The sequence below is a fragment of the Akebia trifoliata genome, chromosome 13 (genome assembly GCF_017979445.1).
Source record: "Akebia trifoliata isolate Shusen 1 chromosome 13, ASM1797944v1, whole genome shotgun sequence".
In the NCBI taxonomy this organism is placed as follows: domain Eukaryota; kingdom Viridiplantae; phylum Streptophyta; class Magnoliopsida; order Ranunculales; family Lardizabalaceae; genus Akebia; species Akebia trifoliata.
The window spans coordinates 12,658,929-12,716,399 of NC_141387.1; the positions used below are offsets into that span (position 1 = coordinate 12,658,929).

The window sequence follows — 57,471 nt, forward strand, 5'->3', positions numbered from 1 at the left end:
TTAATGGCGACAGTTTGCAGCAGTCGTTTAGCCGTCGTTTCTCCTCACATACAAGTTATTCCTTGTATCAACAACACTATATTATCTCTCTCTCACTCTTCTCTGCCTCTCTCAAATCTATCGATCACTCTCTCTCACTCTCTCTCTCTTTTTCTCTTGCACCACTTGATAGGTTGCAGAGATTATCAAGTGGGCGAGGGGATCGGTCGAAGGAGATTTGGTGCATTTTTTCGTTGTTTTTCTCCGATTTTCGACTAGTTCTTCGCCTGTAAATCGATTGACACACTTTTTCTTTCTGACTTGGTCAATCGAGAATGCTTGGAGAAAGAAGCCAAGATCATCAATCTCGTAAGGGGAAACCCAAACGTTCTTCAGATCATTAACGTTTCCGAAGGCGAGGATTATCTCCATATCGAGCTCTGTTAGTCGTCCGATCTCTACGATCGCATCTCCAAAAGGATCTGTGGGAGAGATATTTGAGGCGAATCTGCGGGAGAGATTTTTGAGGCGGTTCTCTGTGTGAATCTTCAGTTTCCAACTCGGATCTTTCATTCTGTGTCTTCGTCGGCAAAAGATCTTTTGCAGAGGATGCTCTGTAAGGATGTTTTGAGGAGATTCTCAGCAGAACAAGTTCTTAGTAAGTGATTCTTGATGAAACCTTATTTACTCTGTTTAAATCTCCTTAAATGCCTTGCATGAGAGTCTTTGAAAGAGATTTCTCAATTTCTTGCCAGTTTTTAGGGTTTTGATCACTATTTTACTCTTATAATTCAAGGTTTTTAAATTGTTTTTTGTTTGATTCTTTAAATTTTCCCTATTTTAGATTTGCAGTTGTTTTTACGTCCTTTTTCTCTGCATTTATATTTGCCAATTTTTAGGATTTTGATCTCTATTTCTCTGTATTTTGTATGAGTTGTATGTGTTCTTGTATTAATTTCTCCATTTTCTCTACATTAATTTCTCTTCTTTATTAACTGTGAGTGTACTCTAGGTTCTCAGAAAGGTTAGTTTGAGCTGTTGAAGTCTTGAAGATGTTGTTTTGTATTTATACATAGAAGTGTATGCAGATTTGTCTCAGTGATAGACCACGCAATTCTAGTGTTTATCTCTCTTGTTGTTTTAAGTATTATAGATCAAAACATATGTTTTCTTCAACCATATTCTAAGTTGGTTAAAAGGCCACTTTTTTATGAGTACTGTGGGATCAAAACCAGTTCATTATTGTTCATAGTTCTGGCCATAAGATAACATCCTTGGTTCTTGGTTTTTTTTATTCAAGAGGTTCTGTTCTTTCTATTTCCAGTATAGAAAAAAATTTAGAATAATGCAGGATAGTTGATGATTTAAATTGTCCTTTTGAACCCAAAAAAAGAAAGACATGGAGTCCAACATCAGGTATTTGATAAGTGCCTTTGAGAACTCTACAATGAATGATTTAAATTGTCCTTTTGATGATGAAGACAGGAAAATTTCAATGAATGTAGTTAGTGTAGTGTGACTAGGGTCAAGATAATCTTTTGTTCTGTTCAAGGCTTCTTGCATTTCCTAGTAATAATTATTGCTGACTTCACATTGATACTTTTTTCTTTCCATATGATGCTTAAGTGGTTCTTTCATAGGCCTGTATTAGATTCTGTCTATCCTGTCTCATTTTCAGACAGCCTCTTGTTTGTTTAACTCTTCTAGGGAACTCTATGCCTTCTACTTCTTACATTAATTCAGGTAGCTACTTCAGGGTTTTTGTGTGTGTGTGTGTGTGTTGCATCTTCTTGATTGTTTTCATGTTGTTATAACTAGCAGAGTGAAAGTGATGGCAAAGTTCCTCCTTATTTGAAGAAAGAATTGGCTAGAATATTCGATAAAGAGAGAACTTGGAGAGAGCGACTCTGGAAAAATGGCATTGTCAAATCATCACCAATATCTCCTCGGAAGCATCCTGAGTATGTTGGTATTGAAGAGGTAAGAGTCATGCATACCTACCTCTTATGGCCCTTTCTCCATTATTGAGATAATGATGTTGAGATGATACCTAGTTAACCCCTTGTTACTTTTGTAGGATCCAACATGCATTATATGCTAGCAATATTTATATCTTTGATTAGTTTAGTGAGGATTAACTTTGTAGCTACGATTTTTAGTTTCTTTCACCTTCTAATCTTGTTTTTGTTGTTGTTGAAATTTTACTATTTCTTCTATTTGAAGTCGATCTGTCAGATCTTGTTAACTACAAATACGGTTATATTGAGGGATAGAACTAGAATATCAGAGAAAAAAAAATATATTTGATCTCATTTAAACTAGATGTACTTTTCTTTTCTCTTTTTTATTGACTTCCCTGTAACATAGGCTGGGAATGTTAGATGGCTCATGTGGAACAAAACCGGTACATGTTAGACTTTGTGATTCATACCTGAGTTACAGAGTTTGAAATGAAATTATATGATCTTCACATATGGGTATGCTAATGCATAAACTTAGTTCATCGTGGTATTTACAAAATTAACACTACGTCATAATGCGGTTTTTGTGACGCCACAATTGCGTAACAATAGAAATATTAAATATGAGAATGTTTTATAGGTCCCTTGTGAAGCATGGATCAAGAAAGGTGATCCCAAAGAAGTTATCTGCCATGAGGTGAAGCGTGTTCAGCTAGATCTTCGGGTTGTGGGAAGTCGCGGTCATGGCCCTTTCCAAAGGTATGCCAAGTCTTGGTTATATGGACATTCATTTTTGTTGTGCTCATTCTCGTCTTCATTGATGATGGTTTACTCTCAAAATGTTGGTGTCTGGGTGATGGAGGAATGACTATGGGTCTAATTTGCTTTGCATGCAAGTTTACCCACGTTGATTCCTTGGTTAAGGCATTGCAATTGTACAAGGGATAAACCCTTGGAAGTCCCAAGACATCTAAGAATCTGAAAACTTCATAAAATTGTAGGAATTTACCCCAAATTGAGGAAATTCTTGTTGAGTTTGTCTACTATTTGTGGTCCAATTTTCAGATTATGAATCAACCAAAGAATTGGGTATTATCCCCAACCTTGTTTCACTGATCTGATACTTAGTTGGGTTCCTTAATGGTGTATTTCTTGAGATGCAATCATACTTCATTCCACAATTTAATTTGTAATGGCCACTTTTGTACTGAATAATCTTAAATGCACTATTAACTGAAAATTTGTGTGGCAGGCTGGCAGCTTTATACGTTGTATTTGATACATAGTTATTGACATTTCCCAGATGTGGTACACCGATCTGGATAATCACTGACCATGGCACGCAATGTCTACTAGAGAAACGTTGGGTTCATAATTATATGAACCTGAGACTATGACATTGTTTCCTTTGCTACTTAACCCCCCTCTGTTCTTAAGTTCCGAATCATGCCTGGTTTTGGTTTGCAATAGGGTATTTGCCTGACCAGGTGTTTGCTTTTGGAATTTTCTCATGTTGAATTATATTAATCATTATGTATAATACTTGAGTTCATTTCTGCCTTTTTTTTCTTGTTCAATAGAAACAGGCAAGGATGGGAAAGATGATGCAGAGGCCATTCCCATATTTGGTGGAGAGGCAAATGTTACTTCCAATAGGCTTCTAGGGGTTACTATGGCTTCTGCTGGTATTACAGGGAAATCTGTAGGAACTGTACCTTCTCATCTGGGTATCAAACTCACAACCGATGAGCATTAACTGCTTATTTGTCCGAAATTGCTGTTGAAGCCTAACACCTCGGGGTTAGCTACTAATATGTAGAAGATGTAAGAGTGAGCACCTGGAGAGAGAAAGAGAGAGGTGAAATAAGAAAATTAAATTTTTTTTTTTAATTATAAATTCAGAAGACATCTTGATGCCGAGATAAGCCAATGGGCATTATATGCATCACAAGTTTTGTTTGTTATATTAAGAATTTATATTTGTTGTATGAGCTCTTTACTGTATCTCGTTATGTGCTTCATCTAGTAGCTTACATGCCTAGATGAATGAAAGGGAGGTTACTTTATTGGAATGCTCTCTTACCCTTTGAATTGCAGCTTGGGAATCATGGTTCAAATCTGACGGAGGAAGAACTTGAGACCCACACAATATCTGCCTGGAAAGAGGGAAAATTGCATCTTGACAGACAAACTAATGGGCATGGAAGAGCATTTCCGAGGCGTCTAGTCCATGTAAGTGGCTCTTGTGGTGCAGTTCCAACCTTCTCCAACATCATTGAAGGATAAACGTGGGCTCCCTGAATTCAAGATGGCTGCACTAAAGTGCTTCCAAATCTTCACTATGAATGGGCAAGAGAAAAATAGGTGATACACTGATTCTTCCTTCTCTCCACACAATATCAGTATATATTGGTTTGGTTTCAAAAACAAAATATTTGATATGGATTTTGTGGGCAGTTTGATTGGAATAGTGGCTGCAGATCATAATCATAAATGGATATATAAGGAATTTCTTGTCTGCATGGCATAACACAGGAGACATAGTAAGCAAGTCTTTGCTATATGAACATAAGTTTGTGATTTTTTATGTTTCAAATTTAATTATTGAGAATCTATACTTATTCTGTCCTGTTAATTTTCAGCATCCAAGGACATGGGAAGCTTAGTTTCAGTCTGGTATAAAGGTTCATATACAAACATAAATTCTCTCTTTGCAATTATCATGCAAACTTATGAGATTTAAGAATTCATCCCCTCATTTGTTTGTCTAATCCTATAGACTATAGGTTTGATTGCAGTTAGAGAAGGTGTTGTTCAATTAGGGGCAGTTCACAAGGTTCTCTCACACACACACACACACGCACACACAGGAATACTCAATGCAAAGCTACAGAGGCAGAAAAGAAGAAAAGGAAGAAAGCCAACAAATCATCCTCAATAGAAGCTATGGATGCCAATGTCTTGTGTTGAATTAGATGAGTAATTTTCTTTACCTGTCTCTTGTTATTGTTGTGCTTTACTCTTTGTTTATGAGCAATTGAATTTTCATTTTGTGGTGGGTTCAATGTTTAGAACATTTTAAATTGTAATTCATTTTGATAGGATTATAAATTTCATGTTTTTATCCCTTTTTTTAGTATCCTAGTTAGTAATGTATGATTATAGGTGATGTGTGTTTTGTTTAGTCTTTAATGGTGTGGTGTGTGGGCAGGCCAATGTGGGCAAGGGACTCTCTGAATTCTTGGGACTCCACAACTCTGCTTTTCTTCCCGCCTCCAGAAAAGTCTCCAGACCTCAGCGGTGAGTTTACTAATTTTCAGAGTTTTCTAATTGGGTTCAGTTAATTAGATGAACTTGTATTCTTTGCATCACACGTGGTTATTGCATATGTTTTGCTTACTAATGAGTAATTTTAGGTTACATTTGACAATTAACCGTGTACTGTTGAAATAATGGATAGAATGTATCTTGATTCGCTGCCCTTGCTCGGTGAGCAATTCAAATGAATGCCAATAAATTTGACAAAATTGTTCATGACAGGTTGTCACTTATTTAGTTTCTTATGAAGTTTTTTTACTTTTGTTTCTGTTTATTTATTCACTTAATGATACAAAACTCTATTGATGACAATTAAAATTTTGATGGATAGGGCCTTTATTTACATTGGCCACAGAAGTTATTGAGTTAAGAAGAAGCTCAAGTATAAGGAGTTTTTGATTAAGTCAACTAGCACAAAATCTATAGGCCAATCCATTTTCTTTCTCTTAAAGGGATGGATCCATCTTGACATATGGGCTTCTGCCGAGCTATATGATTGAGTGATATCGTCCATGAACGAGACATTTCTCAAAAGTTAGTCATTCCATTTTATCTCATTGTTGAATCAAACGATTCAAATAAATCGGACAACTCAATCTCATTCATGGACGAGACGTCAAAGCACAAGTTTTAAAACCATGAGAGGCCTTTATTATTGGCTGCATTTTCAATTTATTGGAACTTGTAGGAGTTGAACCACATGTTACTATCTTCCACTTGGACCTCCCTCAAATACTTGAAGATGAACATGGAGGATGGCTGAGCCCCAAAATAATGTAATTTTACACCCTTTCCTTTGTAGCATCTCTTTTATTATTTGCACATAAGATTTCATGTGACATGGGTTGGATTTGTTTTCTGGTTCAGTGGGGATTTTACAGAATATGCAGATGTGTGTTTTAGAGAGTTTGGTGATAGGGTCTCCCACTGGACCACTATCAATGTGCCCAATGCTGTGTTTTTATCAACCATTGGCGACCCAACATTTCCACCTTCGATTTGCTCACATCGGGCTGGCTATCTCAGCTACAGGCCTGGCAATGACTTTGTGGACCCCTACATAGGAATGCATCATAGTTTGCTAGCACACTCATCAGCTACCAATGCGTACAGAGAAAAAGATCAAATGAGTCCTTTGGCTTGTATTTAGGGCAAAGTTGATAGGCCCCCCACCTTGGAGATCTTGTCCAAAGTAATATCCCACTTCTTGATCTTGACCATATATACTATATCAAGTGAGTTCTTTGGCTTGTATTGTTTCATTTTATCTTCTAAAATTAGATAATTTACAGCAGGTGGTTCTGAAAATAGTTAGATTTATGAAAGTTGAAGACAAGGGGTATTTGGGTCTTTTCATGTTGTTAGTTGGGGTTTAGGTCATCAATATCAAAACATAGGGGTATCTCCAATATTCAGCAACATGTGAGGGGGGCAGGTGTAAAATAAATTTATTTTAAAAAAAAATACCCTATAGCGACGGTCGGGAACCGTCGCTATATCCCTATTTTACAGTCGTTTTTTTCCGACTGTCTTGGACAGTCGTTTTTTCCGACTGTTTTGGACAGTCGTTTTTGAAAAACCACTCCTTTTAAAACGACTATTTTTTCGACTGCAGGGGCAGTCGTTTTTGATGCTTTATGACGTAGTGTAAAACAGACTTCAGACTTTAAACTCCAAACTTCAGAAGTGTTACCAAACATACCCTTAGTTCCTTGGGTACTAAAAAATTATAAAATAAAAGAAGACAATTTAAAGATTAAAAAAAATTCCTTAACCTCAACTTGTGATCTAACAAGATTACTTGACTCAAAATCTAATGAAAAAGATAATGGAAATTTCATTCACATTGCAGAAAAATGCACAATCATACACCCAAAAATCAAAAATTTTCCCCAGTTTCCAATCGTAATCATTGATGAAGACCCTAGACTCCAGACAATAAATATATATATATATACACCATTTGCGTATTCTCTCTGAAAGTTTAAATCCCTCCTACACTCACTTTAACAACATTACACAATTACCCTTTATTTTATTTAATGTTCATTGTTTTTTTTAAAGGTTGGTTCTGCAATATAACAACATAGATACCCTGAAGAGCTAGTGAAGAACTCTTAGAAAATAAAATAATGGAACAACCTCTATAAAAAATCTATCTTGGGAAGAGCTAGTTTGTTGCTCTTCGATAATTATCGACACCTCGATAAATCATGATTTAAATGCTGAAAAAACCAAGACAGAATTCTGCCCTCCAAACCCAACAGAATTTGAAATGGCTGCAAATAACAAAAGATTATAGATAAGTCAGATTTTTTTATTTGTTTTCAAAAAATTAGAAAGGAAGGGTCCAAATCTCACCAGCAATGACTTCATGATGTTGTTCTTTATTTGGGATGGTATCAAACGTAATTGAAGGCTCGAGATTCTACATTTATGAAAAAAAAATGAGGATAAATCAGTTTGGCAAATAGTTGAAGCTATCCAATATTGAAATTGAAATCAATGAAAATGAAAAATCTTTAAAAAAAATAATTTTGAAAAGGTTAATTTTCCCAAACAGTGCTGAAAATTGTCAAATTCCCACTTTAGTACACTATTCATTTTAATTTCAAAAATGGTAAATTATTTTTTTAAATTAAAGTATTTTACTTAAAAGGGATAAAAGATTTATCATTTTATCAAGCGAATTTTATAACTATTTACTAAAATTAAAGTGAGGAAAAGTTAGTTGCAAGAAAAAATTTCCTTCATTTTAATTGAAATATTTTGTTATCCAAAATGGTAATTCATCATTTTCAAAATCAAAATGAATAATTCATAAATAAATTTTAAAAAGAAATCACCTTCATGGGAATCCCCTAAAAAGTGTTCTTTAACTTCATAAACCAGTTTTAGAAGAATTATTGGAAGAAGTACATACAAATTGGTTAATGGTTGGATGCAACCACCCTGTAGTTATGGCCTTAATTGTATCAATGGCTTCTAATCCCCCAGCTATACCGAGGCCATGTACTATCATAGACTAAAGACTAAAAAAAAAAAGAAAAAACAGATGCAAGAAGGGGAAAAAATTGTTGTTAGAATTCGTATACTTTATATGTCCAATACCTTTTTTCCATAGTCCCTAAATTACAATATATTTTTTTCGTATAGTGGAAAAAAAATAAAAATAAACAAGGACTTTATTGTTATGATATGAGGTAATTTTCATTATGGGAGGCAAAGTACATTTAATTGTAAGACTAAAGAGCTTGAAGATAAATGATTTAATTTGGAGAATATATTCAAGGTTTTTTATTAGAAGTTGAAAAAAAAGGTATTTAGGTGATTTCTCATTAGTGTATGAGATAAGCCTCAAGTCAAGGAGCAATGTTATTAATTTAAAAACATAGGAGGCTATCTCAAATATCTATCAAAACACCTACATGCCCCCTCGACCTTGGTCTTATCTAATAGAAAAAAAATTAGATGACTTCCTTACCCTCTTAACCTGAAATTGAAAACCTTTCAAATTTGATCTCTTCCCAAAACCAGTTATCTTCAACCTCTTGGGTAAAAATTTTACCCTAATTTTAAACTTTGAGATGTACTTTAACCTTCCAAAAGAATAAGATAGGATTTTTAAAGTAAAAGATGATGAGAGTTATGATAAAAAGTTCTAAGGATTTATAGAAAGATTTATGACAATGTTCAAAATGATGATTGAAGATGGAGTTAAATAGATTAAAATTAATTTTTTTATAGAGGTTGAAGATGGCTAATTTTAGGGAAATAATTATTTTTTTATGCCAGTTGAAAATGAGGTTATTTAGATCATTTTCTGTTAGTTCTATAAATGACAAAACAGGTTGAATGGGCCATGTCATCAGTTTGAAAACAAAGTGTGGGGTATCTCAAATATTCATCAAAGTGTGAAGGGTTATCTAATTAATCAAAAGAATTAAAGCAAGAAGGGGAAAAATTGCAGGGAGGGGAGCAATAGGGTCAAAGGAGGCATGTCATTAGTTGAAAACATAGGAGTATCTCAAATTAAAATAAAACCTTAGATAGTTAGTTACTTAGATGGAAATCAAATGGGCAGAAGGTGATAGAACCAAATCTGGTAGAAAATTTATGTTTTATTGCTGTGCTAGCTTGGCTCCGATTCAAGGATTTTGTCTGAGAAGTACACAAAGGAGAGCTCACCATGGGAATTGCAGAGACGAATTCAGGTTCTTCGCCTTCGCTCATTTTCTAGAAACAGAGTAGCCGAGGGTTCTGTACGTCTCTGATAGGTGGTGGTGAGCCACAGCTTGAGGCAGATGGAGCTGTTTGGAATGAATTTGTTGGTGTGCTTCCTTTGTCTTTCTGTAGGAATGCTAAAGCTAATATCGATACAGCTCATCCCTTACTTTGTGAGCTCCTGACAGATAAACTTGCCAAGTCGGTTGGATATTATTAACCAAGGGATTAACCAATAGTAGTAGCATTAGCAAAATGATCAGGAAATCATCTTTTAAGAAATAAAAAACTACTCACTTGATGTGTATCCATCTGGTTGAAAAATAAATAATTTTATTTGTACAGGTTAATGTGCCACTTTCATTAATTAAAATAACTGTTAATTGGCAGGGATCGATGGATGGGAGGACCCTAAAATCTTCTAATCTGAGCTAAAACTTGGATGGGTGACAGATACAACAGCTAATAGTAGGGGGACTATATGTTGAGATAGTTACGGGCTACACACAATCCAAGTGATGCCTCACACCAATAGATCAATCTAGATCGATGAGTGCCAAGTGCTAGAACTCAGATGGACAAAGAAAAACAACATTCCATGAAAGATAAAAACTTTTTCCATTTTAATTCATATTTACCATGACGAGACCACTTGCAGGATCTACAGCTCTCCCAGACAATATCTACCCTGTGAAAAGGCGAGAACATATTAAACCAAATTAAGATGATGCATTTCTCAAAAATCCATGTATAATTGATTTTGCATTGCAGAGCTCTGGATTGAAGAAAGTTAAATTTTTACCACCACTGCTTCAGAACACCATTATTGCCAACATGGGAATATTATCAAGGGTGGTCACATGAAGCATATACCCAAGAAGTTTATAACCTATAGCTTTTTTACAATATTTGGTTCATGTATCAAAAAGTTATGAATGTTTCATTCCGCCTCAGTGAATATTCCAGTTTTTTCCTTCACCAAAACATTCCCTCAAGACAAAATTTTGAACCTTACTTCAAACAACATTTATTTTGAGAAAAAATCCTTATTGCTAGAAAAAGAACTTTTTCTGGGGCACATATGATGGTACATACAGGTCTGAAATTATTGTTTTTTTAAGATGAAATAATCTAAATCATTTTCCGACAATCTAATACAATTATCTAAATGTCCTGAACGATGACTTTGCTCTCCCAATGTGAGCCAATATATATTCCAACCCTTACTGATACCCCTCTAGGTCTTGTATGTCTAAACGGCCTGGTGTCATTCAGCTTAATAATATGAATAGAAACTATTCTAAGTTCAACAAATGGAAAGATGTGGAACTGCTATTATGGCAATTGATAACAAACAATATTGTAAAGTTGGAATTTCCGAAAACCAAATAGGAAAGCACAGTGGCCCACACTTACAGAACAGCTATGTTAAGAATACATTACCAAAGGGTTGCAAGAGATGCTGAGATATGGTAGCAACTGGATCTCTCCAAAACCACAATATCAGCAGTAGATATGTGACTACCTTTAAAATCTTCAGTGCCTCATATGACAATGCATAAGAGACAAAATGGCCTAAAAGCAACCATCGTAGAAAACAAAAAGGCACAAAAACAAAAATATGGCATGAAGTGATGAAAATGCAATCCATTGGATGGGAGAGCGGGGTTGAAGAATAAATAAATGGAACGAGTACATGTTCAAATGGCAAGAGTACAGTTGGACAAACTAAAGAGTCATAACATGTATAATTTCCAATGTTTTACAAACAATAATGTACTTTTTGTCGAGAAAAAGATGTAAATGAAAAAATAAGATCCGCCTAATAAGAGGATAAAAATAGCCCTCAGCATCCATTATATCTATAGATATATTAATATAGAAGGCAAAAGAAACCTTTTTTGGTGGGTCCATGGGACTAAAACGTTACACACCCAGACCCATTTCCCTATAAAGGCATCAAAGAAAACAGCGTTAAATTCCTTGTAAATTTTACACCAAAAAAAGGTGTTAACAACCTTAGAATTCCCATCTAACACAAATCTAACACAACTTCTATTATCTCGCATTCCATTTCTTTGTTCTATGATTATGAATGAAGCAAAAGCTCTAAGCAATAGTCATAAATTAGTGACGAACTACATTTACTGGGGTTCAATTTTTATTGTTTAGTTATGAAATAAAAGAAAGTGGGAAGAACCCCCCTCATAAAAGGAGGATGCTGAAGTATTTTTAGCTGTGTAAAAGCAAATTTTGAAATTTTAGTGGAACTATCCAAATTTACAGCCTTTTGTCATTAATGACACTACTACCATAATTTTTGCAACATACGGCCGTGTTGTCCTTGCAAATGGACAAAAAAAAAAAATTAGAGCCACTGCATGGGCTCCGGGCAAATAGGAATATATTTTCCATTACAAAGTGAGAGGAATGACATGTTTTCCTAGTATACTTAACTGCAAAATATGAAAGTAAGCCTATCAGGATTTAAAGAAACCTCGGCCCTATTTTTTGCATAAATCCCCAAACAAGGTATATTACTTTGATAAATCCATACATACTTCGTAGAAGTTCCTTCTCCTTAGCTGCTGCCATCCTTTTAAGTTTTGCAAATCGTGCAAATGTTGATGGCCTGCCACCACAAACAAAGCAGAGTGGAAGGATAAATGTCATATATTTGTACTAGAGAAATAATTGGGTAGGTTAATAGTTAAATCTTTTCGTTATAGTTATTATGTTGCACGCAAGCTTGAATGGAAGTAGTCTAGACTCTAGAACATAATATAGTGCACCATGACTTGCTCAATCACAAAAGTTGGACTTGGCTCAAGGAACAACATCTGAGATCTAGAGGAGTGGAGCAATGTGCCCCTCACATTCATGAGAAAAAAAAACCTCTAATAACTTTAATGAATCAAGTGTGCATTAATAAACTACAAAATGATGAAATTGTACTAGATTAGTACATACACTTCCTTTTAAAGTCAAGCCAACCAGTTCTAGAAATAACAAACGCGACAATTTTGTCAACTCTCTATATAGAGTAGAGATTTGTAGAAGGTTTTTTCCTTCTCTTTTTTGCCATCCAAGCAAGGGGTAGTAGTCAACAGAGGTGATGGTGGGTTCAACACGCTCTGAACCTAGACCATGGGATCAAAACTCCTCAAGCCTTGCCAAGTTCGTTACTGGCACCTTCATTCTTTTAGAAGGTCGAACTAACCATTAGTTTTTTTTTTTTTTTTTTGTCATTTCTGATAAATAATATTCAATCATGGAATGATGAAATAAAGGTTCAAGTATAATAATACTAAAGCTACTAACATAAATAATTAAAAAAAACCCTGGCTAAGCATCGTTAAGAGAAAATTTGAAATAAAAGCCCAATTTAAGTATTTTACCCACTTGGATTAGGAGCTCGCCTCTTTTAACAGCTCCTTTATTTGTTGGCGCAATTGGATTTGCTCATCATTAAACAATTCTCTCTGAAAATCAAAACAAAATAATTTATAAAGTTATCAAATGAGGAGGAGAAGATTTCCCAATTGAAAAGAAAATGGCAAAACATTTTTTTTCAAATAAATCATTTAAATGCTTAAGTCGGTCTATATTTATGAATGCAATTTGATATGTTCTAATTGTGCTCCACCCAACTACAATTATTTTTAATATGTTTAGTCTTTACAGGCATGAGCAAGTCAATTCCCCAATTTAACTTATTTGATGCCCTAAAACTTCTTAGTTCAGTGACAGGAAAGTTATTTTGATACCAAATCCAAATTCACAGTTTCATATGATATATGGTCATAGGGTGCTGCATTGATAATGACATCAAGCCAGCATCTATTTTCTTCATGTTCTTCCTGAACATTATCTATCTCCCATTCTCCTTAAAATATGACCATTATAAAATAGTCAGTATAGTCTATATCTAAGACCCACAGTAGAAAAACTATTAAAAAATGAGCTCACATCAAATTTCTTTTTTCACAGAAAAAAAATTAGCAATAGAAACTTTTTGGATATATTCTTTCCATTAGAACAAGCTTTCACAAATTAGAAACTTCTACGGGGGTAAAAGATATTTTCCCATTGCATGCATGAAAACATTCCTTGGGCACACTTACAAAAATATATAAGCACATTATTGGGAACCCGATGACGTCGTATTAGATTAAAGAGATTGATGACATATTGTTAGTTGATGAGACTTGAGAAACAGTCGACATAAAACTATAACTCTAGAGTCTGGAAAGATGCTTTAGAGTCCAAGGGCTTTAAGATAAGTACAACCAAGACGAGCACATGAAGTGCAAAAGAAAGAATGATTGCCATGAAATACTCAAAAGCGACCACTTTCAATACTTTGGTTCTAGTAAAAAGAATATAAAGAATGTTTTGCATGGAACTAGAGATGGATGGTTAATATAGGGACATGCTTCGGTGGTGTTACATGTGTGATGTACCCCAATCAAATTAAAAGAAAAATGCATACGAAGACAATAAAACAAGCTATGATTGTGTAGCAAAGATGATGATAATGCTGAGATGGATGAGTAACAATGAAGACCGACAACAATCCTAATTTTTCAACAGTCGAATAACACGCCATATATGACGGAATTAAGTGCAAATCTGGTTGATTGACTAGTTTTCAACAACAGCAACATTGTTTCTAGGGCAATGGCTCACTTCATATAAGAAAAGAAAAAAAAAACACAATTCTTCCACATAAAAAATAAAAAAAAAATGGTCTCTAAAAGAAAACTAGATGCCATTAATAACCGATTAAGACGAATAACTTAAGAATCACCAAATCTCAAGAGATTGTTATGTATAAATGGATAAAAAACATCTGGAACTTATAATTTAAAATTTAATGTCTGAGAAAATCAATAAAAGAAGGACTGATGAGTACCTTTTTCTGACGATCTAAGAACATTGGGATGAGTTGCAGAACGATGACAATGAGGAAGATCAGAGGAACTGCTATAGAACTTGGATTCATTAAGGTTTCTTCCATGCTGAGGAACCATTGGATGGATCTGGTGTAGTGCGCTATAGGCTTGAAGCGTAAGATAGATAAAACTGTTGGATAAATCTAATATGGTACGCCGTATGGCTAGATTACCTGCTTTTCTCCATGCAACCATACCACACGTGTGTAAGTGTCTGGGTTTGTTAGATGGAATGGCAGAAAATTTGTTTTGGATACATTTTCCTTGCATAATCATACATAACCTGGGTGAGACTTGTTCAATTGGATTGATCTCATATAAAAATAGAGCTTCTATTGCCACTCCAATTCTTTGTATAACACACTGAGATATATATTTAAATATAATAATGATTTTCTGACATACACCGCCATCATAGAACCATAGATCATTTGCCTCGGAATACACAGAATCATAAATCTTTTTCTTATGTATACCACGGCAAATGATCTATGGTTCTATGACGTGGGGGCGTATGTTAAAGGGGGGCTTCAAATTATCACAACTCATTTAATATGGTGAATCTCCAAATTGTACATTTAATATGTCAAAATTCTAATTTCAATACACTGCATGCATGCAGTACACTGTTCACTTTTTACACCTTTTATGAACTCATAAGTTTGTCACTTTCGTAAATAATTTGAATGGTGTTCAATAATTAGAACAAAAAACGTGGATGTTTTCGCAAATATCTCTATTTAAATGTGATTTTTGAGTGCAAATATCGTATATTTTTTATTGACTCTCTCTCTTTCTATTCTTTCTTATTATTCGAAGTGGTTCTTGGATTTGGATTTCTACTTAGGATGGAAGTTCGTAAAATTATAAAAGAATTTTCTTGCGAGGGTGAGAAAAATTGATGAATAACTTGAAGATTGGTTGCTCTTGTAATTTCTCCTTTGTTTGTAATCGGTGTGCTGTAAACGAGTTGATAAATTACGTACGTACTTAAAAAACAATGATATTGTATTGAAATTAGAACTTTATATGAATTTATCAAAACCAAAATTTGGATTATCTTTTGCCGATATTAGCTCGTGAATGTAACGGACTACCTCACGGTGGACATGCACACTGAAAATCGACTTGATTGGCTATTTTCATTGGCTTGATTTGAGTTATTTTGTGAGTATTTTTATTAATGGGATCTCGACATCTTTGGGACCCTCAAATCCAATGGATAGGTTTCACCAAATAGCACATTTATAATGTACTTGTTGCCAAACATTCATTACTAAAATCAATCAAATCGAGGGGAAAGTGCTCCATGGTATTTTAGGAAGTCGGTATCTAACTTTCAATATCAAGGAAATGACATATCTCAGGTTATGTTTATTCTAAAACTGGAGCAATTTAGATCACGTGCTCTTGTTTATTGTAAATATGACATAATATGAACAAAAAAATATTCCAAACTGATCAGGGGCAGAGCCAAGATTTTATCTATGCAAAGGCGAGTAAAGCCCTTATGAATGAGACAGGTGTATCATGGGATCTTAGGCTTAGAAGAAGATTGAATAATTGGTAGATTGGAAATGTAACTGCTCTCATTAACTTGCTTTTTCCATAGGACCTTCCCTGGAAAGGGTGGATCGTCAAATTTGGAAAGGCAGTCGTGATGAGAGCTTCTCTATTAAATCTTTCCATTCTCTACTAAAAGGAAATCAAAATCCTTATTTTCCTACTACCCTCATTTGGTCTTCAAATGTGCCTACCAAAATCTCTTTTTCATTTGGTTGGCAGCTTTGAATAATCTTCCTACGATTGATCTCTTAAGACGTAAAAGTCTTTTTTTGATTGATTATTATTGTTTGTGCAAAATGAGTCAAAAGTTGGTAGATCATTTCTTATTCATTGTAAGGTTACTTGTGGTGTGTGGTCTTACTTTTTTTTGTTTTTTTGTGCTCTTTTTAAAATATATTGGTATCAAGCTCAATCAATTATTTCTCTCTTATTTGATCGGAAGTCCAAACTTTCTGATAGGTTGAAGATTATTACCATTTGCAATTTGTTGGGTTTGTAGAAAGAGATGAACGGACACACGCTTGATGGGAGAAAAAAGCTCTATGCAAAAGTTAATTTTTAACATTTTTGATTTGTTGTTCTCTTGGTGTAAGCAATATAAAGATTTTAAAGGGTTATTTTTTAAAGATTTTCTATTTAAGTGGGATATTGTTAGTAGTGAGAGTTTGTAGTTTGTTTATTCTGAGGACTTCTTGTCCTCTTATCAATAAAAATTCACTCATCCCAAAAAATAAAAAATAAAAAAAATCTTACAATTTTTTAAATTCTTACGGACATAAGTGCCCCCATTGTAAATCTGCTACTGCTGATGATCTAGGCTATTTCATGTGTTCGTTCAGGTGATTTATCATACAAACTTGTCAAGTGGTGGGCTGGAAATATATTAACTATCAAAATTGAAGGGGGAATTGTTCTAATCTCCACATGAAATAGATTACCCTGACTCATTCCATGGGATTCATAGTTCTAAACAATATGCTCGAGCCTTTCTCATTTGACTTCATTGTGAATGCTTGCAATAATATGGAAAATTTTCTCACTTGGGAGCCCTTTGATTATGTTCAAATTGTGGACAAGGTTGACCCAATTACGGTGGGTAGCCTCTAATGTCTTTAAATTTTGCAAAAAGAAATGGACAAGATAAAATTTTAAACTATTGTGTTTATTTTGAAATGCATTTGTAAGGAAAAACCCAAGTTGAGTCTTTATGAAAATTGACAATATCTTATGATAAGAGCTTGAAATTCTATATCAAAATCCCACTTGAAGAGCTCATATTGTTCTTTATGGGACGAACTATAATTCCCATTGAATGGTAGAAATTGAAATTAGTTGTGTAAATAGAAGTATGGAGTATAGAAGTTGTTGGGGGCAATTATACCCCCACAGTGCACTCTCCCTTTTAACTTGACATCTTTGCCTAACAGATCTCGAGTGATGTGAAATCTTTAGGAATCATGAGTAGACTCCCTTATATTTTTTTCATGTAATATGGACTCGCATTGAAACTCGTATGAACAAGGGAGAACCACCGGATTGTCATAGTGTAGACTCTCAAGAGAGGTGGCTATGCCATCACGAAAACAAAAAAAATCATAGATGGACTCATGCTGGATTGTTCCATTGGCCTTGTACTTTGGGAGTGAAGTGTGCGCAAGTGAGAGATGAAGGTGGTAAGGAGAGATAATAAGCATAAGAATGCTAGATGGGCAGGGGGGAGTGAGAGAGCACTATCACCCTATGCTACCTAGTTCTCGGTTCGCTTGGCTCAAATTCAGGTTCGTGAGAGAGCACCATTATCCTTGATATTTGTTTCGAATGACCTTTCTTTGATAGCCATGTGGTATTTATACAACACAGCTTCTCAAACCTCTAGATTAGTGTGATTGAAATAGATAGACACGTGGTATTTTTAGGCATATCATGGTTTTTAAATTTGGTATTTCGTCTCGTCTCGTTCAGTTCCGATACCGAGTCGTCTCGGACAAGTTTTCCGATATGTTTGAAACGTCTCATGAGACAAATCAATAAATTGAACTGTGACTTGTAAATCTTAGTCAAAAAATAATTTTGTGAGTTGGTCTCGTTCAACTCAGATACTGAGTTAACTCGGGTGATACATCTTGATCTTGGACGAGTTTAAAAACCATGAGGCATATTCTTATTTAGTTCAAAGCAACTAAATGATAAAATTGGATATTTTCCAATATTTCAAAATACGAACCATGGTTTTTAAACTCGGTATCTCGTCTCATCTCATTCAGCTCCGATACCGAGTCATCTCGGATGAGTTTTTCTATACGTTTGAAACGTCTCATGAGACAAATCAATAAATTGAACTGTGACTCGTAAATCTCGGTCAAAAAATAACTTTGTGAGTTGGTCTCGTTCAGCTCTAATACCGAGTTAACTCGGGTGATATGTCTCGGTCTCGGACGAGTTTAAAAACCATAATACGAACCAGCTGAATATTTGTAAAAATTGGTTTGAGCACGGTTGGACCTGGTTCAATTCTGTTGGGCCAATGTATTACGAGTGAAAAAGCATTTACGATTCCTATCCACTTTCACAGCAAGAATTGCAATATGAGGTTCCAGCTTGAGGTCACTCCAACACGACTCATATAACATATAGGGGGTGGTGTCAATGGGTTGATTCCACATATCATAATTGGAATCTAAATAAATCCCTATCAGGTATCGTTGAATACCAATTAAGATTTAAGATCGATAATATGTTTTTGAATGATAAATATTAAATAAAATAAACAAATGTTTATAAATTTAACTTATAATCCCTTAATCAAGAATTAAGATCAACAATGAATAGATATTTATTTGGAGAAAAAAGGTAAAACTAATTATTTCACAGATAATCTAACAAATCCAAAAATTACGAGATCTCAGATCTGAAACTATACGATCTCATCCGATCTTCTCCAGAAATTCAAAAAAATCGAAACAAAATATACAATCGATCTACAATAAGAGAAAACTTACTTGCTATCGGTTTTTTTAGCCGTACTGGCCTTCGATTTGCCTCCTTTCATCGTTATTCCTGCAGAAAACGATCAGATCGGTAAGACTCGGTAGCGAATCGGTGAGAAATCGATGAGAATCGGTCGAAATCGTATTGGATTAGCGATGGCGGTGGGTTAGAGTTACCTCTAGGGTTAGGGTTAGGGTTAGGGTATCTCAAGGGAGATACAAAGAGAGGTTTGTTTTGTGCGTACGTGAACAGAGAAGCGAGAAAGGGAAGATAAGAAATTCGTCTCTGTTGTAAGTCTCATCCCATAAGAGTAGATCAATAAAAAAAACATACATATATATTTTTTGTCAATTAGTTTTTTTTTTCCACTTCAATTTACACTCTGTTTTATTTTATTTCTCCTCTATTTTATTAAAATATTGGTTGGTAAGGCTAGTGGAGATAAATTGAAATCGGTGTCGAAGGTTGTAAGTAAATCATAAATAAATAAAAATTGGAAAATTTTATTTTCAATTTAATAATTAATAATAATAAGGTGTGTACCGTATAATAATTTAAATTTTATGATTTTAATTTATTTTCTTAAATTTCTGCAATTATTCATTAGAAGAAAGTTCCATATGTAGCAAAAGCAGTGAAAAGGAAAATGGAATACAACAACTTAATCTCATCATTTTGAATTCAATGATGTGGATCCCCACTCCAACGTTTAGGTTTGGTAGGTAACAAACTTCGTAAAGCAAGGTTTCCTTTGAGTTATCAGAACTCCAAGAGAGTTTTTGTAATAAAAATGCACCAATGGTGTTTTGGGTAAATCACTCTTATTTATTTTATAAATTAAATTTTTTTTTATTTTACAAAAACCCTGAAAATTACCATCACACATCCCTTGACACACATTGGTTTATTTTGAAAATTACAAAAATATTCATGTAATCTTAAAAGACCATCATTTATTTTTTTTTTTTTTAAATCTAGAAAATTACAATTGCACATTTTGTTTTGAAAATTATAAAACTATCAATGTAATTTTCAATATCAGTTTTTTTTTTTTTTTTAACTATTTTTTTTATTTCATTACATACATTGATTTTGATTTTGATATTTCTTAAAGTGTTTGAATTTTGTGAAAATTTTCACTGTAAATCTTTATGAGTCAAACTCGTTTACTAGTGGTTCAAGGGTTTGCTGCATCAGCTAAATGCAATTACGTCACTTGTGAAAGTGATTTTTATCTTATTTTTACTGGGGACTAGTAAAATCAGGGTTTGAAGGTACGGTCAAGGACTATAAAGTTTCTTTTGAGACCCTAATTACAAAGACTTTAGGGATAAAATACACCATAAATCCCTAATTAAAGATAATGCATTTTATAGTCTATGTTTTTGTTACTTTCAAATTTATTATGATTATTAACTTAATTTGGGTTAGTTAATCGTGACAGGATCAAAGATAAGAGACATAAAGATCAAATAAAAATATTTACAAGAAGCTCATCGCATTCCAGAACCCAAGCCAAAGAACTGGACTAAATTTCAAACTCAGATGGCCTACTAGAGCCACGGTGCAGTGGACTCCTATGGCAGCACGGTGAAGTCGATAATAAAGGCATTGAGATTTGTGCAAACTTATGACGGTGTGATTCATAACCTAATAAATTAGGGTTTGGAGATTTTGTATATACACGGAGTGTTTCGAATCTAGAAACTCTAATCTGGTCTCTGTAAATAGAATTAGACCAAGCCAGAAATTATCATATCTTATCTTCTCTTTTTTTTTTGTTCTTATTTATTTTTCTATTTTCAAGATTTTTAGTTATTATTGTTTTATTTTCAAGCTTTGTAAGCAGAATAGTTACTCCTAGATTTCAGATCAAGAATAAATAAAAGCAAAACTTCTTCTTCTCTCATTTATTCCTTTGTTTTTGTTTATTATTTCTTTTATTTTGTTTTTGCAATGATATGTGGCTATACCTCCATTAGAGAGATCAATGAAGCCAGAGCAAGATAGTTATGAATAGATAATTTGTGTTTGATCTATCTATGTTTTAACTGTTATTTATGATATACTTTTTAATCAATAGTTAATAAAAACTAGTTTTGATTACTATAAGTTTTAATGGTTTAAACTTAGATTAAGTCAAGTTAAATCATGCTTTGGTAGTTTAAATTTAACCCTTTATTATCTATCGGTTTAAAGTAGTTATAATCTTCAAGTGAATGTTTGTATTTCGATTAGATTAATCTTCCAATCTACAACAGTAGATTGTTGATTAGATTGAGACAATAAAAAAAAAAGGATCAAATATATTCTATCTTTTATATAATTATTGCTTCTGGTGGATTTGACCGATTTAAGTCTCCTTACATTGTTATTTTCGTTTATTATTATTTTCAACTAATTAATTTTCAGTTTAGATTTTATTCGTTACTTTGAATCTTAATCGAGCTAAGTCAAAAATTTAGATTCAACGTTGTCTTTGTGAATCGACCCTTGCTTGCCAAGATTTTTGTATTTATTCTTATTCTATTTTGCACGTTAATCTGCGATGAACAAATAGTAGTCATAACTCTATGGTAAAAATTAAAATACTCCTTTCGGGCTCTTCATTTTAAAAAATTAGAAAAAAAGTGCGACTCGAAACTCAATAGGTAGCATACATTAATATCTTAATTCAAATGGTATAAAAACTTTCCATTGAGATAATCATAAAAAATGAAGTTTTAAATTATGCAAAATGCAATATATTTAAATGTCTCATTAATCATTGGGAGTCCTCTCACATGACAAGGAGTTAAAACTATAGAGAATTGTGACATTCAAAATATTCTATAGAAACCTCTATAGAGAATTTGCTCACAAAAGAAGGGGCATTCTTGATACAATGATGGTGGAAAATGAGTAGGGTTGGAAAATAAGTTTCTATTGTTTTGTTATATCTAAAAAATATTAGGGAAAAAATCTGAAGAGGAGGAAGAAGAAAAAGACGAAGGAGAGAGAGTAATGATGAAAAAGGTGGGGATGGTGGTGGAAAAGAAGACGATGAATAGAAGAGATTACAGTTTTTATTTGAAAAAATAAATGGAAGGTGGACTTTATTTTTCTATGGGTACATGTGAGAAAATGAAATCTAGCCTTTATTGAATTTTTGAAGGATAAAAATTCATTTTCTATGAAAATATGCAATCAAACACATTGAAAATACCATTTTCCATGACCAATCAAACACACCCTTATTGTGTTTCCTCTTCTTCTAGTTTAGGAGGATACCCTTAACCTTAGCACCACTATTAAAAAAAAAACTCTAGACATTATTTCCTTTTAAATAAATATCAATTTTTTAAATTTTAAAGTGCATTTTTCATAGGTGGAGGGATCACACAAAAAAGTGTAAGACTTTAGATATCAATTTATGTTTGATCTTTAAGCATTCGATTTTGGAAAAACCAGTGGCTAAAAACCACTATTTACACGTACATTATCATCCAAAGAATAGACATCATTTAAAAGTGATGTCTAAAGTCTTTTTTCTAGTAGTTGCCTTTCATCATCTACCCCATTTCCTTGAATACCCGTCAACTTCAAACCCCTTAAACTTTATTATCTTTTCTCTTTTAAACCCTTTTAACCCCAAAAAGGATGGCCATGCAGTAAGCACACAACCATCCTCTAGTGTATAATAAAATACAATGGTGGACCCTACTCTCTTTATTCCTCACATAAAAATGGGTTGAGATTTAATCTTCCTATGAATCCTAAGGATAACTTTTAACTATATTGTATTTCATTTTTTTCTTCCTTTTCAAGAATGCCCTTCTAACTTCATTTTCTTTCCTCTTCTACATCCCTTTCCAAGAAAACCTTTTGAAAATTATTATTTCCATTCTGTTCATTTTCTTCCTTTTAAAGAATACCTATTTCCAAGAATACCTAATCAACTTTATTGTCTTTCCTTTACTACTCCTTCAACTTTATTACCTTAACTCTTCTACCTCCCTAACCCCAAAGAGGATGTTCATATTAGAGGCACAGAAAAACTCAATAGCATATATAAGTCTTATTGCAAAAAAGTTGACATTATAAAACTCTTGGACAATATGACTGATTTTATAGGTACATCAAACAATACCTTGATAATACAAAATTTAGTGCATGACACATCATAACTTCTTAAAAATTAATCATACAAGATCTTATAGTGTAGACACCCCATTTTTGTACTCGTCTGATTAATCAATTCGTCAACCCGATTGCAACGGTTCTCAATGATGGATGATTATTCCAATGCTGTATTTTGTTACTAGATGTGTTTTAGAAATTCGGATGAGGTATCTCAAATTAACGAAACTTTAGAAACCACGCTACGCTAGGAAAAATATAATCTCAAAAGCCTAGAAATCATCATCTTACAGACAAAAAGAAGCTTCACGGTAAAAATCATTAAAAAATGATCAAATTACCAAAATACCCATAACATTAAAATATCCCTAGAGCCTACAGTACACTTAGGAAAATCCATTCAAACACATAAAACAACAAATTGAAACCAAATAAATTATTTCACCAATTTTCACAGAATTCGACAAAATTACGAAAATGCCCCTCATAAAGTTCACGATTATTTCTCACAAAAAAACTTCATAAATGATAAAAACCAATATTTCTATTGAATTCCTTATGAAAAACCGATTTCAAAACATTATGGAACATTGAAAAATGACTTAAAACGCAAAAACTCCTCTCCGATAGCAAAACGATAATTTTACTATTTTAATAATTAAAAATTCTGAAATTAATAAATAAAAAAATTAAATAATGTAAAGTGAAACATTAATAAAATTAATTTAAAATTTTGAACAAAAAAATCGATCAATTAGGCTCTCAGGCAAAATTGTTGATGGTTGCCCAAATATTTATTAAAGGACCCCTCCATCTAGGGACCCAAAGAATTAAAGATATAATAAAGGGGGTTTCTCCAAAATCTTAAATTCAATTTTAAAGTCAATCAAGTAAAACTAAAGTCAAGATATTAAAATCAATCAAGTAAGACTAAAGTCAAAATCTTAAAGTCAATCAAGTGAGACTAAAAGTCAAAACCCTAATACAATCCTAATTAAATGATAACTCTATTTAAAACAATCCTAATTAAATAATAACTCTAGTTAAAACAATTCTAATTGAAATATAACTCTACCTAAAACAATTATAATCAAACAATAACTCTCTCTAAAAGAATTATAATTAAACATTAACTCTATCTAAAAGGCACTTAAAAAAATCTATAAATAGGGGTCCCTACAACCTATTTTCGTATAAAAAAAATAATACATAGAAAAAGTAGGTCAAAAAGCTTCCCTAGCCTCCTATAAACATTGATTTTGAAGTCCCAACTTCTTATCTATCATCCATACCCCAACTTTAGCTCAAAACACACTTAGAAACCCTTCCAAAACACCCAAAAAATCCATAAAAAAAATTAGAAAAATTCAGAAAGAGATACTTTATTTTGAAAATTCGAAACGAATCCGGTGACAGAACGAAGTGAGGAGTGCTGTACGAAGAACTATTCTACCAAATCTGAGGGAACAAGACCGTTGTCTTTGTAAAGTAAATATTTATTTATTTTTTAATTTATTTGATTAGGTTTTTTTAGCAATGTAATTTATTTGGGAATTAGTAGAGACCGGCGTTTGCCGGGCGGGGTTGGTGCCTAACACCTTCCAACACCGTAATGTGATCCCCGGATCTAGTATTTTTTGTAGTAGATTAGTTGATTTATCCATTTAGAGTCAAAGTCTGGTTCCTAGATCGTAATAAATAGGTAGCGACTCCCAAACATCAAAGGTCAAAAACGGATCCGAGCACCCCGCGGATTGAGGGCGCTTTCTATAGAGCTTGAATAAATTTACATTAGCAAGATACAAATAAAGTTATCAATACCTCCTGGTCATTCCCATAATTCTAAACAAGATCTTTTCAACATATTATGTTTCAAGAGAATATGTACGTAAGATTAATTATCAACCACTGTAATTGAGCATTCAATGTTAGATATATATAATTTCTCAATAAATGATTTCACACAAAAGTCACAAGCGTGCATGGCATATCACTTTCTTGATAAGCTCTCCAAGACATAGACCAAGTGTTTGAAATCCCATGAAGCAATGAATTCCTTGGGACCACATTCTAGGGTTCGATTTGCTCTCAACTCAATCAATTGCACATAGAACTTTCCAAGGGACCGTACATGTGACCATAGGATTAATCTCACAAGAGAGTGGGGATACTTATGATAAGAAGAAAAGAACGTGTATGATACGCCACTTCAATCTTGTTTCTTAGGTAAAATGCCAATTGATATGTCTTTTTCTCATAAAACTCTTTTCCCCAGACATTTAAAAACAGATGGCCAACTCAACTAGCCCTATATCCCGACCTAACAAGCATCAATGCAAGTACCTCAATCTTGGATCTTATTGTGACACGTGTATGAACAGAGATAAAATGGGTGGCAAATAAAAGTTCAAGTGAATGCCCAAACGTAGCTGAAATAATTGGTATTACTCTTCCCATCCCAACCCTCTTGCTTTATGTACTAGAAAAGTTGTGGTGGACAGCTCTGTGAAGCTAATTTATGCATTCTCGTTAAGTAGGTGGGACTCTATCAATAGAATTTACGAAGGAAAAATTACTTAATGGACCCTGATGAAGGAATTTCATTTTAAACAACACTTGACTTTTTCGCGTAACTTGATAGTTTATTGAGTAAGCTTTGTCATTCTTAATGCCCCCTCACCCGCTTTCTATTGGCGAGATCCATGACTTAAATTGTCAAGATCGGCAATTCTAATCATTGAGATCAATATATGTTCCGATAGTCGAGATTGACCTTTCACAACCATTACGATCAACAATACAAATCATCAATCTTGTCCTTTGAACTTGATTCATTGAGATAAAATTTTCAAATTGTCAAGATCAACGACTTGAAAGTTGATCTTGATGATTTGAATCGTCAATCTCCATGATTTGAGTTTGACGTTTTATCAGGATGAAGGAGCATTAAGAAAGAATTTTTTTACTAATCTGAGTTGCCAGTATACCATGCCAAAAGTTAGAGTGCATTTAAAAGGATGTCCCAACTGCAGGGTCTATGAAGTAATTGTCCCATTTACAATCACTTTTTTCTGGTTGAGATTTCAGTCAGGGAAGCATAGCTCTAGATCTCGGACAAGTTGAGACCTTAACATCGCAATAATCTCTCTCTCTCTCATTGATACAAATTAAACTGCTGTGATTAGTATGACAGCCGTTTGACATGTGACTAAAAAGATAAAATTTCTCTCTTACTAACAATGAAAAAAGGAAATTTTATTGGCATCATCTTGTGACATTTAAAAACATGATTGGATGTCATGGGATTATAGAGGATGAAATTGTATGAACTTTAAAAAATGAAAATTAAAAATTAAAAATTAAAAAAATTCACCATTGACTTTTAATTTTAAAATTGGATGCTCAGTAGCCATCCAATTAACACTTTGATAAATCAGAATTTTTTATTATTTATTTTAATCTGAGTTTTTTCACGAAATCTAGAAGGTTGTCCAATGTGGTAATCCATGTGGGTTCAACAAATCCTTTCTAAGATTTGAAATCTTAAACTTTAAATGTTTGGAAAGAAGACGTGAAAAACTTCTTGCTCATAAAAATCTGAGATCCACCGATCACATTTACCCACATGTATTGAATGACTTTCCTAATTTATAAAAGTATCCGTCTTAGTTACAAAACTACCCTTCTATGCTCGACGTGGCAAGCACTGAATAGTCTGTGAGCATTGCAACCATAAGTCCTTTTCTAATTTATAAAAGTATCCTTCTTAGTTACAAAACTACCCTTATATGCTTGATGTGGCAAGCATTGAATAGTTTGTGAGCGTTGTGCCCATAAGTCCTTTGCCCAAAAATTTAATTTTTTTAGAATTCAAATCATAAATAAGGTCTTTGGGCCGTATGAATAGAAGTAGGCGTTTGGATAGGAATTCCTTAGCTACTTCTGACTCTTGCAGGGAGTTAGAAGTCGTTTGGATGAACAGTTACCTTCGAAGAGTTACTCCGCGCAAGAGCAAGAAATTACTCTTTGTGAAGAAGTCGAAAAAACCTATATCTCAAAACTCATCTTGCGGGGAGTCAAAATCTAATGGTTCGTTTGACCAAAATACCCTTAACTTTATTAATTTTCTATGAAAATATTCCTAATTCATTTGCCCTTAAATCAAACGAAAGAAACCTTTATTAATATTAAATTTTTTTTTTAAATTTTGAGTCTAATGGATTTAAACACATTATATTAATATTTTATATTTAAAATATTATATTATATTATATTATTTAATATTTATAGTTAAACACATTATATTAATATTTAATATTTAAAATATTATATTATATTATATTAATATTTATAGTTAAAATGTCAAAAACAATATAGTTTGAAGGCATATTATGACACTAAAAGACAGTCTGTCAAATTTTTTTTAATATTATGTCATATTATGTTAAAAACAGTCTGTCAATTTTTTTTTTAAATTTTTGAGTATAATGGATTTAAACACATTATATTAATATTTAATATTTAAAATATTATATTAATATTTATTATATTATATTATATTAATATTTATAGTTAAAATGTCAAAAAAACAATATAGTTTGAAGGCATATTATGACACTAAAAAATAGTCTGTCAATTTTTTTTTAATATTATGTCAAAAACAGTCTGTCAATTTTTTTTAAAAATTTTGAGTATAATGGATTTAAATATATTATATTAATATTTAATATTTATAGTTAAAATGTCAAAAACAGTATAGTTTGAAGGCATATTATGACACTAAAAGACAAAAAACAGTAACTGATATAATATAAGGATATTTTGGTCTTTTTTCTAGAAGTCATGAGAAATCAGTATGGTTTCCAAACAGACTTCCAGCACAAAAGTACTTTTGTCAGTACTTCACAGAATTGATTGTCAAACGTCTTTTCTGTACAGAATTACTTTTTTAGTTCCTCCACAGAGTAGTTCTGCTCATGTTCTTTGGAACAGTAGTTCTATTCCTGGTATCCAAATAGGCCCGAAACTTTGGCAATCTAACACCTCAAATTTTTAGATTTGATGAAAAAATTTACATTAAAAAAAGAATTGTACGAAAAAAGTTTTTCAAGCTTGATCCTTGAAATTGGATGGCTATTGAACACTCGTACAAAATTAAAATTCAATGGTGAAAAATAACTTTTGTTTTTGAATTTTTTTTTAATTCATAGAATTTCATCATCTACAACCCATGCTACAAGTTGACTAGACCAGGATATATGTATATTTTTTTCCACTCAGGACAGGAGAGAGAAATTCTCTCTTTATTACCTACGTCATTTGTGGCTATCGTGCCGTGAACAAATTTGCTCCCAGCGATGTTGTACAGTGGTTGATCAAAATGACTATAAAATCAGATTTGCAGTAACAAAGTAACTCTATATTTGTAGCTATCGTTGCATTGTTAAACATGCAGATGATGTTCCAATCACTAACGCTTCGTGTCTCTCCATTGGAGCCTCTCCACAAACAATATTCTAAGCATCGTATCCTCTTCACTGATTTCAACACCAAGAAGTACCCTTCAACTCTAGTGATATCGGCTTCAGCTCCGAAGAGAGAGAAGAATCCGAAGAAGAGAGTGGTTATTACTGGTATGGGTTTGGTTTCGGTTTTCGGAAACGATGTTGATGTCTACTATGATCGTCTACTCTCGGGTGAAAGTGGTATCACTTTCATTGATGGCTTTGATGCTTCCAAATTTCCCACCCACTTCGCTGCCCAGATTAGGAGATTCTCATCTGAAGGTTACATTTCTAACAAGTATGATCATCGCCTCGACAATACCCTCCGCTATTGCCTTGTTGCTGGCAAGAAGGCTATCGAAGATGCCGGCCTTGGCGGTGATAATTTCTCTAAGGTCGTTGTTTCTCCTAATTGGTTTCTTCAATTGCACTTACTATAGTTTCATTTTGGTGAAAGTGTTCATGCATGCATGATCATATAACTATTTTTGTTGTTGACGTGGTTTTTGTAGATACAATCGATGAATTGTAGATCAATTCATGATTTCAAATCCCGTCCGACGTCGAGATGATCACTTCCCTATGTCATCTTAGTATCGCTCAAGAACGAATGAGATATTCGATGTGAATTCTCTCTCACCTTGTCTTGTTCGACAACACATGCAATATTTTGAAATTCTCGGTCAAGTCCATAAAACTTGGCCAATTCAAATGGGTTTTTGCTTAAAATAGTTCATTTTTTTTATAATTTAAATATATGTTACCTAAATAAAGGTATGATAGAGCATCTTCTAATCCACCTGATAATATAAAAAAATTATAATTATTTTTGCATATTAATAAGTAATTGTAAACCGAGTTAAATGGTTTACGAGGACTCCAACAAGTCAAGCGGGTATCCATTGGGATGACAGACATAAAATACCGAGTTTTAAAATAAAATTCAAGTATTCTCGAAGAATTTTAGTATCTTGTCCACGTCATGGAGTCATTTGAATATGCCACCTGGCGTGTCCTTCACTTTGCCAAACATGGAAAGATGTCATTGTATTAGGTCGTTTTGGCGTACGCAATAATAACTGTTGCTTATTTTTATAAATGTGGATAAACCTCCCAGATAGCCCTACAGACTTACAGCATTTTTAATGAATTAGCCGTAAAGCCGGTGAGACAGATTTGTAGAGGATGAAATTGTAAGAACTTTAACAAAAAGAATTTTGAAAAAATATTATTTTTCACCGCTTAATTTTTCTTTTAAGTTTGGGAGTTCTCCAAAAATAGAAAAAAATTGATTTTTTTGAATCTAAGTTTTTCCTTGAAATCTACGCTGTTGTGTTGGATTGCCAATGTGGTAGTCCATGCGAGTCCAATAACATTTAGTAAGATTTCAAATCTTACTTAGGAAAATATTTTACTATTTTAATTTTGACTAAAGAGTTGCCTAAAATCTAATTAGGGTATATTTGAAAATTTCTATTTGACATTCTAATTAAGATTCTAATTGCTATGGGTTGTGATATGTTTATATAAGGGCAAGATTGGGAGTATCATTTTATCCAACGTGTTTGTAAACTAAGGTTAGAAATTTGGCATAGGCTGAATTTTGGTGAAGATGATCTCTGAATTTTGATCAAAAAATCAACCCAATCTATAAATTCTAACACCATCAAATGTGATTTACTAAAAAATGAATGATCCATAATTCTTCAACTTGTCAATTAGGGTTAGAAGTTTCGAAATGGGATAATTTTTTGTGAGGATAATTTTCTCACCATAGTGATCATCCTTACAAAAAATCGGCACATTCTGAAACTTCTATACCTGATTTACAAAACGTATTGGATTAAACATCGGATGAAACCTTGGGGCATAAAAAACATGATCCGATGCTAGGGGGATGTAGAGGACAAAAATCTAAGAACTTTGGTCATCTAATTTTTGTATAGAAAGATGTTTTTTTATTACTGTTATTTTTTCATAGGTGGAGATTTATAGTTTTGTATTAGGCTTTGGACACATTTTTTTATATTATAAATGTTACCTATTTAATAAATGTGTTGAGTTTGGGATTAAGTTTTTGACATGATTTATAAAAAGGGTCGTTTTTTCACAATTTATTAAAATTAAAATGGTAAAAAAGTACTACTCTATAAAATAGGTAAGAAAATTGTCCTTTTTGAAGTGAAATATTTTAATTGAGGTTGGAACATTTCACTTAAAACAGAAAAATATTTACTCTTTTGTAAATTGGAATTCCTTGCTTAAAGTGAAATATTTTAATTCAAAAAATTGTAATTTATCCTATTCAGAATCAAAATAAATAGTGCACTGAAATGAGAATTTCAAAAAAATAAAAATAAAAAATCTTCCTTTTTGGCTACCTTCTTCCCTAGATTGGTCCTTGATTTAATCATGAACATGTTGTTCATGCTTCATTGATTCCTTATATGTGGACGTTTAGATGTCTTATTCTCATTACATTTTGGTTTATTAGTTGCAGATTGACAAAAAGCGAGCTGGTGTGATTATTGGAACAAGCATGGGTGGTATTAGCACGATTACTAATGGCATTCAGATTCTAAAAGAGAAGGGTTTTAGAAAACTAACTCCATTTGTTGTTCCTAATTCCATACCAAACATGTGCTCCGCGTTTCTTGCAATTGAACTTGGTTTAATGGGACCAACCTATTCAATTTCAACTGCATGTGCTACCTCCAATTATTGTTTCTATGCTGCTGCAAATCATATTCGTGGAGGTGAGGCTGATTTGATGATTGCTGGTGCAACCGAAGCTCCAATCATTCCTGTTACCTTAGGGGGTTTTAATGCTTGTAAAGCTTTATCAATGAGAAATGATGATCCACAAATAGCATCAAGGCCATGGGACAAAGACCGAGATGGCTTTGTTATAGGTGAAGGTTCGGGAATATTGGTATGTCAAGAGGATACTTTTGTGGGGAGATACCAAATCGGATGAAAATTCTAAAAATGATAGACCATTCATTTAATTCAAAAAACTATAAATTACCCTTTATAGAATTAAATCATTTACGTAAGTGGGGGAAAAATTTACTGTTTTATAGAGCATATTTTTTTTTCAACCATTTATAAATTAAAAAGGAAAAAAATTAGTGGATTATAAAACATTAAAAATTCCCACTTATGTAAAATATTTGAATTTTTTGAAATGGTAATTTAACATCTTTTAAATTAATTTGAATAGTCTATTGTTTTGGAAAATTTTCAATTTTCAGCACTCGTTTTGATAAATCAACCTGTTTTCTTTATACAAGGAGGATGAAATTTATGATTTGTTCCTTATTTTTTTGATTAATTCATAGAACTTTGAAATTTTTTGTGGATTATACAAAGGATGTTATTGATAATAAGATTCTTCCCAAAATCCATCATCAAGCTCCCTAAAATCCCCATCTTGTTCTTTAGATTTGAAGGTTCAATAAGATAAAATTTTGAGGTTTGAAGGGTATAGATATTAGGGACAACGACTGTAAAGATATATTTTTTGAAAATATATACCAAAAACTCCCTTCTCAAAAAACATAGACTATTTAATATCCTTTTTATCAAATATTAATCTAAAAGGGATTTTTGAAGAGAAAATACCGTAATCACCTTTTCAACGATTTTTGAGGTTTAAAATAGGAAGAATGACTTTGAAGGACTCTTTATTGAGAATATGTACCGAATGGTCCCTTAGTAAAGAATACGTACCATTTAAGTCTCACTTAATAAAATATCAGTCTATTAAGAATCTTTTGAAGGTTTTTTTAAGAAAAATACCTAAAATATCCTTTTAACAACTTTACAAAGTGTTTAATCTAAAAGTACAGGATGTCAAATAAAAAACTTAACCAATTTATTTAGTTGTTAATGTTTCTATGAAAAATAAAAAATAAATATTTTACTTACTAAAAACTATTCATAAATTCAATATAATTTTATTTGACTCATTTGTGTCAAATTGCTAATTTTTGAGTTGAATCAATTCGATGAACGTTCCAGTTGAGTTTTAAAATTATTGATATATTTTAATAAATCTAATATAGCTAAACCAAATCAGTTTGATGGTGATCATACTCATCTCCATCATCATCATTGTTGTAGTCATCGTCGTCGTCATCATCATCTAAGTGATTTAAAGATTACTAATTTTGGTAAGAGATATGTATGTCATCTTATTTTATTTAGTCTAAGAAGATCAACACTTTCATGAACATTTATATTTTAGTTACTTGGATATATTAATAATTTATTAATAAATATTTAACAAAAAATATAGCGATATAAATATGTTGTACTTATTGTCTTGTTTGACACTATTGTTCTCATTCCCAAAAAGAATATAGTTGTTTTCGGTTATCAGACACTCTTTTACCATCACCAATATATAACAAAACGCTACTTAATTATCTTGTTTCCATACCACATGTGGGATTATATTTGATGATTTATAAGTGTGTTTTATGTCTATTTTATCATTTTATTAGTTTCGATGGTTTTTTTTACTAAATATTCCATGCTTTCTATGAAAATTGTATGTATTTTCAAACTGCACGAAATATTTTCATATCCAAGTTGGTCAAAATAGACATTGAAACCTAAATTTAATACTTTTATTTGAGTTCTAGTCTGTATTATAGTATTCTATTATGACATATGTCCACAAAATGTATTGAAATATTTTGATTTTCTCAAGAGTTGACATGAAATTTAGTTTATATAGTGTCTTTTTACATATATATTTATGAGGAAATCAGTGTTAATTTTACAAAATATTATGATGAATAGGGAATTTCGATCGGAATTATTAAATCCAATAATAATTATTAATACAAATTATAATAAGTTATATGTCAACTTATTTTTTTGTACTATAATCATATATGTATAAACATCCAATAATCCATGTTTTAATTAATTTAATCTATTAGTAATTATTTATTTATGTACATATTTAAAAAAAATTAAAGTATAGTAGTTGAAGGGGTCAGGATCCGTAGATAACATTCTAGACAATGTTCTAGACAACATGTTTTGTCTTACATGGGTAAAAAGTTTCAGAATGGGCTGATTTTTTGTGAGAATGATCTTTATGCTGAGTGTATCATCTTTGCAAAAAATCAGCTCATTCCAAAATTGTTTGGCCATATAAGACAAAATGTTATCTATGAAACGTTGTCCTAATTTAAGAGTTTTACATACAAAGGTATATGTGGCTAATATGGCTTATTATTTTCATTTTCATATAGAATATTATTTTTCTCTTCACTTCTGGGACTCAAATATTTTCTTGTATGATTACTAGAAGTTGTTAAATTTTATTTTCACACTTCATATGATTATTTATTATATTTCTTATGGCTCACATGCATTTCGATCATTTCTGTTGTTTCAATATTTTCAAGAAAATTATATTTATTTTCATATTGATTAAAATACTTGTACAAAAAATTTCATTAACAAACTAACCAAAATAGACATCGCAATCGAAATTTAATATCTTGGGCCGTATATATTTGTACCAAATTTAATACAACCCATTGACTCCCAAGTCCAACAATGACATTTATGATTTCATAAGCCTAGAAGCGATTGCAATTTTAATTCATTTCATTTTAATTAATGTCTAATCTTTATTTTAAAACAGAATTAAAAATTTTCTTTTATATGGATGTTGTTACATAATGAAAGTCTTCTACTTTGTTCTATATAAAGATTCAACAATTCTGTTGATAGGTATTGGAGAGCTTAGAGCATGCGATGAATCGTGGTGCACACATTTTTGCCGAGTACTTAGGAGGTTCAATTAACTGTGATGCTTACAATATAAGCAACCCCAGAGCTGATGGACTTGGTTTAGTATCATGTATTGAACGAAGTCTTGAAAATGCCGGCATATCACCAGAAGAGGTACTTTTTTTTTTTGCGGTGTATTTTAACCAAATTTCTTATGTGCTTATGCACATCATTTTTTACATTTAAATATTGTTTTTAACTATTATAAATCTATTATGATGGAAGGTGCCACTTAGTTAAGTGGTAAAAGCTTGAGGAGAGTTGATACCCATGACCTAGGTTCAAATCCTGTTAAATTCATCTTTACCTCCATCAACCACTAAACCCTTGCTTGCCTAACAGAAAAATAAATGTATATCTAATATGATGGAGGAGTAGGACAACTATGTAATGTAATTTTTCAGATTCTTTATTTTTATATATTTTTTGTTACTATTGTTCATAATATAATTAGCAACAACTTAAATAGTGTAGTATCAAAATCCTTAGTTCAGGACATGTAGTGATATAGTGAAATCATCGAGAGTCTAAGATCGATCCATGGGGATTAAATCAAAAGTGAACAAAAATTAATGGAAAAGAAAAGGAAAAAAAAAAAAAATCTAAATTTTGGATTTTGAAAATAAAGCGAGAATAAATTTAAAACCAAGAACAATAATAGAAAAATGGTTAAGGAATTGAAAATCTACCATGAGAGAATTGTAAAATTTATTTATTTGACCAATTTTTATCTAAACTTAAATTGAACAATGGTTTGTTATAATTGGAATATTTGGTAATGAAATTTAGAAATAATAATCCAAAAATATGTGTTTGATTATCTAAAAATTGCATGTAGCACGTTGTTAAATTAACACAAGAAGTTTAAGCATTTGATGTAACCGAAGTTCAGACCAAATCAAAGAATTTTATAGTTAAATAATAATAATCCTAATTAAAATACTTAGTGAATTAAAAAAACCAAAACAATTTTACCTCCATGTTTTTATCAAATAAAATCAAACTTACTATTCGTCATGGGTTCTCATCTAATTTTGACTAAAAGTTTAGCTAATCATCTCTGAAAAATCCAAGAAAATAATTGATTAATCAATCCTTGAAATCTAGATTGAAAAAAAATTAAAAATAGAGAAAAGAGGAGATCAAGGAGAAAAACAATAGAAGAGATGAAGAAAATGAAAAACTAGGGATAAAAGTAACACTACGTGAAAATTGGAAAATTCGACATAAAAAATTGATGGGTCAAGGCCCACGAATTTTAGAAACTAAATTTTGACAGTCTAGGACTGTCGAAGTTCTTGAAGTTCCTAAATTTGACTGCTTAGAGCTATCTTATTTCTCTCATCCTTCATTAATTTGACAGTTTCGACCCGTCAAAAAAAAATGACAATAAAAAATTTAACACCAATTTGACCTCTTAGTTCGTCGAATTTTATGAAATTTAATAGCCCAAGGTCGTCAAATTTGGGCTTTCTTCACATTGTGTAAAGAGTCTCAGAAAAGTTGTTAGAGAGAATTAATTAGGGAAAAAGAACAATTAAATACAAAGAAAGTGAACATACAACATAAAAGAAAAGGAAGTGAGAGAAAAAAAGATGTGAGTTACGTCGGAAAGAAAGAGTTTCTCTCTTTTCTTAGTCCTTCCTTCTTTTTCTTAATCTTTTTAAGCTCTTCCTTTTTTGTCGTATTTTCCAAGAATGTTCTTGCTTCATTATTTTAGTTATCAATCTATTATATATATTTTTTTAATCTTTTTTTCAAGAATTCCCTTCCTTTATTGTCTTCTTAACATTGGGCTTTAATTGATTTCCTTCCGAAACATCAGCCTTAACAGCTATAAAATAAAAATTAAAAAAATTAGGCTTATATCACCTAAAGAAGATTTAGCATGCCTTTTCTATGGAAATGTAGATGATGCAAAACTAATGTCTTCAAATTGTTAATTGAAAGTTGATGTAACAACCTAAAAATTAAGAAGGGTAGAGAATATGTAAGTTGATATTTTCATAGCTAGTCCTGAGCTAATATGATTTTGCCATTTATTAAAAAAGATGATTATTGTGCGAGGTATCAGAATTTTTGCTGGTAAAAATAAAGAAATTGATAAAATTATTAATCAAAGTTATGTATTTAAATACGATTTTGAAACCAAAGGTTCTAGAATTCACTTATGCAAATTTTAGAAAATCAAAGGAATATAAGTGTAAATTCACTACAAAAGTTTATATATATAGACAATAAAATTTATTTGTGTTTAGTAGAGCCATATAACTCAATTGGTACATATTGCAAAGCAACTTTTAGGTCGTAAGTTCAACTCCAACTTACCCATCAAAAATCAAAATAATTTATCCATGTATGAGAATATTTCAAAATCTTATCTAATTATATTATTTCACCAAAATATTTACCTATGTTTTCTCCTCTATTGATTATTTTATCCGTTTTTTTATTAACGAATATTGTAATCAATTCGTAAAAGATAAGCTACTATAATGCATATTGTAATTTTCTTTAGAGTTGTGCTAGGGTGACATTGGATTTACTGTGGTTTTTTACATTTCTGACGTGGAGGTGCGCACATAACCGTAGATGTTGTTTCCTCGTGATATGAGTAACACATCTATGGTAATGTAAGCACCTTCACGTAAGAAATGTAAAAAATGCAGTAAATCCAATGTCACTCAAGCATTAATGTTTTCCATATCATTATCTAAGTTCCTATGACTTGAGTTTTTGTATTATCAAATATAAAATGTTAAGCCTATCAACTTGTATAGTATTTACTTTCGTGTCGATGTTCAATTTTTTGAATTATTGAACCACTTTTGACAAGTTATTTGGTGCTATATTTTCACAACTTAGGTTCAATACCCGTTGACAACCACTAACCCCCTACTTGCCTAGCAAAAAAAAGGACTAATGATCAAAAGATATTTTTGAAAATGTGAAATGAGATGGATTACAAATTGTTGATAAAAAAAACTTGTTGTCCAAATCGTTTCATGGATGGAGAACTACGAGATATAAAGTAGATTTTGTTCAAACACATGAGAATCAAAATGCAATTAACGAAACTGAGTAGGTATATATTGTTTGTTCTATATTTGGAATGATGTTATCTTGAAATTCAAAAGATATTTTTTTTTCCCAGGTTAACTATATAAATGCACATGCAACTTCGAGTATTGTTGGTGACCTAGCTGAGGTGAATGCTATAAAAAAGGTGTTTAAGAAAATGTCAGATATTAAAGTCAATTCAACCAAGGTCTCTTTCTCTCTCTCTCTCTCTCTCTCTCTCTCTCTCTCTCTCTCTCTCATATATGGGAATATTAACGTCCAAGACCTCATGGGGACGTTAGCATTTTTCATAATTTTTTTTTTCTTTCAATAATACCCATGTCCATTTTGTCTTTTAGTGAAAAAAGAAAAATATATGTCAGTCTTTTACATAATAAATGATTATCGTTTACATAATAAATGTGAATGACATTTTAAATGCTTTGGCAATTAATGCCAGCATAATAATTCATTTATTAAGGGTATAATAAATGTATTTATTAAATAGCCCACATGGGGAGATCACATTCTTGAGATGATGTTTTGTGAGGATGATTTCTATGGTGAGAAGATCATCCCCCAAAAAATCAGCCCAATCTGAAACTTCCGATCCCATCAAAATTTAGTGGTCTATAAAGTTGAAGAATTATGGACCGTCAATTTTTAATGTTAATTTGTATACCATTTTGAACGAGCTGAGAAGTTTCAGAATGTGATGATATATACATAACGGTGTCAAAAGTAGTTTATAATTGACGGTCCATGATTCTTCAACTTGTAAATTGTAACAAGAAGTTTCAGAATGGGCTGATTTTTTGTGAGGATGATCTCCTAATTAACCATATAGATAATCCTCACAAAAAATTCAGTTTATTTCCGAAACTTATAACCTATATATTAAAAATGTTTGGCTCTCTTTAGGGCCTCCGAATGCTCCTCATGAGGTCTTGGACATTAGCATTCCCCATATATATATATATATTGGGGCCAAAATTTGTCTTATATGGGTTAAAAGCTTTAGATTGAGTTGATTTTTTTTTAAAGATGATCTCTATAGTGAGGAGATCATCATCACAAACACTCGTCACTTTCTAAAACTTTTAACACCATCAAAAGTGATTTACAAATAAATGATAAAAATCGATGATCCATAATTCTTGAACTTTGTAAATCACTTTTGATGGGGATAGAAGTTTCAAATTGGGCTGAATTTTGGTGATGATGATCTCCTCACCATAGAGATCGTCGAAAAAAAAATTAGCCCAATCCGAAACTTTTAACTCATATAAGACAAATTTTGGTTCTCAACGTGGTTTCCCTAATGTGGGTTGTTGAACGTGTCCCTATATATAAATATAAACACAATGATAGATCTCAATTTTTTTATGTTATAAATATAGAGGGATTGAGCTTAAATCTCACTATAAATCTTGATGATAACTTTTTTACTTTATTGTCTCCCATCTTTTCTTCCTTTTTACGCATCTTTTTTCACCTTTGTTGCATATCCTCTTCTACCTCCCTTAACCCCAAAAAGGATGCTCGTGCCAGTAGGCACAAGTAAACTCATAAAGAGGTGTTGGAATTTAATTTCATTACGAATCTCCATAAAAAAATTAACTTTATTATCTCTCTTCTTTTAGTTTTCAATATTACCATTCCAAATTAATTATTTTTTCTCTCTTATTCCTTTAACTTCAAAGAAGATGCATGTGCCTACTGCACGTGCGAGTGTGTGTGTGTGTGTGTGTGTGTGTGTGTAGGGGAATGCTAGTTTTCAAAGATCACATGATGACGTTAGCAATGTCCACCACATTCATTTTTCAATAATATCCTTATCCATTTTTTTTTTACTGAAAAATTCTAGGTATGTTGGTCTTTTACATAATAAATATATTTATTATCTTGACATTTATTGTCAAAGCAATTACTGCAAATAAGACATTTATATTCAAAGACTAAAATGCTTTTTGCATTTATTATTTAAAAGACAAACATTTGTTATGCAATGAAGGACTCCATTGTCATTGCCAGGTGAGGAGCTAGTAAGGATATTGTTGGGGAGGGAGGAGAATCTCCCACATTCAAGTTTTTGGTGATTTTAGATTACCCTTGCATCTTTGTCTTAATTTAAAATGATTCTATGTTTTCAACTAATGACATGCCTCCTTTGACCCTATTGCTCCCCTCCCTCCAATTTTTACCCCCTCTTGCTTTAATTCTTTTGATTAATTAGATACCCCTTTACACTATGATGAATATTTGAGATGCCCCGAAACTTTGTTTTCAAACTGATGACATGGCCCATTCAACATGTTTTGTCTTTTATAGACTAACTGAAAATGATCTAAATAACTTCATTTGCAATTGGCATCCAAATTTTTTATTTTTTTCCCCTAAAGTTAGTCATCTCCAAGTATTTCAATTCCTCAACCTCTATAAAAAATTAATTTTAATCTATTTAACTCCATCTAAAATCTATCATTTTGAACATTGTCATAAACCCTTCTATAAAACCTTAGAACTTTTTAGCAAAAATCTCATCATCTTCTACTTCAAAAATCCTACCTTATTTTTCCAAGAGGTTGAAGATATCTGATTTCGGGAAGAGATCTAATTTGAAAGGTTTTTTTATTTTAGGTTAAGAGGGAAATGAAGTCATCTAATTTTTTTTCTATAGATAAGACTGAGGTCGAGGGGGCATGTAGGCATGTTGGTAGATATTTGAGATAGCCTCCTATGCTTTTAAACTGGTGACATTGCCCCTTGACTTGGGGCTTATCTCCGACACTAATGAGAAATCACCTAAATACCATTTTTTTCAACTTCTAACTAAAAACCTTGAATATATTCCCCAAATTAAACCATTTATCCTCAAGCTCTTCAATCTTACAATTAAATGTACTTTTCCTCCCATAAAAAAATCTTGGCTTTCCCTTGGTCATTGTGTAATTTTTTTTATAAATATAAATATTACACAACCTCAAATAAGCTATATATATATATATATATAATGAAAATGTCCTCTTATAATGACAATAAGAAAAAAATAAGGTATATATATATATAAAAGGTATTGGACATTGCTAACATCCAACTTACATTATGGATATATAAAGTATACGAATTCTAACAACAATTTTTTCCCCTTCTTGAATCTCCTTTCTTTTGTTGTTGTTGTTGTTGTTAATGTTGTCTTTAGTCTATGATCGGACATTGCCTCGGTGCAGCTGGGGGTTTAGAAGCCATTGCTACAATTAAGGCCATAACTACAGGGTGGTTGCATCCAACCATTAACCAATTTGTATGTACTTCTTCCAATAGTTCTTTTAAAACTGGTGAATGAAGTTAAAGAACATTTTTTAGGGGATTCCCATAAAGGGGATTTTTTTTTTTTTAAATTTATGTATTATTCATTTTAATTTCGAAAATGATAAATTACCATTTTTGATAAAAAAAAATATATATTTCAATTAAAGTGAAGGAAAACTTTTCTTGCAACTAATTTTTCCCCACTTTAATTTTAGTAAATAGTTAGAAAATTCGCTCGACAAAATTAATGATAAGCCTTGTATCCCTTTTAAGTAAAATAGTTTAATTTAAAAAAATAATTTACCATTTTTGAAATTAAAATGACTAGTGCGCTGAAGTGGGAATTTCACAATTTTCAGCACTATTTGAGTAAATTAACCTTTTCAAAATTATTTTTATAAGATTTTTCATTTTTATAGATTTCAATTTCAATATTGGATAGCTTCAACTATTTGCCAAACTGATTTATCCTTCTTTTTATCATAACTGTAGAATCTGGAGCCTTCAGTTACGTTCGATACTATCCCAAACAAAAAAAAGCATCATGAAGTCAATGTTGGTGAGATGTGGACCCTTCCTTTCAAATTTTTTGAAAACCAAAAAAAAAAATCTGACTTATTTATTATCTTTTGTTATTTGCAGCCATTTCAAATTCTGTTGGGTTTGGAGGGCAGAATTCTGTCTTGGTTTTTTCAGCATTTAAATTATGATTTATCAAGTTGTCAATAATTATCAAAGAACAACAAACTAGCTCTTCCCAAGATAGATTTCTTATAGAGGTTGTTCCATTATTTTATTTTCTAAGAGTTCATCACTGGCTTTTCAGGGTATCTATGTTGTTATATTTGCAGAACCAACCTTTAAAAAAAAACATCAAACATTAAATAAGATAAAGGGTAATTGTGTAATGTTGTTAAAGTGAGTGTAGGAGGGATTAAAACTTTAAGAAATAATATGCAAATGGTATATATATATATATATGAAAGAATATGCAAATGGTATATATATTGTTTGAAGTTTATGTTTGTAAAATACTGTGAACATTACAGACATGGATTTAGGAATTGATCTTAAACAAACAATAAAATAATCGAATCAAAAAGTAATAATTGTAAAATACCTGGATTTGCTTTTCCGATTATCCGCGAAGAATACTTTGATCTTGATCTGTGAAGAATAGGTGCACTATCCCAACTCTGCCTACACATTTGGTGATGGAAACCTCTATCTCAATAATAGAATAATCTTTATGTAGAGAAGGGGGAGGGGGGGGGGGGGGGGGACGACCACCTATTTATAAAAGAGGATACTAGATTTTTCTACCCATCGTAGAATTCTAGTATTAGGTGAATAACACTTAAAATTTAAGAGGATGTTCACTAACCCATCATATTTGATGTTGGTAACCAATGGCAGACCACAAGAATGATTTCCAATTTTACTCTTAATGTTTTGAACAAATTACAATCCAGTATTTATATAAAATTTGTATATTTGAAAGAGCTACAAAATATTTTAATAATGAAAATAATAATAATAATAATTCCAACAATCTCCTACTTGGCATTCACATATACCTTTTGTTTAAACGACTCTCTAGATTGTTACTTTTTAATAATCTAGTGCACTCTTTTAAAAAAATAATTGTTCAAAACATTTTAGATAATCTTTAACTGTTACCTTCATTTAAATACACCACTAATGATAGATCACGGAGGTAACAGAGTGCTCATTTGTCGGCCCTAAGACAGTTCCATGATCTCAAAACTAGTAGCATCAATAAATTTAGTAGTTTACCTTTACGTGAACTTTCTTTGTGGTATGAGGACAATGTACACTCCTCAATGTAGTCTGTATGTACATTCCCTAGGTGTCTAGCTTCATACTCATCGTATGTCATTTTGATATCTTACTAACAACCAGTTATATGATATTCCATCACCTTTCTATTTAACATGAAGGCTTCATCAACGTGATACCAAGTCACGTCTAGTCCAAGCATTTTTAACACTTTACGAGTACATCTACTCACAGGCATAGATAACATGTGTACATAATAATGTATAAATAATGATAGTCATAATCAATTTCTTCAAGCGATAATAAATAGTTTATTAATTGTATAAATAAATAAAAAACAAACATAAAATAAACTCAACATTTAAATAACATGAACAAATGACATGATAACTCCCATATGAATTGCATGTTATAGACACCCCATTTTCGCACACGACTGATTAATCAACTCATCAACCCAATTGCAACAGTTCCTAATGATGGATGATTATTTCAATGCTTTATTTGTTACTAGATATGTTTCAGAAATCTAGATGAGGTATCTCAAACTGACAAAACTATAGAAATCACGCTACGCTAAGAAAATATGACCCCAGAAACATAGAAATCATCATTTTGTAGACAAAAAGAAGCTTCACGATAAAAATCACTAAAAAATAATCAAATTATCAAAATACCCCTAATCTTAAAACATCCCTAGAGTTTACGTTACACTTAGGAAAATCCATTCAAACACATAAAATAACAAATTGAAACCAAATAAACCATTTCACCAATTTTCATAGAATTCGACAAAATTACGAAAATGCCCCTCATAAAGTTCACGACCATTTTGCACAAAAAAATTCATAAGTGACACAAATGATAATTCCATCGAATTCCTTACAAAAAATCGATTCTAAAATATCTTGGAACATAAAAAACTGACTTGAAACGCAAAAGCCCTCCCTAAGGGTAAAATGGTAATTTTACAATTTTTATAATTAAAATTTTCAAAATTAATAAATAAAATATTAAATAATTAAAGTGAAACATTAATTTAAAAATTTGAATAAAAAATCGATCAATCAGACTCTCAGGCAAAATTGTTGATGGTTGCCAAAATATTTATTCAAGGACCCCTCCATTTGGGGGTCCAAAGAATTAAAGATATAATAGAGAGGGGTTCTTAAAAAAATTTAAGTCAATCAAGTAAGACTAAAGTCAAAATTAAAGTCAATCAAGTAAGACTAAAGTCAAGATATTAAAATCAATCAAGTAAGACTAAAGTCAAAATCTTAAAAGTCAATCAAATAAGACCAAAAGTCAAAACCCTAATAGTGTTCTAATTAAATAATAATTCTATTTAACAATCCTAATTAAATAATAACTCTATTTAATAGAATTCTAACTAAAATATAACTCTACCTAAAACAGTTCTAATTAAAATATAACTCTAACTAAAAGAATTATAATTAAACCTTAACTCTATCTAAAAGGCACTTAAAAAAGTTTATAAATAGGAGCCTCCACACCCTATTTTCGTATCAAATAATAAACCCTAAGAGAAGTAGGTCAAAAAGCATCCCTAGCCTCTCATAAACCCTAATTTTGAAGTCTCAACTCCTTACTTAACACCCATACTTCGATTTTAGCTCAAAAAACACCTAAAAGTCCTTCAAAAACACTTAGAAATTCATAAACAAATTCGAAGAATCCGGATCTAAGAAAGAGATACCTCGCCTCGGAGATCAGAAATCAGATCCAGAGACAGAACGAAGCGAGGAGTACTGTACAATAAGTTACTCTGTCAGATCTGAGGGAGTGAGAACGTTGTCTTCGGAAAGGTATAAATTTTTTAATTTTTTTTATTACTTAGGTCTTTTAGCAATGTAGTTTATTTGGGAATTAGTAGAAACTGGCGTTTCCTGGGCGGGGTTGGTGCCTGACACCTTTCAACCCCGTAACTTGATCCCCGGACTCAGTATTTTTTAGTAGATTAGTCGTTTTATCCATTTTGAGTCTATATTCGGTTCCTAGACCATAATAACTAGGTGGCGACTCCCAAACCTCAAAGGTCAAAAGCGGATTCGCGCACCCCGCCGATCGAGGGCGCTTTCACATGTTCCTTGAAAATCTTTGGCAGGAGTCATTTTGTGAGAGGGTCATCTATCATATTGCTAGAATCTATCTTGGCAATCTCAATCAATCATTTACGAGCCTTTTCACATACTAAAAGGTATTTTATCTCAATGTGGTTATTTCCTTTGGTTACTCTTTCATTTTTTGCAAAATCAGTGGCAGTCTTGTTATCACAATAAATAACAATAAGTCTATCAATGGAATCCACAATATTTAATTCACCGATAAAATTCTTCAACCAGACTGCTTGACGGGTTACTTCATAACATCTAATAAATTCTGAATACATTGTCGAATATGTTAGAATGGTCTGTTTTGAGCTTCTTTATGAGATAGCTCCATGCCCAAGTATGAAAATATAATCTAAAGTAAACTTCAAGCTATCACGACATCCAGCATGGTCTACATCAAAATAACCAACAACTCGAAACTCACTCAATCTTCTATATACTAACATAAAGTCTTTTGCACTCTGCAAATACCGAAGTACTTTTTTTACTGCTTTCCAATGAGTAATACCGGGATTCTACTGATATCTCCCAAGCATACCAACGATGTAACTGATATTAGGTCGAATACAAATCATTGCATACAGAAGACTACCGACTGCTGAGGTATATTCTGATACATCGATCTCCATCTTCTCAAACTTGTTCTTAGGACATTGATCTTGATTTAATGCATCTCCTTTCACCACAAGAGTCTCACTAGGGACACATTTATCCATATCAAATCTTTTGAGCACCTTTTCAATGTATGCCCTCTATGACAAACCTAAAGACCCAGCCTGTCTATCTCTGTGAATTTTAATTCCTAGAACATATTAAGCATCCCTCATGATTTGATGAACTCCTTGAATTTTTTACAAGGAGGATGAAATTTATGATTTGTTCGTTATTTTTTTGATTAATTCATAGAACTTTGGAATTTTTTGTGGATTATATAAAGGATGTTATTGATAATAAGATTCTTCCCAAAACCCATCATCAAGCTCCCTAAAATCCTCATCTTGATCTTTAGATTTGAAGGTTCAATAAGATAAAATTTTGAGGTTTGAAGGGTATAGATATTAGGGACAATGACTATAAAGACCTACTTTTTAAAAATATGTACCAAAAACTCTCTTCTAAAAAAAATATGGACTATTTAATATCCTTTTTATCAAATATTAGTCTAAAAAGGATTTTTTAAGAGAAAATACCATAATCACCCTTTCAACGATTTTTGAGGTTTAAAGTAGGAAGAATGACTTTGAAGGACTCTTTATTGAGAATATGTACCGAATGGTCCCTTAGTAAAGAATACGGACCATTTAAGTCTCACTTAATAAAATATTAGTCTATCAAGGATCTTTTGAAGATTTTTTTAAGAAAAATACCTAAAATACCCTTTTAACAACTTTACAAAGTGTTTGATTTAAAAGTACAGGGTGTCAAATAAAAAACTTGACCAATTTATTTAGTTATTAATATTTCTATGAAAAATAGAAAATAAATATTTTACTTACTAAAAGCTATTCATAAATTCAATATAATTTTATTTGACTCATTTGTGTCAAATTGCTAATTTTTGAGTTGAATCACTTCGATGAATGTTCAAGTTGAGTTTTAAAATTATTTATATATTTTAATAAATCTAATATAGCTAGACAAAATCAGTTTGATGATGATCATACTCATCTCCATCATCATCATTATTGTAGTCATCGTCATCGTCATCATCATCTATATGGTTTAAAGATTACTAATTTTGGTAAGAGATATGTATGTCATCTTATTTTATTTAGTCTAAGAAGATCAACATGTTCACGAACATTTATATTTTAGTTACTTCGATATATTAATAATTTATTTATAAATAATTAACAATATATATATATATATATATATATATATATAGAAACGGTTCAGCAGCCCTAAAGTTTGCCAAGTTTGATATTTTTCAAAATATGGGTTAGAAGCTTTGGAATGAGCTGATGTTTTGTGAGGATGATCTATATGATGAGGAGATCATTCTCACCAAAAATCAGCCTATTCCAAAACTTCTAACCCCATCAAAAGTGATTTACAAAATTAAACGGTCCATGATTTCAACTTGTAAACTAGGGTTAGAAGTTTCAAAATGAGCTTATTTTTGGTGAAGATGATCTCTTCACCGTAGAGATCATTCTCACAAAAAATCAGCCTATTCCAAAACTTCTAACCCCATCAAAAGTGATTTACAAAAAATGTTTGGCACAAAACTTGGCAAACTTTAGGGCTGCCAAACCGCTCCCATATATATATATATATATATATATATATATATATATATATATTTTGGTGAGGATGATCTCCTCATCATAGAGATCATCCTCACAAAAAATCAGCTCATTCCAAAGCTTCTAACCCATATTTTGAAAAATGTTTGGCACAAAACTTGGCAAACTTTAGGGCTGCTGAACCGCCCCCTATATATATATATCTATATATATATATATATATATATATATATATATATATATATATATATATATATATATATATGTTGTACTTATTGTCTTGTTTGACACTATTATTCTCATTCCCAAGAAGAATATAGTTGCTTTCGGTTATCAGACACTCTTTTACCATCACCAATACATAACAAAACGTTACTAATCTTGTTTGCATACTACATGTGGGATTATATTTGATGATTTATAAGTGCGTTTTATGTCTATTTTATCATTTTATTTAGTTTCGATGATTTCTTTTCTAAATATTCCTTGTTTTCTATGAAAATTGTATGTATTTGTAGACACCCCATTTTTGTACTCGCCTGATTAATCAACTCGTCAATCCGATCGCAACGGTTCCCAATGATGGATGTCTATTCCAATGCTTTATTTTGTTATCAGATATGTTTCAGAAATCCGGATGAGGTATCTCGAATTGACAAAACTTTAGAAACCACGCTACGCTAGGAAAATACGACCCCAGAAACATAGAAATCATCATCTTACAAACCAAAAAGAAGCTTCACGATAAAAACCACTAAAAATGATCAAATTACCAAAATACCCCTAACATCAAAACAACCCTAGAACCTACGTTACGCTTAGGAAAACCCATTCAAAACACATAAAACAACAAATCGAAATCAAATAAACCACTTCACCAATTTTCACAAAATTTGACAAAATTACGAAAATACCCCTCATAAAATTCACGACCATTTCACACAAAATTTTTTTATAAATGACAACAACCAACATTCCTATTGAATTTCTTACGAAAAAATGATTCCAAAACATTCTGAAACATTGAAAAATGACTTAAAATGTAAAAACTCTTCTCCTAGGATAAAACGGTAATTTTACAACTTTAATAATTAAAATTTTTGACATTAATAAACGAATCATTAAATAATGTAAAGTGAAACATTAAAGTCAATCAAGTAAGACGAAAGTCAATCTTAAAGTCAATCAAGTAAGACTAAAGTCAAGATATTAAAAGTCAACCAAGAAAGACTAAAGTCAAAGTATTAAAGTCAATCTCATAAGACTAAAGTTAAAACCCTAAATCAAAATCCTAGTCTAAACTAATCAAGTCAATCTTATAAGACTAAAGTCAAAATCCTAAATCAAAATCCTAATCTAAACTAATGAAGTCAATCTCATAAGATTAAAGTCAAAACCCTAAATTAAAATCCTAAAGACTAAGTCAATTTCATAAGACCAAAGTCAAAACCCTAACTAAAACTCTAAAAGAAACCCTAATCAAACCCTAATGCTTCTAAAAAACTTTATAAATAGGAGCCTCCACACCTTATTTTCGTATAAAAGAAAAAACCCTAGAAAAAGTAGGTGAAGAAACCTCCACAACCTCTCTAAAACCCTAATTTTAGAGTCCCAACTCCTTACCCATCACCCCAACTTCGATTTTAGCCTAAAAAATACCCAGAAATCTTTCAAAAACACCCAAAAATCCATAAGAAATTCGAAGCACCCAGATCTAAGAAGGAGATACCTTGCCTCGGAGATCAGAAATCAGATCCGGAGACAGAATGAAGTAAGGAGTACGGTACAAGGAGCAGTTTCACCAGATCTGAGAGAATAGAACCTTTGCAGATCGAAGGTAAGATTTTTTGTTATTTTTTTATCTAGGTTTTGTCATTAGCAATGTAGTCTTATTTGGGATAAGTAGAGACCGGCATTGGCCGGACGGGGTTGGTGCCTAACACCTTCCAACCCCGTAATGTGATCTCCGGATTCAGTTTTTCTATAGTAGATTGGTTCTTTTATCCGTTTAAAGTCAGTATTTGGTTCCTAAACCGTAATAACTAGGTGGCGACTCCCAAACCTTAAGGGTCAAAAGCGGATCCGCACACCCCGCGGATCGAGGGCACTTTCAGTGGCGACTCCACTGGGGACTATTGAGGATCAGACTTGAAAAACCCCAAGTATGGGAGCATTGCCATGATGACCTAGTTTTTTATTATTATTTAGTTCGATTTATTTTATTTATTTATTTTTTTTCTTTTTATGGCTTGATTGTGGATGATTTTGAGTATTACATTTTTGTCCAATTAAGGATCACTTTTTGATGACCCCTAAATAATGAAAGATTCAAATTGACATATGAAAATGATGGAATGATGAAGGTTGAGATAGTAATGTTAAAATATTTTTACAGAACATTCTAGTGAGAATTAAGTCTAGGAACCTCTAATAAAATGTAGATCTCATCAAGTAGATTAATTTAGAACTTGAGTTCACTCGATTTCATTATCCGTAGCCTTAGATATCATCGATGCAAGTTCAATCTGTAAATCTGGAATTGTTGCTGAATGAAGGTTGGAACAGCAATGTTAAAATATTTTTACAGAACATTCTAGTAAAAATTAAGTCTGGGCACCTTTAATAAAATGTAGATCCCATCTAGTAGATTAATTTAGAACCTGAGTTCACTCAATTTCATTATCGAAAGTTTTAGATATCATCGATGCAAGTTCAATCTATAAATCTGGATTTGTTGCTGAATGAAGGTTGGGACAGTAATGTTAAAACGTTTTTACAGAACATTCTAGTGAAAACTAAGTCTGGGCACCTATTACTAAAATGTAGATCTCATCGATTAGATTAATTTAGAACCTGATTTTACTCGATTTCGTTATCGGGAGTCTTAGATATCATCGATGCATGTTCGGATTGTATTTTCCTAATTCACAGAAAATCCGAATTTATCTAATGTTAGCACAATTAATGTTCCTGAGAGTGAGCTCATCTCAACCATTGTCATTCTATCATCAATGTAACATCTATTGGAATCTCGATTTATTTTGGATCACCCAAAAGTGATCATTGATTGGACCTTAAAAATTATAAAAATTATGCCTATTGCAATGTTTGTTCGATCAATTATTATATGCTATGCTCATTAATTGATTTGCCATGATCTTGATAGATATTTTTTGATGTGCATGCTTTGATCTTAATCTTGATGTGATGAATTATGTGGGTAATATTCATATGATATTGATGTTGTGATGGTTTGATTAGGCCTATGGACCCATTTATTTGAAAAGGCTCCGGGCACACCCCACCCTGTGTTACACACACCACATGCACGTTTACTGTTTTGCACACTTACACGTCCTATATAGCCAACGTGGTACTAGTGCGTGGCCCGATCTCTTCGGAGATGCGACGTCATTCATGAAAACCACAACTCCAGTCACGTACCTTAGAGTATATCAAACTGGGGCATCAATACCGTCTGATCAGGTGATTCTGAGAGGTATATTGATGCACCCAGGCTGGAGCGACCTGAGCCTTTGACCTATTGTGAGTCACACAGTCACATGTCCCGATTGCCAACGTAGTACTAGTACGTGGTCGGTCCCCTCGTGGGATGCCAAACCATTTATGAAAGCTACAACTCTTGACTCGTCCCGTAGGTATATAAAAGATAATCCAAGTATATCAATTGCACTTTTTGGTCAAAACCGGTGCCTAAGCGAGATCCTGCCCCGCTGTACCTTACTGTACGAGGGGATAGACTACGTCTATTCTAGACGAGAGGTATTTAAGTGGACTCTTGCTCAGCATTGTGCGCCACCTCTCAACTGGGGATCAAACTGACTGTTTTTGGCTTCAGAGAAGTGAATTGAGGTTTTAGATTATCACCTTACGGTATATCAAACCAAGTCACCACGTATCGAGAGGTATATAGGTGTATTTAGGCAAGGGTGGCCAGATAAAAATGCATTGCATATAGTAAGCTTAGACTCTAGAAACCTCCCTTATAGGCCACGACTCGAACTTATAGTGGGTGTTTCCCGGTTGCTCTATTTAATCCAATCAAAAGGTAAGTGGGTGGACTGGTTCACACCACTCCAATCAAACCCGCAATATCGGTCCAACCCAATAAACTTAATTGATGGGACATACTAGTCAATATCAAGTTAAACCAATTAGCCCCATTGGTAAATGGATTTTATGGATCAACAAATGAACCGATTGAACTAATTGGCTTAAAAATATTAGATGAAGTGATGCAAATGGAATATTCAGATTCATTGGGTCGAACCGGCCCAAACTCAAATGGGTACATAGTCCCAATCACCTTGCATCGGCCAGTTTAATTCAATGGACTGAATATTTTATACTTAACAAGATCAGTAAATCATTTTCATGTAATATTTCTTGATGGAAATATTTTATTGGTTAGAGATTTTGAATCTAGGGGTTAACTTAACCCATGCTATCAAGAGAAACCTTTATTTGTTAAAAGTCTACTCTAGGGTCCGTAACTAGTAATCCACCTTTGATGGGGTTTTTCAGGGTTATCATTGCACCCAAACTCAAGCGTCCACTTCCTAGTTGGAGTCGTAAGTCCAGTCGGTTAGAACGAACGTTGGTACCAAGTCAACAGGCAGAAATGACTTTAGAATCAGAGCTCACAGAGATCTGTAAGATTTTGGCACCCTTTGCCAATGATATCAACAGTATAAAGAGCAAAGTGAAAGTCTTGGAATAGATTTCAGAATCAACTGGCAATCTCCTTGACGATCCGAAAGGAAAAAGGGTAGAAGAAAATACAGCGAGACGTGCCTATGAAGTCTTCGAACTCGATGGAGATGAAGAGTATGTTGATGAGAATCCAGTGTTAGCCAACAGAATGTCTCAACTGGAGTCAGGTATGAAGAGTATAAAGGGTATCGATGAAATTGCAGCGGGCATTGAAACCCTGAACCGTATCCCTAGAATTCATCTGCTAGAGAAGTTTGTGATGCCTGAAATGGACAAGTTCAGTGGGGTAGGTTGTGCAAAAATGCATCTTAAGGTGTATGTTACTAACATGCGCACTATGGGGCTCAGCAACGAACAGATGACATTGTTATTTCAACAAACTCTATCCGGGTCAGCTCTGCGATGGTTGATGTCTCAAGACCCAACTATGGTAGATACATGGGAAAATATGTCAAAGACTTTCTGCCATCAGTACAAATACAATATCGAAATTGAAACTTCAAGAAGGGACTTGGAGTCAACTAAACAGAAGAATGGGGAAACATTTACTGACTTCATCGGTCGTTGGAGGGCCAAGGATGCACAAATGTGGGATAGACCTTCAGAGAAAGAACAAGTGGCTATTATCTTAAAAAATCTCGCGCAAGGGTATGCCCGACATCTAGTCTCCCAATACCTTCCCACATTCGAGTCTCTATTGCAAGCTGGTAGCCAATTGGAAGATGCTTTCACTTCTGGAATCCTTTCCAATCCTTCTGACAATAAGTTCAAAAAGTCTTTTGCCAGTTCCAAGTCTAGTACTGATCACGCCTATGTAACCAACACGTCTACTACACCCGTCCAATCTACTATCCTGCTTAGTAACCAAGTTAACCCTAATCAACCTCGAGCGCATAGGAAATTCACCAAATCTTGGTATGCCTTTGAGCATTGTCTTTCAAAAACTATTAAGTAAAGGGCTCATTGCACCTCTCCAACCTCGACCTTTACCAAATCCACTCCCCACTTCTCACAATCCCAACCTATTTTGTGAGTTTCACCAAAATCCCGGTCATCTTACTGATCGTTGCGTCGCTCTTCGTCATACAATTCAAGACCTCATTGATGCCAAAAACGTTACTGTCCCTGCCCCTGAGTAGCCAAATGTTACTACCAACCCTCTACCCATTTACCAACCTCCTCAGACTTTGAACATGGTATCCAATACTCAAATCTCGTTTGACCCAACCCTTCTCATCCGATCAGTCAATTATAAACCTCATAGCCCCCCTCTTACCAGAGTGACGGTCCCTAATGAGGTTTTCACCACCAAATGCAGTCTTGGCCAAGAGAGAAGAAATAAGTCTAAAAAATGCAAAGAATCTAAAGAAGAAGACTCAGTTCAACCGCTTGAAAATAGTTTCTCGAGTTCTCAGTTTGTAATCAAGCCCGTTATGGGTAATTGTCTTTAGTTGTTTATGAGTCTTGAGTCCAGTTCTTTCTATCAATTCAGTAATCAAGTCTGTCTTTTTATTTCTTATTTTGTTCTAGTCAAGTTAGTTTGTCAAGTCTGCAATGGTGTCAGCCGCCCTATCTAAATTTAATTGAATAAAGAAAATTTTTGAATACCTTGAGCGCACTAACGAATTAATTAATAACTGGCTTTAAGGAGAAATTCCTCTAATAAGGAACCTCCTCTTGAATGAGAAGATAAATGTCTTGCTCGAGGAAGCAAAGGTCATTGACCTCGGAACAAAAATAATTCCCAAGAAATTCAGATTGGAACTAACTTATCCTAAGAACACAAGGGGATAATGAGTTTCTCGGAAATTTCAAAAGACTTGTTCACCTGGGCCTATGAGGATATGTTAGGTGCAACCTTGGGTGTTTTCTGACACGGATTAGATACTGGCTTGATAAAATGAGATCAAGGAAGATGTTCTCAAAATGGTAGTGCTCTCAGAATAGGTTACCATTCTTAGACTAATGAAACAGTTGAAGCGGTATTGATCTCTAATAATGGGTCGTACATTAAAGAATCTTTCACCATAGTAGGCCAATAAAATCCCATCCTCTTCAGACTATGATAGAGTTTCGGCCCTGACTGATGTGAACCGCACACTCTAGAGTGTGCTTCTTCTAAAGCATCTCGGATTTCATCATCTCCGAGACATCTCATTAAGATATCGTCGAAAGAGCGACGATATAACTTATCGTTGAAATATAAAAATCGAGGCGCCCTACGACGTATTTCGATTTTGTGCTTTAGGTCGTCTGGCAGCTTCCCATGCTGTAGATAGTCGATAAGTAGCTATCTCCAATCTTTGACTTCGGCTATTTCAACAACTTTTGCTTCGTGAGACTCACAATTTTCATCTATCAAAGGAGGTAATACCCACCGATGGCAGATAAGGATACTCATTGTCTCTCCTTCTGGCATAGCCAAACTTGCAGCAAGACTAGCTAAAGCGTTAGCCTGCTTGTTTTCAGCTCTTGGTATATGCCTAATGATGACGTCTTCGAATTGTCTTACCAGTTGTACAGCATAGCAGTGATAAGGCACTAACTCATGCTTTCGAACGTCATACTCTGTCGAGAGTTGGTTAATGACAAGTTGTGAGTCCCCATACACGTAGAGTTGGTGTAACTTCATCTCTAGCCCGAGTTCTAAACCAATGATCAGAGATTGGTATTCTGCAACATTGTTTGAACATAACTTCGTCAAAGCAAATGAGAATGACAATACTTCATTTTGTGGGGTGATAAAAATTACACCTGCCCCCGCTCCATCTCTTCTAGCTGCGCCATCAAAGAACATTCTCCAAGCTGGAAGCACATCAATAGAGAATACTTCTTCGTCGGACAAGTCGTAAGACAATTCCCATTCAGCTGGAATAGGATGATTAGCAAGAAAATCGGCTAACGCCTGCCCTTTTACAGCCTTTTGAGGGATGTAAATAATTTTAAATTCTGATAAGAGAAGGGCCCATTTAGCTAGTCTTCCCGACAAGACTGGCCTTGTCATGATGTACTTGAGTGGATCAGCTCGCACAGTGAGTCGGATTGTGTGCGACAACATATAGTGTCGGAGTTTCTTTGTGGCAAAGATGAGCGCTAAACATGTCTTCTCGATGGGTGAATAGTTTACTTCTGCTCTAACAAGAGTTCGACTCAAGTAGTAGAGTGCACCTTCTTATCCTTCATCATTTTCTTGAGCCAACAATGCTCCTAGTGACATTTCTTGTGCACTAATATAGAGAATCAGTGGCTTTTTAGGAATTGGTGCAGAAAAAACAGGAGGCTTGAGAAGATACTCCTTGATGCTTTTCAGAGCATTCTCACAAGCTTCATCCCATTCGAATGATATATCTTTTTTCATCAGTCGACTGAAGGGATGACAACGCCCAGCTAAGTTTGAAATGAACCTACGAATGTAAGCAAGTCGACCTTGTAGACTTTTGAGTTCATGAATATTCTTTGGTGCCGACATCTTTTGAATGGCTTCAATCTTGTTTCGATCTATTTCAATACCACGATGCCGAACCACGAATCCCAAAAATTTGCCTGAGGTAACTCCAAAAACACATTTTAATGGATTCATCTTGAGCTGATACCGTCGTAATCTGTCGAAGGTATCACGTAGATGTTGTAAGTGATCTTCCCTTTTCTTGGACTTTACTACTAGGTCGTCAACGTAACATTCGACTTTGTCATGTAGCATGTCATCAAAGATCTTTTGTATAGCTCGCTGGTAAGTGGCACCAGCATTCTTAAGTCCAAAAGGCATAACTTTGTAACAATATATACCTTTTAGGGTACGAAAGGCTGTAAGCTCTTCGTCTTTGGAGACATTCGAATTTGATTGTAACAAGAAGATCCATCCATGAAAGACAAAGCTTCATGTCCTGTGGTTGCATCAACCATAAGTTCTATGATTGGAAGCGGAAAATCATCTTTTGGACATGCATTATTCAAGTCGCAAAAATCGACACATACTCGAATTTGTCCATTCTTCTTTCTTACTGGAACTATGTTGGAAATCCAGGTTGGATACTTTACTTCTCGGATAAAGCTAGCTTCTATCAACTTGTTGACCTCTATCTCAATCTATGGTATCAACTCTGGCCGAAAACGACGTTGTGCCTGTTTTATTGGGCGAACTCCGTGTTTAACTGAGAGCTGATGAACAGCGATCTTCGGGTCAAGTCCTGGCATTTCTTTGTAAGTCCAAGCAAATACATCTCGGTACTCTTGTAGCAACTTGAGGTACTCGGCTTCTTCATGCTGGTTTAGAAAAGTGCTAACGAACGTAGGTCGCGGTTCTTCAATTGTCCCTAGATTTATTTCTTTTAAGTCATCTACAGTGGCTTGTCCGCCTTCTTCAAAGACCGGTGGAGCATTTTCGAGTTCTTCATCTGACGACGTAGAATCTTCTTCAGGGAATTCCTCAATGGTAATATGATTTACCGAAACGACATCTTCAGAATTGTCTGTTTCAACAGTTGAAGTTCTGCTGTTGCTCGTTTGGTTTGTGAGGATGATGGTGCGTCGCTTCACAACCAATGCATCTGATATCGAGACTTCTAAAGCTGCTTGTCGTTTCATGCGAGATGGAATAGCGCTATGCAAGCCACTACTATCTTTATGCTCCACATGTTTATTCATTGGCTTAGGTCGACGTCGCGATTCTTTTCATATTTTTACTCCAACCTTCTGACCAAGTCTAGATAGAGCAGACGCACGAAATTTATGAATTTGTACATCATGACGATCATCTAAAGCACCTAATCGGTCAAATACCGACGTGGTCGAGATGTGGCCACCAATTCGATCAAAGACCGATGTTCGTGGAACTGGTATTTCTTCTACTAACTCATCGATGACCTCTACTGTAGTATGTTGTGAAGTAGCCGTCTTCATCTTAGAAATTTTGATTGGAGCTTCTGACGTATACCCTAGCCCCGCTCGTGTGAATGAAACCTTTTTTCCAGCTCGAATGAGTTTGACTTGTGTTGAAGTTAAACCATGAATTTGATCAGTTGGTAGTAGTTCACCCAATCGTACGGGTTTACCTTTTTTGTAACCAGCAATTTCGAATAACTTTAAAGTTTTAGGACCGAACCAACTTTTGGACTCTACTTTTGCGAGGTTATCTTCATGGTTCTTCGCAATTGACGTAGTTGGGACAACGTTTTCCACGGGTGTCCTTACTATGTAAGATTTTTGGAGAGGTGTAACCGGGAATGTCAGCTCTTCTTTCAACGTCTCCAATTCGATTTTAGAGACAGGAAGTTTAGTCTTTGAAGAAATCTCTTCGAAAGGTGATTGTCCCGGCTTCCGTCTCGATTGTGGCACGTAGCGAAGCATTAGTGTTGGCAATACAACTGTGGATGAAACGTCCACCATTGATTGACCCACTTTCATCTGTCGAGTTTCTGGTTCTTGCTTCTCACTTCGTTCTTTTTGAAGCGGAGGACCGGGAGAAATCTTATCGGCGTCATTCATAACATGCTTTCCTTTGTCAGGTTTTTGCTTACTCGAAGGAGGTACCGAAACTGGAAGTGCTTCTTGAATGACATCCCCTTCAAAATAGAATTTCGCATCTGCAAAATACGTTTCTGCCTTATCAAACGGTTGATCTTCGGCTATCACACGTTTCTACACACCATCTTGGTAATATTTGAAGCATTGATGTAAAGTGGATGGTACTACCCCAGTTTCATGCAGCCACGGTCGGCCGAGAAGCAAGTGATATGAAGTTTTACAATCAATCA

General features: G+C 33.1%; 2 protein-coding genes and 1 long non-coding RNA gene across 13 annotated transcripts; 2 read left to right on the forward strand and 1 right to left on the reverse strand.

Moving 5' to 3' along the window:
- The first annotated feature begins 3,791 nt into the window (after positions 1–3,791).
- Positions 3,792–6,702, forward strand: LOC147387901 (cyanidin 3-O-glucoside 7-O-glucosyltransferase (acyl-glucose)-like). The gene is made up of 6 exons (XM_086421814.1): positions 3,792–3,798; positions 4,038–4,172; positions 4,222–4,304; positions 5,152–5,240; positions 5,947–6,034; positions 6,126–6,702. Exons 3-6 carry the CDS (start codon positions 4,249–4,251, stop codon positions 6,406–6,408), a joined length of 516 nt encoding a protein of 171 aa, XP_086277940.1. The 5' UTR covers positions 3,792–3,798; positions 4,038–4,172; positions 4,222–4,248; the 3' UTR covers positions 6,409–6,702.
- A 471-nt stretch (positions 6,703–7,173) lies between these two features.
- Positions 7,174–19,374, reverse strand: LOC147387902 (uncharacterized). 9 transcript variants are annotated; one of them, XR_015171278.1, is made up of 8 exons: positions 19,003–19,374; positions 14,398–14,610; positions 12,885–12,964; positions 10,926–12,114; positions 10,121–10,170; positions 9,447–9,663; positions 7,620–7,686; positions 7,174–7,537 (listed from the first exon to the last, which is right to left on the reverse strand). It is a non-coding gene; the product is annotated as an uncharacterized LOC147387902 (long non-coding RNA). The 9 variants fall into 9 exon arrangements; XR_015171276.1 differs by having other exon boundaries at positions 7,176–7,537; positions 9,447–10,170; positions 10,926–11,007; positions 12,044–12,114; positions 19,003–19,369; XR_015171279.1 differs by having other exon boundaries at positions 7,176–7,537; positions 12,044–12,114; positions 19,003–19,365.
- Positions 19,375–28,465: 9,091 nt separating this feature from the next.
- Positions 28,466–41,616, forward strand: LOC147387903 (3-oxoacyl-[acyl-carrier-protein] synthase I, chloroplastic-like). Of its 3 annotated transcripts, none has more exons than XM_086421052.1 (7): positions 28,466–29,009; positions 31,109–31,546; positions 34,372–34,545; positions 37,586–37,699; positions 40,694–40,795; positions 41,296–41,362; positions 41,446–41,616. In XM_086421052.1, exons 1-7 carry the CDS (start codon positions 28,560–28,562, stop codon positions 41,511–41,513), a joined length of 1,413 nt encoding a protein of 470 aa, XP_086277178.1. In that variant the 5' UTR covers positions 28,466–28,559; the 3' UTR covers positions 41,514–41,616. The 3 variants fall into 3 exon arrangements, 2 of the variants coding, with proteins under 2 accessions (XP_086277178.1, XP_086277179.1); XM_086421053.1 differs by having other exon boundaries at positions 28,470–29,009; positions 31,115–31,546; XR_015171324.1 differs by lacking the exon at positions 41,446–41,616 and having other exon boundaries at positions 40,722–40,795; positions 41,296–41,340.
- Positions 41,617–57,471: the final 15,855 nt, after the last annotated feature.

Coding starts and splice junctions, on each gene's coding strand:
- LOC147387901 (XM_086421814.1), top strand. CDS start 4,249: ATGGCTGCACTAAAGTGCTTCCAAATCTTCACTATGAATGGGCAAGAG. Junction 4,305..5,151: donor AATGGGCAAGAGAAAAATAG/GTGATACACTGA, acceptor GTGTGTGGGCAG/GCCAATGTGGGCAAGGGACT. Junction 5,241..5,946: donor AAAGTCTCCAGACCTCAGCG/GTGAGTTTACTA, acceptor TGGAACTTGTAG/GAGTTGAACCACATGTTACT.
- LOC147387903 (XM_086421052.1), top strand. CDS start 28,560: ATGCAGATGATGTTCCAATCACTAACGCTTCGTGTCTCTCCATTGGAG. Junction 34,546..37,585: donor CCGGCATATCACCAGAAGAG/GTACTTTTTTTT, acceptor TTTTTTTCCCAG/GTTAACTATATAAATGCACA. Junction 41,363..41,445: donor GCATCATGAAGTCAATGTTG/GTGAGATGTGGA, acceptor TGTTATTTGCAG/CCATTTCAAATTCTGTTGGG.